The 63,404-nt window shown below is 40.6% G+C and overlaps 1 protein-coding gene across 1 annotated transcript; it reads right to left on the bottom strand.

Annotated features, from left to right (window-relative positions):
- Nucleotides 1–8,343: 8,343 nt before the first annotated feature.
- LOC108675866 (protein slit) lies at nt 8,344–51,045 on the bottom strand. Its single transcript, XM_018163913.2, has 22 exons — nt 50,980–51,045; nt 28,073–28,144; nt 24,086–24,243; nt 23,317–23,467; nt 22,022–22,168; nt 21,174–21,245; nt 20,553–20,624; nt 19,905–20,077; nt 19,376–19,514; nt 17,509–17,580; nt 16,766–16,837; nt 15,978–16,049; nt 15,545–15,616; nt 14,970–15,150; nt 13,989–14,188; nt 13,686–13,825; nt 12,965–13,134; nt 12,225–12,658; nt 10,747–10,970; nt 10,279–10,517; nt 9,783–9,966; nt 8,344–9,441 (listed from the first exon to the last, which is right to left on the bottom strand). The coding sequence occupies exons 1-22, from the start codon at nt 51,033–51,035 to the stop codon at nt 9,203–9,205; spliced, it is 3,339 nt and encodes a 1,112-aa protein (XP_018019402.1). The 5' UTR covers nt 51,036–51,045; the 3' UTR covers nt 8,344–9,202.
- Nucleotides 51,046–63,404: the final 12,359 nt, after the last annotated feature.

Raw genomic sequence — 63,404 nt, forward strand, 5'->3', positions numbered from 1 at the left:
AATCACATACTATACGACATACATACGACATTCACCAGAAGCAAAAGATCAGTCACATGCAGGCTATATCAATCATACAGGTCATTTTTCGTCACAAGAAAACGATCACTTATTGCGATCGATCAGTTGTTTGCCACATGCAACCGATCACTTATTCGTCACATGCACACGATTAATTATTCGCCACATGCATACGATTAATTATTCGCCACGTGTGAGCGATCACCTATTCGCCACATGTACACGATTAATTTTTCGCCATACACACACGATCAATTATTCGCCACGCGTGAATGATCATTTATTTGCCACGTGGACATGATTAGTTATTCGCCTTTATATATACGATCGACTATTCGCCTCCTGCAAACGATCAATTATTCGCCGAAATCGATCAATTATTCGTCAATTGTTCGTCAATCAATCAACTATTCGCCACATACAAACGTACACGTATAACGATCATTTATCCGCCACTCAAGAACGACCGCAAAAATGCACCGGGAAAAATTGGTAACCCAGTCTGCTTTTCTTACAAGTTTAACTTTGTTTACACGGGTCTGAAACAAATCTGAAAATTGTTTTTATTTCTGAAAGGGTGACTGTTTTTTTGCACTGATTTCATTTTGGTCTCGATAACTTCAATTAATGCCTTGAAAGGACATTAATTGACATATGCATTGACAATAGCAGACATCTCATTTTACATTTAATTATAGCACCTCACTTTCCACCACAATATCGATGAATTGTGGGAAATTTCCCACCGTTAATCATATTTCTATTCTTTTAAACTGAATTTAGTAGTAATTTATGTTTGGGTAATATTAAGATTAGTCTAGGGTAAGTTTAATGTTAGGGTAATTTTGGTCAGACCCGGGTTTCCGGCACTTTCCGCAAATACTAGAAGAGTTCGCACTGATACACCACCGTAGCCACATGCAATTTCATTATCTCCAGCCTGCCTGTCGTCTGCCGCCGCTACTTCACCAGCATTCAACCATAAGTCTAAATTTCTTCCTTGTTCTGCGATTTATACATTCTTTGGTTTGACTGCCCGATATTCTTTCGTTTTGTTTATTTTGCTGAAATCTATGCTTGATTAACGTGTGCGATGCTTCAGACTTCAATTGTATAATTTATCAAATTTAACTTCAATAATTCAACTTTAAGTAGATGAGGTATCAACTAGAGCCCTATTTTTAGAGTTCACGCCGAATCGATTAACCTTTACTCTTACTTCAACGCACCAATCTTCACCTATTCTTACTTTAATTCCGTCTGAAGCATCCACCTTCAACTGATTTCTTCTTTTCTCACCCAATGCAATTCTTCCAAAAAGTGCGTTAACACACTGAGTGGCATTTAATGATTAATCTCAGGTGATTATTTAGTTTACCTTAACCTCGTATAAATTTATTGCTTTAAGTTACTGTATGCTTTTTACTTTGTTTTCTATGATCTTTATATTCAAAATAACTCAATTTTCACAGTATGAACCGCAAACCTGGTGCGTAGCTGGTGGCGAAGCAGCAGCCGCGACTTGCCTATTGCCGCTTCACTTGACGCGGTCCAGCAATTCATTATCTCTTGGTATATTAAGATTAGTCTAGAACTGAGTTAGTCGCAACTGAACTGAGATTAGTCGCAAGTGAAACCGTCCCGGCTCCAGGAATTCAGCAAGATTCCAAGCTTGAAGTTAATATCCAGACTACTAAATTCAATAAATTTTCTCGGAAGTATTATTTGCTTCACTACCTTGAAGAAAGATACGATTGTATGAAATTATTCATAGAATTTTTCATAATTTTTAACTACGTCAATATTTTAAGCTTTCCGTTTCCATGTTATACGATTTATAAAGTGTGGAAGTGCACATCCAGCACTAGTATTAGTGGGTACCAAAATTTGTTAGAAACAAGAAAATAGCTAGATATTTTTAATCATAAAGTGTTAGACAATAATTTACTATCGACGTGTCAAGTGTTCATGGAATAAAATCACGCAGGAAAACGGCGAATAACATCACCATTGCCTGCCTATTATTTGTTAGCGTGAAGTTTTTACGGGAGAATTATAGCAGAAGTATTTCCGTTCTTTTGATTTTTCCGCTGTTAAAATGCATTTTTCCGAACGACATTGCCAATCATTATTCATTAAAATTGAGTCCCAGCAATCATTAGACGTCGACTCAACGTCATTAAAGACATTGCGACGTAATCAACCAGCAATCAACGATGTTACAGCGTTAGTGGCGCGGTGGAGCGAATCTACCTAACTGGAGCTGACTAAATCTTGTACAGACAGAGGAAAAATTTTGTAAAGAAGAATATAAGAAGAAGAATACATCGGGGTTTCAAATTAATGAATTTAGCAAGGCAACTTTGATACTGGTGACATTTTGCCTGCTATTTTTGGTTTAGAATAATAAACTGATAAAATATGAGCCATTACAGGCAGGGTGGCCTAGTGGTAGGCAGGGTGGCCTAGTGGTATTGACGGATTTATGAGTGCCTGAGTTGAAAATGAAGTTAGGTTTTCCGTATTAACAAAAAAGTTATTAATGTAAAAATTTGAAAAAATTCCATCCACAAATTACTGATATTATCTACTTATATTTGAAATTTGAATAAAATCCGTTCATTATTGACGGATTTATGAGTGCCTGAGTTGAAAATGAAGTTAGGTTTTGCATTCGAGTTCGCAAGCGAGTTCGCAGGCGAGTTCGCTGAAGTGTCGATTCGGTCCTAGTGGTTACAGTTCAGAGTACCAGGATTGGCGCAGAGAGGCGCGGGTTCGAACCCAGCTCTGTGCGCCAGTTTCTGGTCAGAATCGGCAAGGAGGCCGGGCGGCTAAGCACAGCAGAATTGTAGCAGTGCGTTGTGAGTTCGAGACCGCAAAATGCTGTGAATGTTCTGTGATGTTAAGAATCGGCGCCTACTAAACGCTGAAACCGCTATTATTATTATGATTATTATTATTATTAAATTACACGTTTAAAAATTAATATTTAAATACCACTTCTAAAAAATCCAGTGTATCTAATGTAAAACATGTACAATTAATTTCTAGTTTTAATTTCTAATATATTAAAAATTAATTTTTTAATTATTTTAATACATAAAAGAAATTAAATCTTCAACATTATTTATTCTGTCAATTGATTCATGCATTGTATCCGACTTTACGCAAGTGTGCAAATTTTCAGATAGATTGGACAGCTAAAAGTGTGTCAAATATTGATTATAAGATTTGTAGCAGACAAAATTATTTTTTCAGTTTTTTAATATTAAAAAAAAATATTTTAAAATTATTTATTTTGTCATTTGATTCATGCATTATCTCCAACTTCACGCAAGTGTGCAAAATTTCAGATCGATAGGATGTGTGTTAAATTTGTGTGTTAAATTTCGATTATAAGATTTGTAGCAGACAGACAGACAAACAATAAGTGAAGTTAAAGAGAGGTGTTGCAAAAAGATGGCTTTCGTTTTTTTTCCTTTTTAGCAATAATTTTTTCGAGGGTCTTCACTGCGGTGCGACAGCTTTCTTTAGCTTGAATTCGAACGCTTGCGTATAGGTTATATTCAGCATCGCTACGAGTCTGTAAATAACGCTGGTAATAACTAAATAAATTTTCTGTCTACTGTTGTTGAAAGTTCCGTGGTCAATGTTGTTAGCTTTAAAGGCCCGGAGTTGCTGTACTAAAGCATATGAAGATATGCATATACAGTACGCGTAAATAAAAAGCAAGTGAAAAAAGCAGAAGCGCCGCACACTTTCGGGTAACACCGCAAATAATGAGACTAATGCAGTTTTTCAAGTTCATGGCAATACACACAAAATTTTACACTAATACTCTGATATAATCTCTGTATTATTAAGAAAGAATTTTTTAGAACACCGTCGAGTAAAGTGATTCATGGTTACCTGTCATGCCACAAAGAGTGTTGGATTCGAAAGCAGGTTGAAATTTATCAAGTCGCATGCATGCCTTTATGAAATGCTGTTGATGGAAGAAGCCTCAAAAATTTCTTCGTTACCTACTTTTGTTCGGAATCAAGCAATAGAACTTCATAACTGCATGCGACTTGATCAAACTAACAAGCAGCTGTGACTGAGCAATTTGTAGCGTCCAGCAACAGCAGCACTTCATAACTGCATGCGACTGGATTCAACCTCTGTAGACGGAAGAATGTATCGAGTACAAGGAACCATCATAACTGCATACGACTTGATCAACTAGCAGTGACGCAGAAATTTGTAGCGTTTAAACAAACACTTCATAACTGCATGTGACTTGATCAACTTCTTTAGCCGTAAAAATTTCTGGAGTTCAAGCAACAGCGCTTCATAATGGTATGCGACTTGATCAATCAGCTGTTGGGCGATTCGCTGAGGTTCACGGAATAGCACTTCATAATTGCAGGCGCAGCATTCAGGCGTCAGCTAGAACTGCTACAATAAACTATATTAGAACAACTAAAAACTCTGCTAATAAATTTTTGACATTGAATAACATCATCGAATTGTGTTACAGACTGTAAAATACGTTCCTTACGGATAGTTGTTGAACAATTATCGTTTAAAACAGACAGAATGCATTAAATAAATTCATCATCATTAGCTTTATGGTCGTTAAATCGATTGATTTCAACTAAGCCAAAAATACAGGTTATTTGTGCGTTTAGGTTATCACCTGTGTTAATATAATTCAACATTTTTGAACTGTAAGTGGCAGACAAACGCTTATGAAATATATTTCAGATAATTGAAAGTAACACACGAATGAAACTAAACGCAGACACAACTTCCGTGAATGGCCGAGATTCATTTAGCCTGAACCTTCCATGATTGACATCGATTGGGAAGGTATCATAATGAAGGGCCAGAGCACTTTTCCAGGATATTTTTCTTAAAAATTTAACGCTACTCATTATAATTCATCTCAGAATTACTCAATTGGTTTTCAATCCTACAAAGAATTTCTCATCATCGCAAGGATTCTTCCCTAAAATTCCCACTATCCTGCCAATCTTTCGCAGACTAGCCAATCATGGTTGAATTAATACATTGTTATTAGTATTAGTTCAACCATGAGCCCAATGTTCCAGTTAAATAAGTTAATGAAGCAGCAAAGGAACAGGTGTGCAACATAAAATTAAATATTCAGATGCAATTCAGCATATTCTCTATATGCGCGGTCATCCCATCGATCTTGCACAACTGTATGAGGTAAGCTAGAACTGCAGAGCTGACTGGCTAGCTGCAGCAGAATGAGTGATGAACTGCAGACTGTTCTGATGGCCTGTCGCATTGATCAATCAGAACCTTATTCAAACTTGACTTAACCGCAAAAGCCAGTGAATAACGCGTGATTTTACCAACGACTAATAGAATAGAATTGTCGGCACTGAAGAAATAGGCCCATGGCCTGTTGCAGATTCTTGTACTTTTCGTGACTTGATTCACAAGGGATCCAGCCTTTGGAACCCGATCTTTCCATAACTGACGATAGCTTGACATAGCTGCTGGACTTATTGCTTGGTCCGTAAGGTGCAAAGCATTTCATCATCAAGTTGAATAAAAACAAGGCCATGGGCCTATTTCTTCAGCGCCGACACTTCTATTCTATTCTATTCTAACTGTGACCAAGGGTCAAGGTAAATAAAAAATCATCAGGTAATCACGTTTACGCGAAGAAACATCAGTTTGTACAACAATTCTCAAGTTACAATAACATTGAACTTCTTTAAAATGTTTGATCGAGTATTTTTGCTTTTACTGCGTACTCCCGTGTGACATAGCAAGGATTTCACTTAAGCTTGTCTACTGAATGTCGTTGCCGAGGCATCAAACATTTAGATTTTTAGCGAAGATCACCACAATATTTCATTGTCTTTGCCACCTAAGCGGCTTCTGTGTATGTGAACTCGTCTGAAATGACCACCACACGAGGACATACGTTACAATTTATAACAAAAAATCTGTGATAGCATAAAAAGGAGTAGCGGTGAACATAAGTAAAAAAAACTCGTACAAGATGAACATTTTTACAGCCGCGAGCATCTGGATAAGATCTGACTTCAGGGCAAACAAGCCTAAAGTGATGCTGTACTAGAATGTTCTAGCACAACATATTTACGACTCTACATGGCACGAAATGATACATTTAGGATCAAATTTTGATATCATTGTAAACTCTCGTGAGTTTAGGGATTGAATTAAATAGAGTGAAGCATGTTAGATAAATAAGAGTAATTTTACTTGAACGTTAGTCTGGACAAAAAACGATTAGTTTCAGATTGGTGCTGGCAGGCAAGAACATCTTTTACTCTAATAACAATGACTTAACAAATGCCAGCTACGTTAAATACTAACAATATCTAATAATATAAAGAGCGTCGACTTAAATTAAAACTTACTTGCTACAATGTTTCCTATTTACAATAACTCGAGACGGTCACTAACAGCTACTTTAACTTACTTTACACCGAGAATTAATTCTAATCTATTTTATTTAAAGCATATTATTAACGAACCTAGACCTACTTGGTGAAATAAACTGCAGGGTACATAAGAACTGATCGTCCCCGTCGCCCGTAGGATGTGAACAAAGAATTACCGACGCAGATACAGACTCGTTCGACCGGCCATACGATGAGCCTTGTTAACTCTACGAAAATGATTTAAATTTGTTGACATTGGCAACCGATTCTCTTAATAAAGAAACGGTAAAGAAAATGTAGACTACAGCCCAATCAAATCTGGAACAAATGAAATATCAACTTGGTGCAATATTGACTTCATTAGAAATTGTTGAGAGATGACGATCATTGCAGTCATGATAATGTTAACTGAATTTTCTAAATCGAACTTGCAATGTCACACATTACTCCCCGCGAACAGATCAAATAATGAACATATACTGTTTTCAGGAACTCCATAAGATTTTCAAACATGCACCTTGACACAATGTCCACCGACGGTAACTCTAGTTACCGTAACTCTAGACGGTAACTCTAGTTACCGTCGGTAGGGTCATCATTGTCGACGCACAAAACATCCGTTGACAAAGGGTTTAAGTGCATTTGCGATGTATAATGGAAACGAATCATGTATACAATTTCCACTGCTCTCTTATTCACAAAACGTACTACGAGAAAATCTGATAATTTGTTACATTAGGAAAAAAAGTGCTAACGTACTTCAGGTATACAAAGAAAATGAACAAGGCATTAATTTTCACCTCTGCGAAGGTTCGTGGAGTTCACGGTGCCATGAATAATATGCCAGTAAAGCCTCTGTTTGATTAGCGATTCCTTACGATGAATTTAAAACTAATTATCTATGTACAAAATAAAGCTATTAGTTAAAACATATTGTTGTTTTCAGTTCATTATCCACAGTGAAGCGCTGCCTTCAGACGAATCCACCCAAGTGACATTTCAGGGTTAATCGACAGTCAACGGTCGATAAGAGAAGAAATTAAGTCGAAAGCAATAGTGAAATTAAATGAGATATGATTTATTCGAGTGAATAGTCCGCTTAACACGATTTCCACTACACAATTCTAACCAGTTTCTCGGTTCAGATACAAGATCTGACGGGTAAAGATCGACGGTGTCTACTGCTCTTTCTGTCGCCGTATGACAAAATTTTGGCAAAACCTCGTCAAAAATGAGCATTTTGCATATCAAATTCGTCTCCTTTTATTCATGTTCAGCATTTGAATCATCTCTCGTAAAGGCTTGTCAGAAAACCCAATAAAGGAACAGGGCTCTTGTTCAACAATTTTTTTAGCGAGATTCTGTTTGAACTTTATTGCAAGATGATACTGCAAATCATCCCTAAAGCATTCGATCGACGACTAACTAAGAAAGTAATGCAGGTAACAAGGAACACAGTTTCCTAACTAATGTTAACTCATTGCACCTTTAAACGAGCGTGGGAACCTTGCGCAATTTCATGAAGAAAATTGGTCAAAATTTCCAAGATGGCAACACGAATAAAATTGACACGGAATTAAGCTAAGAAATTATCCCCCTGAATCTGGCAACAGAGCCGATGCAAAACAATTTAATTTTCCCCTAAGATTATCTAACAACAACTCCCACCAGTTAAAATTTGAATTATTAATAACATCGTAGCAATTTCATTCCTTTAAATTATTACGAGTATAAGTGACAAGTTAAAAGATTTGAAAGTCAGAGTAGGGTTACTCAAGGAGCCCACAAAATGATCAACTTGCTCAAGCAATGTTTCCTCCATAGAAGAACACTCAATGCAGTTCTATAATTAAAAATTTAGTTTAAGCAAAAAAATTGTTGTAGTGAATTATTGTGAACACCTCAAGTAAAATAATGATTTTAGTTCGGCAAATTAGTTCAAAATTTGACGAGCAGAATATGCATTGACTAGGATGAGAAAATATGAAGATCGGCATCAGAGGTTAGTTAATGTAGATGCGGGTGTCGAAGATTGAGCGGGTAGGAATTAAAACATATATTGAGTAATTCTCGCAGTATATCGTATCGATCGATAAAAGTAGAATATTTCGTCAGTGTTTAGTCTAGTGATAAAAATGGCCACTGTTCTGTATGTGGCGACAGAGAACAAGGCGGTCACACGCCAGACAACAGTGAACATCGCGGCTACAAGAACTAGAGTACAAGGTTATAAGATTAACGCGTAAAACCATCAGAGACAATTAGACTCCAGCACCTAGCATGTTATACGGTACTAGGCAACACAAGACAGTTTAATACGAGTCGAATTCTTTATAGTGCAATGAAGCGGGATTTGGTCAGCTGGTTAGTGCCAACCTCCTCGTCTCATGCCACGACGCGCTGGAGCAAAGCAGACTTTGTGCCTCTCAAGCCTTGTGACCAAAGCCTGAACAATGCACATAGCTTGCTTATGTTTCACAAATATATTCGATTACGACGTTTCAAACCATTTACTCCCGCAATGAAAAAAGTTCGGCTGCCGAATGCTTCCTGTCACACCATACGTTACATACAAACAACGAAAGTAAATACTTTCCTCTTAATGAGGAGGGTTTTCGGGTTTGTTGACAACATGACGGGTTAATAACACAACTTTCACAAGGACAAAAATGAAGGAACACACTGCAGACGATGATAGGTACATTACACGCCTTTCACACATGGAGGGAGTAGACGGGCTGGGACATGAACGGTCAGTAGCAACGTCGCGTGCACTGGCATTTTCTGACGACCTCGATCTCCTTGGTGTACGATGTGCCGTCATTGCAGATAAGCCGAACTTTGCGTAGTTTGGTGCGTCGGGGCTTGCAGCAATCCTGGTTGCAGGTGCCACTGCAAATAGCGTTCTTGATGGGCTTGCGAGACCTGCAGCTGTGCTCCACGTAATACTCCGTGAACTGCTCCTTCCGACATGACGGACCTGTCGACGCAACTGAAAAAAGCCCAAGCAAATGATCAGGAGTTTATAATCAACTTAATTGACTTAATGATTAGTCCATGTAACTTATGTGCTTTACATTGGTGATAGTGAGTCAATCATCCATAAACCAACTAAACCAGTTGAATAATTATAATGCTAAATTATATAATAATTATTGTAATAAATACAAATTATGCAATAGCAAGAAACATCCCATCTCGCAACAGCTCACCAACCACACCTAATTAATCATCCTAAAATAAATTTCGTGAGAAGACACGATGTTTGTACTTAGTAATAGAATTTAGAGACAAAATAACCGTCAAGACAGGGTATCCCAAACTCACACGAACCTTTATCGCAGTATTTGCCCGACCAGCCCTTGCGGCAGCGGCACTTGTATTGGTCCGGATGCTTCTTCTTGGGCTTGCAGCGGCCGCGCTTGCACTTGTGGCCCTCGCAGGGATCAGACGCCGACGTCGCGTCGTCCTCGACACGCGGGAAGCTTACGTCTCGAGCTGGAGGATGAACTTGCATCTACAAGAATAGATGATATTATTCAAGAATTCAAGGCCTATTGATATGTTTTTACATGCCAAATATGAAGAACACGCTTGTAGCAAAAAAATATGACATCAGGATACTTTTTTATATGAATGTAATCTTCCTATCTATACGATTCTTGCTTGTTTTGTGTTAGAGCTCCAAATAACATATTCCAGTTACTAAAGCAGAATCATCTTTAAGGTTTATTATTTCTCATTTATATCAAGGTTTATTTTATTATTCGAATTGAGAAGCCAGCATTACCAGAGCTCAGTAATATGCAAAGAACTGAGTCTACCTCACCTGCGAGTCTTTGTTGAACAGCGTGACACTGCTGGAGTTGAAGCCAGTGGCGATGAGGGGGCCGGAATGGAGGGCCCCGCCCTTGGAAGCCTCGGAGGCAAGGCTGGCGGCCTGGGCGAGGTGGTAGGCGCCCTGGTCGCGCACCTCCTCCTCTCCACCGCAGCCTGGGTTCACCTGGTGCTGCTTGCCGGCACTCAGGTCTGCCAGTCGCCCTCCGATGTACACGCGCTCCATGCAACCTTCATGTGGTACATGGAGCTCAGTAACACGTTAAGGTACGATGTGCACGCACTAAATGTACCTTCATGTGGTACACTGGGCTCAGTAAAACGTTAAGAAATACAACATCAGACTTAAATATAATTAAGATTAAAGATGTGTCGAAATAAAAAAAAATGTCAAGAAGAAAAATAAATAGAGAAATAATAATTTCAAAATCAAGAAGGAAACAACTAGCAAACAACTGACCCATGAAGCTGTCGGTGTCGCGGAGATGCCACATTTTGACGGCACTGCGGGCGATCTCGCGAGGTAGACCGCCGAGGTAGAGGAGGGAGTCCGTCTCCAGGTATTCCTTGGAGCCGTCGTTGATGATGGAGCGCGGCTTGCCAGCGTCCACCTTGAGCGTGAAGTTCTGCTTGTGCGTCAGCAGCTCCACGCGGTGCCAGCGGCCGTCGCTTACGATCTCGTAGCTAAAAATATGAAAAATGTAACTCAGTACTCACTGCAGTGAGTGACAGAGAGCGCATTTTCTCGCCAACGAAAACTTGAGGTCACGGACGGACAGACAGACCGACATGGTGAGCACAATAGTGCATTTTTTTCATAAATGAGAAAATGCGCTTAAAAGAAATGAAAATAGTTCATTGATAACTGATGATTGAAAACAAATTATCAGCTTTGATGATCTCGAAATCTACTTTTGATTAGCAGAATACTACAAACGATGAAAACAGCTTTATGAAATTGCGTTTAAAACAGTTTACTGATATTATGCGATTATAACACGACAATAAGTTCAGTTCATGTAGAAATGCATCATATTAGGTTCCTTGATTAAATTTAAGCTTCAATTTTAAAAGTATATATTTATTCACTAAAAATTCGTTGAAGTACCTGCACGAGCTTTGATTAATTTGACGTATTTTCTTAACGTCGCTAGAGAAACATAAGCAAAGTAAAATAAAATAGGGCTTAATAAGAAAACAAATAGGAATTTGTTTACACCTTCGTGACACCAGATGCAAACCTATCAAGTTTCTCTTACAATATATTAATAATATAAGCGTGCACTAAGGAAATCTGAGAAGTTTGTACACTACACTGCTATTCAAATCATGCGTTTTAGACCTATCATTGGACATACTAGGTCTTTCACTTCATTTAAATTACCCTGCATCCATTTGTCATATTCTTGCGCACTTTGATCAGATAAATTACATGCTGACATGAAGGTAAACAGCAGACAACTAGCTGGGCTGATAAAATGCGGCTCAGTCATGTGTGTGCCAGTAAACTTTAGAGGTTGAAGCTAAGATGACAACAGGTGCGCGAGGTCAGTGGTTAGTATAACCATAAATCACGAAATTAGTAGCGTCCCTCAGCAACGGAGCGAAGTTCCTACCCATGTTTCAAGTATTGGTATTCATCTTGTTCGTACTGATTTCGGAAACGAGCAGTGCACATATATTATGGACACGGGCAAATTTTAGTGGTCTTAACAAAAAATAAAAACGTAAAGAGTTTGCTCTAGCACATTCTTTGTGAATTCAATGAATGTATTTATTTCAATTTGCCTCAGTTCCGAATGCAGGTTCTTATGCGTTCAGCCAATTGATGTGGAAAAATTAAAGGGGCAAGAGCCATGTTAAGGCTGTAGTGAGTTGGCCGCACTGAGAATTAACTCGTTAATTAACGAAGGGTTTTATGTTCCTGTCACTAAATACCTGAACATGTTCGAGATGGGATGATTGCCAACGTCGTAGGAAACTCTGACCCGGCCCCTGAAGAGCTCGACGGCGAGATGCGCCGAGTCTCCAACGTAAAGAATTATCCCGTCCTCTTCGGTAGTGCGGAAATGCAGAGTCACGTTGGACGATGGCTTAGTCTTCAGGGAATCCAGAGCAATGAAGGAATTCTCGAGCGTGAACCTGACACGCGTTAGGTACTCGCAGTGCTTCCCAGAGAACCCAGGCGAACATTTGCACACGTAGTCCTGCGAGTTTGGCGGCACGAAGCAGATGCCGTTTTGGCAGTCATTCTGCTGACACGGCGACGTCTGTTGGTACACGGCGGGTCCCGCCTCACAGAACTTGCCAGAAAAATCCCCGACACATTTGCATGTGTATTCATTGGCGCCGTCGATGCAGGTTGCTCCGTTCTGCAATCCAAAGATATGTATGTTAAGTATACAGAGTCGCTCGTTTACGCCAGAATTGGGAGAGATTGCATCTCTTCCATTAAAAGGACGAAAGATTCAAGTGAAGGATCGTACAAATAGACGTCGATGGACCAAACAGGCGGCTTTCACAGTTAGGTGAATGTCCTTATTATCAGGTTAAGTTATAACAGGAAGGTATTAGAACTCAGAAACTGAGTGCATGAGCAGAACGAGGTAGAAGAGCTTGGATAAGTGGAGTAACAAAGGAAAGTGGACCGCGAACTAGGCTATACGTTCTAAGCGCACCTGGCATAAGTTATTTTCACAGTCATTGATGTCGATGGTGCAGTTGTCACCGGTGAATCCCAGCGGACATTGACACTCGTAGTACGTTACGTGGTCAACACACGAGCCCCCGTTCTTGCACGGGTTGAACTCACGACTGCAGAAGTCGATTTTCCTCTCGCAATATTCACCTGTGAGCACAGTTCTCTTCAGACGGCAACTTCATAACAAACATCTTATTTTTTAGGACTTTCACGGCTGTAAATTTGTTCTGATATTAGTTACAGCTTGAAGAGCGTTGACATTAATAAAGCGACAATATTTTCTCCTGCATGTGAATTCTATGCAATACAGTGACCTAGATTATGTGGCATGAGTAAGTAAGTTCAATGTAGAGCATTACGTGAATTGCGAATGTGTATGAGAATCGCTCAGTGATGTATATCAGGTCCTGAACACTCATTATATATAAACTTAGATGGCATGCGAGGTCTAGTCTTGCGTTACGCAACGGAATGCTCAGTTGGCTATTAGAAAACACAACGTAGATATGTAAATTCTTTATAATATTTTGCCAAGTTTGCATAATCAATACAAGCCTAATTATTATTTCAGCAATCCAACACGTAACTAATGCTAATGTACAATTAGCATAAATGTCCAGGGGTGACCAATCGAAGAACAGTCAACAACAGAAGGCAGCAACGGACAGAGAAGAATTATACAACAGAAAAAAGCAGACCTGTGTATCCCGGAGGACACTGGCAGCGGTAGCGCAGCACCATGTCCACGCACTGGCCGTTGTTCTCGCACTTGTGCTCCGTGCAGTCGTCGATGTTCTCTTCACATCTGATGCCTCGGAACCCGGGCGGACAGTGACAGCTGCGAACAGGTGCCGAACGGGTGTAGTAATGTATAAGTTATTAAATAAAATAGAGCAATGTGTCTAAAATATTCGAGCGTTAGCAGTTGCAAACGGAGGCCTCAACCCAATTCCCATGATAACTACACAATATATATAACATGTTTTAAATGATATAATTACCTGAATCTGCCTGTTTCGACGACCTTACAGGTGCCCTGGTTCTCACAGGGGTTCCCATAGCAGGCGTCGATCTTGTACTCGCAATTAGTGCCGTGATACGCAGGCGGACACACGCATTCGTAGCTGCGGTTCGCGAGGCTGTGACACGTGGCGCCGTTCTCGCACGGCTGCGTGTAGCACAGATCACACTTCGCCAGCACCTGCGCGAATAACCAGAGCGTGATGCTGCGTGCTTTAATAAGGTAGAAATAAGCTTAGCCCTGTGGTTACAGGACAGAGTATCAGGATTGGAGCAGGGAGGTGCGGGTTCAATCCCAGCTCTGTGCGCCAGTTTCTGGTTAGATTCGGCGAGGAGACCGGGCGATTAAGCAAAGCAAAATTAGATCATTGAGCTGTGTGCTTGAGAATGCAACAAGCTGTGAATGTTCGGCGATAGATCGACGACAGGCATACGGCCTAATTAACGCTAATACCACTTGATTACTTGATTTAACTTCCTGAGCCTCTGTAAGACTTCATATCAGATTAGAAATAGGATAATGAACTGAAACACATCGTTGATATACTCGTAGAATGCCCACCTATCAATATATAAGAAGGTGATGACGAATCTAGGTCCCAGACGGTCTATGTAGAATGGAAAACTCAGTGCCTTGAAAATCAAATAAAATCAAAGCAGGAATTTACGCACCAGCTACATGGTCATAGCGAACCTTATGCCATTTACAATTACAATTAAAAAACTCATATGATAACATTGTTTCCGGTCCCCATAGCGGTGGTAAGCACCAGCTTGTCCCTCATGGACACCACTCACCTCATTGGGGACTCTACGCGTGCAGACGAAGGCCTCAGTGGCAGTGGTGAGCACTAGCTTGTCCCTCATGGACACCACTCACTTCATTGGGGACTCTGGGCGTGCAGACGAAGGCCTCAGTGGCAGTGGTGAGCACCAGCTTGTCCCTCATGGACACCACTCACCTCATTGGGGACTCTGGGCGTGCAGACGAAGGCCTCAGTGGCGGTGGTGAGCACCAGCTTGTCCCTCATGGGCGCAGGTTCAGCACATCTCGCGATGCCGGGCTCGACGAAGTCAACTTTAACCCAGTCTGACAACCACGACAGCTCGCAGTCGCAGTACAGAGGGTTCGCCCCTAACGCGCTGACAACGATAACATTCCCCAAGTCAGATAAAGCGGAGAAATATGAGATACTATGAATCTTACGGTAACATGTTTATTATCCGGAACAGGATTTTACAAATTAAAATCTTGAATAAATAATTTAAACGAAACGTATTCCATATCAATGGAGAGAGATAGTTTTCACACAGAGATAACGGTACTGAAGGAAACGACTTACGACTCTTCGCGGAGAAAATAATAGCCAAAAATAGATAGGTACTGTAATGAACTGAATATCATGCAACGCATTACATTGACGCGTGACGGATGGAGGTGAGAAAGGAAATTTATTTTGTTAGCTAAGAGAGAAGGCCGTACACGTGTACTTTTCCTGCTAAGATATTGAAGTAAATACATAATCACAAAACTCACATGTGTGTTATGAACTCCAAGTTGCGGAAGGTGCCCTCCGGAATACGCGAGATGTCGTTACCGTGAAGGGATCTGAAGAATATAAAAAATTGTTTGCAAAGGGGATGGGAAACAAATAAGTTCTTCATACAATAGAGTTTTAGGTATACCCCTAAGATTGTCAACCGAAGGTACTGGAGAGCAAGACTCTAGGACGAGCATAAGAGAAATATCATGCTTATACGAGCAGTTTTAACCTGTTCTCAATTAACAATAAAAAAATATCAACTGGAAGGGTTAATTTTGAACCAAATCTCTTCAATGGGAAAATTTACAAGTGTGAAAATGATACCACGTCAAATCAACCAGTAAGAATTGTTATTATGTTCAAGAATTTTATGTATACAAATTTTGAGGACCAATGCATGGTCACTCATTTTAATTAACCACTCACAAAATCCTGAGCTTGGTGAGGCCGGCGAGGGAGTCGCGCTGCATGCATTGCAGCTTGTTGAAGCTTACGATGCTGCCACAACGAAGAACTTCATCAATACAACTCATTTACAGTATAAATAAATAATATGCTTAAAATAAAAAATTAAATACAAAAATTAAATAATGACACGATTAGACTTATAGTCGCAGGTGAACGTTGTGCGATATTTACATATGGATATCCTTGTAAAATTCTAGTAGTGCCGCCAGTTTAGATAAATAGAAAACGCATTCACTTTCATAGCAATTTAGTGCAATGGATGGTGCAAGTTACCGAAATAAATGTTAAATTAAATGATCCATGTTGTGAACCCCTTGACATACTATCGGCAGTATTAGCTTTTGCAGAAATTATACCAGTTGTGAAAGTGGTACTGGTTTTGCAAAACTAGTACGTGATTTTTTAATGTGTTACCATACTTGTCTTATTGGTACGTGCAATTCGTGTTACTGATATTGTGCTATCGTGATATTTCTATGGGCCACCGTTATTGTCGCATTGCACATTATATTTCAACGAGCCACCGATATTATTGGCATGATCTTCCCTGGGGTATCATAAATAGTTAAGAGTCCGTAATTCCGTAAGCCAATCACTGCTGTCTTTTCAAGCTAAATCCCCCATCAAAGACAAAAAAGCGGCCGCTACGTGTATTTAGGTCACTACTAGTACAGATGCAACATTAGATAGTGCAGCGTCTGGAATGTTATTTACTTCCTAAGCGCACTAAAAATGTTATGACTCACAGTGTCGAGAGTTGGGAGAGCCTGGAGAAGGTGTTGTTCTGCAGCACTGCGATCTGGTTGTTGCTCAGGTCCCTGTTAGAATAGAATAGAATAGAAGTGTCGGCGCTGAAGAAATAGGCCCATGGCCTGTTGCCGATTCTTGAACTTTTCGTGACTTGATTCACAAGGGATCCGGCCTTTGGAACTCTATCTTTCTATAGCTGACGATTGATTGAGATAGCTGCTGGACTTATTGTGTTGTTTGGGGGCAGGTTATTTCAAAGTCAACATCGCGAAGAATTACATCATTTAGGAGTGGTTATTTAGCATTGATGGACTCATTAACATGCCGTAGTGAAGGAACAGAAGATGTATATATTTAATTTAGTGGCAAGTTTAGCATGCTTAAATGATCATGGATAAGAAGTAGTGGGCAGTTGGAAAATTACTCTACAGTTTGGTCTGAAGGAATGGAATGAGTGCTTATGTCACAGAATTAAGCCAAATTTTATTATTTGATTCAAGCACATAAATATGGATTTTTCAAAGCTCATAATAGAACCGAATAGAACCGTTACTTCATATAGCGCGTTACATGAAGTAACGAATAAGGCGTTATATTACTAAGTAACCAGTAACGCATTATATGAAGTAACGTGCAACGCGTTTCATTAAGTAACCAGTAACGCGTTATATAAAGTAACCAGTAACGCGTTATATCAAGTAATATAGTAAATAAAATATTATATAATAGCAAGTCTCACAGTCGTGTCAGGGCCTTGAGGTGGGACAGGCGGTCAGCGTTGATCTCCGTGATCTCGTTGACGTCCAGGTAGCTGCGGAGGGAGGGGATTGGCTGAGACTAATCAATTATGACAGTAATTGGTTTTATCAGCTAGTCAATTATGATAGTAATTAGTTTTATTGGTTTGCCAATTATGACAGTAATTGGTTTTATCAGCTAGTCAATTATGATAGTAATTGGTTTTATTGGTTTGCCAATTATGACAGTAATTGGTTTTATTGGCAAGTCAATTATGACAATAATTAATTTTATTGGCTAGTCAATAATGACAGTTACTAGTTTCATTGGCTAGTTAATTATGACAATAATAAGTTTTATTGGCTAGTCAATTATGAGTTATTGGTTTTATTGGCTAGTAAATTATGACAATAATTAATTTTATTGGCTAGTCAATAATGACAGTTACTAGTTTCATTGGCTAGTTAATTATGACAATAATAAGTTTTATTGGCAAGTCAATTATGACAGTTATTAGTTTTATTGGCTAGTCAATTATGACAATAATTAGTTTTATTAGCTAGTCAATTATGACATTAATTAGTTGTTTGGCTAGACAATTCTGACAGTAATTGGTTTTATTGGCTTATAAACATGGGAAACCTTCTCACTGTTCAGCGATAAGTGAGTAGACTACATTTCGCAATACGATGCAACATTACTGTTACAGTAACATTTAATATCAACACAACCAGGCAAGGGATTGTTTATGCGTATGCAAATGCCTTCAGTTGCATATATACGCACTGAAGGCAGTGAGGCGTTATTGTTACACTAATAGAATTACTGAAACTAGTGACGCGTAAGTGTCGAGACACAACATCAATGAGGTGAGTGAGGACCAAGCATCACGACACTAACATCACTATGATTCAGCATTTCTAGGAATCACAACACCAGCATCACACAACATCATTATATATCACACAGAAACATTCACATCACACAACAACATCACACACCAATCTTGCAAATCACACACAGACATTATACATCATACGCAAACGCCAACATCACACATCACACCCCAACATCCCACATCACACCCCAACATCACACATCACACATCACACCCCAACATCACACATCACACCCCAACATCAAACATCACACCCCAACATCACACCCCAACATCACACATCACACCCCAACATCACACATCACACCCCAACATCACACATCACACCCCAACATCACACATCACACCCCAACATCACACATCACACCCCAACATCACACATCACACCCCAACATCACACATCACACCCCAACATCACACATCACACCCCAACATCACACATCACACCCCAACATCACACATCACACCCCAACATCACACATCACACCCCAACATCACACATCACACCCCAACATCACACATCACACCCCAACATCACACATCACACCCCAACATCACACATCACACCCCAACATCACACATCACACCCCAACATCACACATCACACCCCAACATCACACATCACACCCCAACATCACACATCACACCCCAACATCACACATCACACCCCAACATCACACATCACACCCCAACATCACACATCACACCCCAACATCACACATCACACCCCAACATCACACATCACACCCCAACATCACACATCACACCCCAACATCACACATCACACCTCACAATCACACATCACACCCCAACATCACACATCACACCCCAACATCACACATCACACCCCAACATCACACCCCAACATCACACATCACACCACAACATCACAACATCACACCCCAACACCACAACATCACACCCCAACATCCCACATCCCCATCCCACATCACCATCACACGAGGCTCACAGCTCGGTGGTGTGTGCGGGAAGGCCCAAGGGGATGGCGGTGAGACGCGCCCTGGAGCAGCGCACGACGGTGCCTTCACAGGAGCACTTCTCGGGGCACAGCTGCCCCCCGCTGCCCAGACACTCCGACGACTCGCCCGCTGTAAGGGGCAATGCAAGGGCTTACAACGCAGGTTTAGAGGAGATACAGTTATTAAAAAGCGACATAATAAGGCAGAAAAGCCCTGCTATTGCCGCCGCTGCAATAGACGCAATGCAAGGGCTTACAACGCAGGCTTACAAGAGTTACAGTTATTAAAAAGTGACATAAGAAGACAGAAAAGGCCTGCTATTGCCGCAACAAGGTTAAAAATCGTGCGGGACGGGATACATCGCATGTGAAAAAGAATAACCGTGACAAGCGAAGGCAGAGCGCGGTGAGAATCTGACTTCCCTTGGCAAAATCATTGGAAATATTGCATGGAAAGTTATCATTCTCATAAGAATAGTGCATAAGGAATGTCAGAATAACGTCTATGCGACAGAATTACCGCGGCAGGAGAATGCAGAGCGCGGTATTTCGGTGATTGGTTTGTTGCGCAGATGTTGCGGAGCGTTGCACGCTGGTACGGAGGTGGTCGGCTGTTGCTGGCTGTGTAGCCGCAGCCACTCAGCCAACCAACCCAAATGGCAGTTGCAGACCAGCGGGTTGCCCTCTAGCCCTCTGAAGGGTGGAATTTCATCATTTAGAAATATTCAGGTTTGCATGCTTATATGCAAATGTACAGTAACAAAATTAATAGGTTATATTGTTCAAAAAAGTTGTAAAGGATTTAGCATTGACACGCCATTCTACCGGACCAAACTGGGTCAGGATGACCCACACAATGGCAAAAAGTGCACCGCTATTTGCACCAAGTCTGACTCATTTATTTGAGTGTATATTGAGGTCATATAATTAATTTATTACTACATAGTAGTTCAGAATACGTTGGACTGAGAACTTGATTTCTCACTTAACGCAAGTGCGGCAGTCAGGGCGAGTACGCAACGCAGGCGATGATTATTCAGTTCATTACAATAAACCTGATGAATTAATAATACGTAAAGAAATGAATATATAAATGGTTTCCCTCTATGAACAGACGTGTTGAAAACAGGAATTCCTAAAAATAATGTAAATTTGTAACATTTCTTACACGTGCTGAAGGGAAGGCAGAGACGAAAAGGCGCCAGGGGAGATGCACGTGAGACGGTTGTTGGTCAGCATTCTGCGCAAGATATAATCTTTAATAATTTATGATATTAGGAAACTTAAAATAATATTTGAAAAAAAGACATTATGATATTTTGAATGAAGAATGAAAAAAATATGTATTTAAAAATTACTTTTTAAAGACAAGACTTCTAAAGAGGCCAGTGTCTTTGATGTTACACATGTGCAATGAATTTATTATTTTATTTATAAATATTTGAAAATAAATATTTTAATATTTTTTCAATATATTTAATAAATTTTCTTCAAAATTTCACAATCATTTATTCTGTCAATTGATTCACGGATTGTCTCCAACTTTATGCAAGTGTGCAAAATTTCATATCGGTTAGACAGGTAGAAGTGTGTTAAATATCGATTACCTATAAGATTTGTAGCTGACAAACAAACAACAAGAAGTGAAGAGAAGTGTTGTAATATAAGTTCTTAGTACATATCCTGCCTCTAGAAGCATGGAACTCATGAGCTGGATCTTAAGAGTCCCATCCCTAGCCCCAAGTAACACACAAGTATAGGCTGAAAAAAACGTAAAAGGGAGACTCACAGCGTGGTCAGTTGGGGCAGGTCTTTGAATTCGTCCCCAGTGAGGATGGTCAGCTGGTTGTCCGACAAATCTCTGTGAAATATTAACTAAATTAAAATACTATCACATAATATAACATAAAATTTCATTTCATAACATAACGTAATATAACAGAAAATAACTATGTAACATAACATAGTATTTTCGGCGCTGAATATTAGGCCTGTTGTGGCCTGTCGCCGATTCTTGAAGCGAAATCCCAATGCGCAATTCCAAAGTTCGAGTGAATAGCCGCGTTCAGGCTTCGCAACACCAAAATTTTCTTCAATGACAACCTTCTCACGACCTAAGGAAGGTTCGTTTCACTAATGTGATACAATTATTCCTGGAACGTCTGATTTGATATTCAACAGGAATTATGTTCTTTTGGAAAATTCTGTACGTAAGCGAACACGGCCATGCTTATGCACCACCTCCGTCGCCTTCCAGCCGCCTACAGGGATGTCGCTCTCGCCAGCGGAGTAGTGCAAGACGATGTTGTTGCTTCTTGTTTATAGAGGTGAGGCAGATGCGGACGAATGCTTACAAGAACGTATCAAGGTACTGAGGATGAACTTCAATCCATCAGCTTTATCGACGAGTCATCGGAGCGACATAAAACATTTCTTTTATAACTACACATTTACCAAAAAGTGTAGTAGTCTGAGAGTGTACGAGTATGATCGCAGCGCGAGACGCATATTACTTGACATTACAAAACACGTTGAACAAACACAACATTAAAGTTTTGAATGAACTAAAGTCATAAAAGAAATACCACTTGATACCCAAATTTCATTCAAAACCAAAGCAATATATTGATGTCTTACAGTTCCTCGAGGGTAGTGAGGCCTGAGAAGAGGTCTTGAGTGAGGGAGCGCAGTTGGTTGTTGGTCATCACCAGCCGCCGTAGCCGCGCCAGTTGTCGTACCGCGTCTGTGGCGGCCGCCTCGCCTAACTCGTTGTCCGATAACAGGCTGGGTAACGTGCAATATTATAACAACTTACGTCATGTTAAGGGAAACCCGTCAAGTGATAGCATATTTCGCCTGCGTGCATCAGATAAAATACAAAATCTGATACCTTCAGAATTGATGAGAAGTTGATATATCAAGAAATATAACACAAGTTACATGTATCTGTAAATAGAATTCATCAAACATTTAACTCATTCCAAGCTAAATAGAAAGAATAAAAGTAATTAAAATAATTCGAGAATATTTTTTATTACAGGCGACTTGACTTGTCACATAATTGGCCCGCCTTAGCGCACGCAAACAATGAGTGAAAGAAAGTATAGACGGCAACAGTTAAGGAGATTGTCCACGGAGAAAATATCAGACGATTGCAATAGTGTATTTGTATCCGCCAGTTGCGCCGGTGGGTGGTTAGAAGCCGGCGAGTTGAGTCGGCTTTTGATAAAGCAGTTGGTAAAATTGTTGGCACTCTAGCTGAGGTGAAAAACGTTGCAGAAAACATAGGCGAAAACTTTGTAAGACAGGGATATATCTTGGGAGCATCATCGACTTTGTTACTTACGGCTGATTCCATCCTATTTCTACCAGTCGCGAGCAGACGCTTTAAACTCAAACTCTTTCGACTACAAGCGCCCGCTCCTTGCTAATTTCTAAAGAAGGATAAATTAGCCTAAAAATTACAATGGAGCAATATTAGCAGCTAAAACTTTCCCTGTGTACAAGCACCTTCAGGATGAAGCAGCTAAATGATAGTAGAAAACAAGTTTCAGTGAAGTTTTGAGTGTATCCTTAATTCGAGGATAGGTCATGGTTTAATAACCATGACCTATTAGCAGAGAATATTCAAAGAATATTTATCCAGATTTTCAGCAAAACATTGACATGAAGCTGTTATTATCAATGTCCTACCAAAGAAGCTCTCTTAATTAAGCTACAAATAGGCCAGTAGTCAAATCAATAACTGAGATTCAACAAGATTTTTTGTGATTTCTACAAATATGTTAAAGATCTTTTGAGATTAAAGATTGAAGTTTTAAAAAGATTTCAAAGTTCTTTCGAGCTTAAAGATTTAAAGCATTAAGTAATATTTTAAAAGTATTTTTTTAGGTTTTCTTAAAGTTTCAGGTATGTTTAACGAAAGTACTGACAGATCAGTGGTGTAGGGCGGCAGTGCGTCAGGCAGCGCCGTGAGGCCACCAGCGGTACAGTCAACTGTCGTACCGCGGCAGGAACAACCACGAGGACACTCCTCGGCAGCGACGCATGCGCCTGCATACTGCGCTACGGTCTCGTCAGTGCCTGCATACAGGAAAATTACATTTATCTCCATCAAGTAATGCAATAAAAAGAAATGTGAGAATATAAAAAATGGGAACTAAATGCTTTCGCAAGATCGTAATTGAACTTTTACACAGAGAAAATAATTTCCGGAGACATTACAAATTTATTAAAATAAATGAAAGAAAATATTACAGAGGATTGAATATAAAATATATATTACAAATTGAATATAATATATAATATAAATTGCTCGCAATTTTCAAGAGACATATTTAAAATAAAAAGCACTCTCAGCAGGGAATAAGAAATGCCGGCGAGAAAATACAACGGAGGAGGAAGTTCAAGCCAAGAATAAAAAAATGCGAGAAGGGTTATCGGAGTGTAACTGCTTCTCTAGACTAAGTAATTGCAGACACAATGTGAATAATTCAGGATTGAAGTAATTAGCTCTGATTTTTAGCGTTTCCAATCGTCGAAAAATATTCTGTAATAATGAAACTGCTCTTGCTAATAATAGTGGTAAAGAAAAACTATAAAGCACCTATATTTAAAGGTTGTTTTAAACCCCCGAACATTCCACAAAGTAAATGAAAACAATAATTTTAAAAGGCAAGGGAAGGAAGCAGCGGCACCGACATTTGAGCGTCTGTCCGGCGAGGGCGGTGAGCTTCCTGCGCTTGAGGGCGCGCGGTAGGTTACAGCGCGCGCCCGACGTCTCGATGGGGTTGCGCTCCAAGTATTCCGACAACCACTGCAGGGAGCAGTCGCATACGAACGGGTTGCGCCCCAGGTGTCTGGGGGGAGAAATGGTATATAACAACAACACAACACAATGATAGAATTGCATTTTAAATCACCCTTGGAGATACTCCTGGGTGATAACTATAAGAATGAATCCATTTTAGTTTACCTCGCGCACTACAATTTTGAGCGCAATGTACTGGTTTACTCGTTGGCAACCGCAATCATAGCCTGACAGTAGCCAAGCATCCGAACTTGTATGTAACAATAAACAATATGAGATGTGGCTACGATGCTAGAGGTGGCAGAGTGGGTTGTTATGAAATAATCGGCGACAGGCCTATAACTCGCCGATTATAATTATATACTAGCCTATAATAATCGGCGACAGCCTATAATCAACTCTGATATCACTATTTCAATATCAAACCCACTGACGATAAAAGGCGTTTGCCATTGAAATGCATAGTCAATATTTTTAACAATAAAAAGCAAAAGATTCAATTGCGAGGTCTGACATGGTTGCAAATGATAAAATAAAATCATAGAGCCGTATCTGCGTCGAGCCGTATAAATCCATGCATAACATATGCATTTTCCATTCGCAGTGGCGATGACTGTCAACATTGTTATCGGGACGGCGCCAACATGGCTATCAACGGAACAAGCTTCATGGACTGCAGCTCTATTAAAATAGTAGCTTCTTACGTACTCCTGACACTCCAATTCACAAATCCTATTGCAATCGCAGTTTGAGGTATGTTATCATTGGCTAGAATTTAAACAACAATCGTTAATTTCTATGCTCTTCCAAGTTCCGTGATGATAATTTATTCTCAACGATTTGAATGACGATATCAAACAACTAAAATGTAAAATAATAAGAAACTAAAGCGATGAAGTATAGATAACAGCACTAAAAAAATGCCCGTTATAACCTATTTTAAGCGTGCATGTATAGCTTGCAGTCTGCTTGCTTATCAGGGATCGTGAGCGCATCCAATACGGCAGTATATAGGCTTCCTAAAGCTCGGATTCAATCGCCCGGAGTCGATATCAGTACAAAAGATCCAAGTCAACATAACACGCTTCAAAAAGGATCAGTTTGACCAACACCTGCGCAGCACGGTGAAAATTGTAGCGATGAAATAATATTTTAACAAACCTCTATGATTCCATTTGTTGTACAGGCCCAATTTTCCAGGCAATAAACCAGAAATCCATTGTTCCAAAAACAATAACAATGCCTATACCCTCACCACGCGTAGGATGGAGCTTTTGGACTTTTTTTTTATTGTGTTTTTTTTTTGTGTGTTTTTTTTTGATTGTGTTGTGTTTTTGCGTTTTATTTCCTTTCAGAATATTCCTAGATGCATGAAAACATATTTCACAGAATGTGTCATGGATAAAAAATTATTTAAGCGAAATTTCACTTAGAAATATTTGGCTAAGTTATGTTCAGCTCGCATTTTGGGAGTGGGAGTAGGAGGTTTGTTGTCTATACGATGTAGTTTGAGTGAACTGCATGAAAGTCATATTTTCACGAATTGTTAGGCTTATACTTCACTGAACTGATAGACTTCATGCGTACTGCCAATTTCTGAAATTTCACGAAATTGATAGGGAAAAAATCAAAATGAACGCCGTCTCAGAAAGTTGTAAACTTATAATTTGGATAGAAATCAAAGAAATACTACATAAAAAAAAAGATTATAGAAAGAAATACTAAATAAACTACATAAAAAACGTACTTTTTGGCCGTTTCTTCTCGAGAAAAAAATGTTTCAAGACAATTAACAATAAGAAATTTGTTACGATCATGCCGTTGAAAAAACCGCTATCCGTGCCGGCACCGCCCGAGTCGGAGAAGCTTGAGCTGAGCCCAAACGCTTGCATCGAATAAATCTTCGGCGAGGCGCGAGATAAGCGCCGTGACCCGCAGCGTGATAACACAATATCCGAGATAACACAATTTATTCCCAAGCTCCATTCACTCGCAGCAGTTAAAGCGTGTCTCGCTCGCTGCACCGGAGGACTCGACGCTGCAATATTTCAGCGATACGAAGGTCGTCTAGGAAACGTACTGTGCGGACTAGGATCTTATATGAAGAAATAAGGGAAAAATAAATTAGAAGGAAGCGGATAACTAAACGATGAGATATTAACAACTGCAAAAACTTATACTAGCATCCTCAACAGGTGCTGTTTTATTAGGGATAACTTGCAGCGGCATTCGATAAACTAATTAGAATGTGGCACCAGGAATTTTTCTGCGATTTGTAAAAGGTTCTTTTTATGTCTTTGCCAACACTTCGTGGTAACACTCTTGGTTAGAACCATTAGTACTCACGTCGTCCGTCATTCGTGCGGTGGGCTCACACTATTTTCGTATTATGCAATACCAGTCCCACATTTACGATATTTTAAATTAATTTTTGGAAAATGTACAGGTTTTGGATGCTAGTTTATTTGCATTTGACACTACTTATATATTGCTGTAGTTGTTTTCGAACGCAAATTTTAGTTCAACGGGAAACATTTTGCGCCCAGAATAGAGTTAGTCATAGTTTTGTTAGCTGTTCAGTCATTCATTATTTTCTGATGTGCATTTTCTGATTCACTCTACATACAAAAATTATTTTCACTCTATATATTGCGTCGGTCACTCTATATTCACTATAGTGACAATATCTATTCACTCCGCTGCCTAAGCCAACTAAAGTGGATACCAGAGCCTAAGGATGCTAAGATTCAAAAATACAAATCATTTATAAATAATTTAACTCTTTTAAAATAAATATGAAAACAGCGGAACTGAACATAAAATCTTGCAGCATGGAATCGGTCTTGCAGTGCCTTGAGGCTCCAAGCAGCGACTACAAGCCGACCAAACTCGAGGGAAAATTTCCATTTTTAATTAACAAATAAAAAGAGGGAAGAGGGGTGGCAGGGAGGGAGGGCGCTAGGAAGTCCCAGCTGAGTTTTTATTAGATATCAAAGGAACCGAGGAAATGATGTTCAAAGGTTGGGTCCAAAAGATGAGTGATCGCGGCCTCGACCGCGAGGCGGTTCAATTGAGAGCCGTATAAACTCCAGATTTTTTTTTGAACCAAATTTAAAAATCAGCGATAACGAACCAGAATTTGTGAAGAAATATAGTGAATTGGTGGGCTATCATAACAAATAAGGTTTGAATTTATATGGAAGAAAGAACTTCTGTGCACTCGCCAGAGGAAAATGACACTCGTGCAAATGAGTACATGAAAGGAAATTAAAATGGGGACATAAATCAGGCGGTGCTGGGTCATAAAAAAATCTAACTTCAACCAAACAAAATGTAATCGAGAACTCATATTTACATTCAGTATAATTAGTTCGGACAATATATTTTTTCGATGTCTTGATTGTGATTGCATTAATTGCTTCATAACTTCAAACAGCTTCATCCATCAGTCAAAGTGCATAAAGGAAATAGAATTATTTAATTTCCTATATATGTACGAAAAAAATCGATCTCTCAAAATTCACCAGCTGTATGCTGTACAAACTCTTGATAGCTCAAGTAAAAACTGCAGTGCGTATTGAGGGTCAAAAAAATTACATGAAATGTGAGCTGCAGTGCATATTGATGATGAAACAGAACACAACAAATGTGAGCTGCAGTGCGTATGAATGATGAAACAGAACACAACAAATGTGAGCTGCAGTGCGTATGAATGATGAAACAGAACACAACAAATGTGAGCTGTATAGTGCGTGCGAATGATGAAACAGAACAGATGATGAACATGGGTAACTCACGCAGGCACTGCGTAGTGTTACAGCAACGGTCTTATCCTGCGATATAACCGACGTAAGAGTTGTTAAAAGTTATGCACTTACAAGGTTTGTATTGCAGGAAGAGCCGAGAAAGTTCCTTCCTGGATCGTCTTGATGTTGTTGTCATACAGCGACCTGGAACAAAAGAAAAATTATCATAACCGGATAATCATGATTTGGAAAAATAAGCCCCGTACAAAAGAATTAAGGTTACTATTTAAATTGCACACGTATAATCACTTGAATGCCTCAGAGATGCGGAAGCTATGCGCTTTTTGGTGTGCAGCTTGAGTAATAAATCATCCTATTCAATGAATTAATAAACACCCGGTACATCACAGGATAGTAAATTGCTAAATTGATGCGGCAGTGGATCCTCATAAAGATAATGCATTCATCCTTACTTTCTTAGACAGCCATGCTTCGGTAATGCGCTCATCGTATTTTGCTAAAGCAGCCGCGCTTTAGTGCGGTTTCCTTGAATGCAGATTAAAAGTTAATAAAAAAATTAATGCCAACGCTAAAATTCATTTGAAAGATAAAATCAAGAAAATCCAACTTTATGAGTGCCAGCTGAGGGGTTGCAGCAATAAGTTAAAGAGCACTCCGTTGAGTGGTGCAGGGCCTGAGAGTTCGTGAAACGAATCTGATCTAACGAATAATTAAGACCATTTCCATCATTGAAGTTTTCAGACAAACAGTCCAGCGACTTGCTGTTAGTACGGCCAGCGATAAGCAAACGTTCCCGGCAGCGACAGACGCAGTGAATGGTTACCAAAACTCACATTATTTTAGTTCAAAAATTTTAACAATTTTTTTTTTCTTAGAAAGCTGTTTCGTTACTTCACGAGGCCCATCTTTACATGGACGTCATTGTTCTGCTACCTACACGGGGCTGCACACTTCATATATGAATGATATATAAAAGGCGGATTAAATAAAATAATTTTAACATGGGTGCTCTTAATTTTGCAGGGTCGGGTGCTGCTGAAATGAAAATGAGACAATGATGGAGTTACTGAAAATATTTGCAGGGATACATATAAAGGAACTGAACAAAAGGAATATTAGTTTGAGAAGGCCGAATTTGATTCTTCATGTAAATCTAGTGACAGGGAAGGAGAATATAGTTATTTATTATTTTGTTAGTCTCCTTATCAGCTAACAAAATCGTTTCGCTGGCATAGACATGTCATCAAGCTACAAATGACTTTCAACTTATTTAACCATTTTCTCAGTATTCAGAAGCATTCTCTAGTAACACAACAGCGATTCAATAGTTAATTTTACTTTTAAATTTTTAATATTAAAAAAACTCTTAAAATCCATTAAGATCCATTAGTTTGTAAGTTATTAGGTGGAGTATCGTCCTTGAAGCTGAGAGCACTAGCTATACGGCCAGTCTATGGCACGGCGAGGCTGGTGCCAGCTTCCAGCGCTATAGCGAGTGATGGTCTCTTTGACCAGTGAGCTGTCTCAGACAGCTCACTGACCCTCTAGATTGACGATGTCATGTAAACAGAAAGTTATTAACAGATTTATAAAGCTCTAATAAGTACAATAACTAACATTGCATATAACCAGCACCTTCACAGACCACATTGCGAGGTAAAAGTCTAGGTTCACCTAGCCGCTAGGTGAACCTTCCTCCTACGTACCGCACTGCAAATCTTAAAATTAGCGGAATTTATGCGCAAGAAAAGAGTTCCGTTGCGCTTAGCATCGCATGCACGTCCATTGCGCTTATCACGTGGTTTTAATGAAGTCAATGTAATGACGGGAACAACACTCCATGTCCCAATTAAACTCCAGCCATGAGCTCGGCAGCGTCAATCAACCTTATCGTCTCTTATCGCCGCACTCTGCAGCGCCTCTGCAGATTCTCCTTAATTTACAAGCTGCCAATAAAGAAAAATACTCCCACAAATTGAAGCTCTCACCACGCAAGTAATATCGGGTTCGGCATACGAGAGGAACACAAATTTCTTAGAAATAAGTTTTATCTCACAAATAAACACAGGAAAAATTAGTTCTCAGAGTTAGCAAGTAGGGATGACGATAAATTGAACATAATAAATCGCTTAGTGGAATGCAGGTATCGTGGATAGCCTGGTTTTAGGCCTGCTAAGTGGATTTCCGAGTGCAGCAGAATAGATACAGGCTCCTTTGCATTAGGTGCTGCAATAAGGACCAAAAAATCATGCAATTAAATTCCTTGTACTGTTATTGGAATATACATGCACAAATAGTGGTTGAAAATAAAATTAAGAACATGTGAAAATTATCATATTATATTGGGCAGAATTTGCTGTTGGAATTTCTCAGCATTCGAGCAAACCTTAACGGAAATGAGTGATACTTAAAGCCCTAATAGCGATGCTTTTTTTGCCCATATGTGGGTCATCGTGACCCAGTTTGACCCGGCAATTGAAGGGCGCATCAGAGCTGTGGGAGAGATAATGTCTAACAATTTACTATGGTCATTTAATTTTGAGTGTAGACAAGAGCACTTCGTACACGCTTGTATTATGCGCATAAAATGAAGTGTATTTGAGCCGTAGACCATAATTAAGAAGCCAACGCGCTCTAATAAAATAAGGAAACACCAGCACTTCGGCGTTAACTTTAAGGCCTAAAAAAATAAATATTCCCGCAATATTCGCGGACATGTTCAACAGTTTTTTACTAGGATAAATTAATCAATACGACAGGATATCAGCCGCCAAATTCCACTACAAAAGTTACGAAACTGAATGTATAGCTTGAACTGAAAACTTCATAATTAAAAGCCGAGAAAATAACACGTTTTGTGGATAGCTGAATGCCCCCGTCAAGTAAAACATGATAACTGGCAATAGTGAATGAAACAGTCACAGTTTTTTTAGATTTGGCTGCATCATCTGATTTATCGCCGCCTCAAGAATTACTATGTTTCACACGAGTATTTCAGACTGAAGCCAAAGTGCTGGGAATAGCTCCTCGTACTCGCACAATTTTCGCATCATGTGGGGTCAAATTACCCAGCAAACAATTCCGAAATAATAACTATGCCACATAGTTATTTTTTCATAGTTCATAGTTTATCCTGAGGGTCAGTAAATTTCGAGCAAATTCACAAGGATTGGGTACTCTTAGGATTAGCACGAGTTTTGGGCCTGTAACATGATTTTCAAAATGATTAACGATAAGAAAATTTATTTAATGGAATGTGGCGTTCAAAATTGGAAAATTGGTCTTAATGGAAAAGCGTTTCTACATGTAAGTGGGAGTTATCATGGAAGCGCGCCGCCCACAGTGGGAGTCTAGATGGGAAGCAAAGTCTAGAATTGGGAATCATTTTTTTGTAAGGACGTGTACCAAAGCGAGATAGCTTTGAGGGAAGTTCGGAACTCAAGTGGAGAAGATTTGTCACTTGGCAAAAAATTCTCTCGTCTTCGAAGCATCGGGAGGAGAAGAAACGAAGTTCCAGAAACGCGCGCCTAAAGTAGCAACTCGAAACCTCCTGGAGCGATCATGAACGGCTGCGTTTTTTTTTTTTTCAAATCGTTCGAAAATCCTTGGCAATGCACACGCCTTCCACCACTGAGTAAAGAAACGTTCAAACTAATTTGCTTTATTGTCTAAACTTCATATAGTTGATGGAAACGATTGAACGGATCACAGAGGAACGACTGGCGATCAACAGACCATGCGCATCTGAGAAAACATTTCAAATGGGAACTAAAAGAGCATAATTCTAGATTTTTAGTAATAAAATTTAAATTACACTAATCTATATATATCTCAATTAAATGAAATTGCAATACAACGATGTATATGATGCAATGAGATCAATAGATAAATTGTAAAAGTAGATTATAAAAAACGATAAAATGTAAATTGAAACCAGTCGCTTTTACGTACGTTCTTGTAAGAAGAATAACAATTGAATTAATTACAATGTTAATAGAAAGTTTCGCTGTTCACTGAATTAGTCTGATGGCAAAATAGTAATAAGAAGCACCATTATGTAACAATGCGGTGAGAACCACTAAAAAGTCCATCTCTCCGAAGAACGACATATACGAGTACATTAATTAGAATACGACAAAAACTTAATGTTTCCACATTATCAGTAGAGGAACATTTCTTAGAAAACACAGCAGCAGTTAAACAATTTACGCAGGTCAAAACGGTAGCAATATAAGATCCGTCCTCAGACAGAGCATCAATAGCAGCATGATAACGCTCCTCAGTTGCAATGGGATTAGAAGTAAAATATTTCGCAGCGATAGCAACGACAGCTGCAAGAAAGAAGCTTTCAGACATGGCAGTAGTCGCCGCAGTTTATTCCTTTTCAGGTACAGCAACTGTTCTAATTATAAGATTTTTATCAGCGATATCAGCAAAAAAAATCTTGCAGTGAATACAGGACCGGGAGGACACAAGCGACGAAGTGCAATCTGCGAGATGGGGGCGGGCAGCATGCAGCGATGCTCAAGCATTAAACAAGGTTTTGGGGGAATGGACATCATTCTAAACTATTAACCCCTAAAATAAAGACACCTAACAAGTTTTAACCCCTAAAATACAGATACCTAAACAAAGTAAGATGTTCAGACATCAAAAAATGTTTAGCGACAGAATCGTCCAATGCAAGTGCAAAATTATAAGCGGTTCAGAAAGAAATTTGTCTTAGGCAACATGTTATTGTCTGTATGCTTGGTTTTCAATCATATACACGTTTAATATCAGCGGTAAAATGAAGTGATGGCATAATCGACATATTTCGCAAATTTTGTAGATGAATGTGTAAATCTCAAAATTTATAAAGTATTTTTAATCATGCCATTCACAAGTAGCATTATATATCCTCACAATGCTGGTCATTGGGTTCTTTTTAAGTCACGAATGTTTTCTCGTTGCAAGTCAACTAGAAAAATTCCAGCTGGTATTATTCACTGATGGGAATCTCTCGTTGAGTCCAGCCACCGCACAAGTTTCCAGCCTCGTCGGACCCAACGATGAAAGGATTTCTTCATCCCATCTGAGGTCATGTATAGTTCCTTTAGATTGCGATTAATCATTGAAATGACTTAAAAATCTTAATCTAATGGTACATGAATGTCAATGGGACATTTGTGATAAATCAATTCATTCTGCACTCATATTTTTATGCAGGGGCAGCCACATAAAATGAGCGCAATGACAGTCAGTCAGTCAGTCAGTCGGAGTATAATGTATGTATAGTAAATGAAACCACCCCACCCTAATTTTCTGTGCGTGTCAAATACGATAGTACGAAATGACCCGTGTTCTATACATACAAATACGGGTAGATCAAGCGACATTGCAAAGATCTACATTTATCAAGAGTAAAAAACGTTTTAGCATAATTTCAATGTCCGCAAAGGCTCAAGGATCTGGCTGATTTTTACCTGTATCGCAATGGACATTCATAAATAAAAGCCATCACATAGTCTGGGCAAACAAGGCGACTTCGATGGGCTTTGTCTGTCCCAAGCCAAGGCAGCATAATTACAGACTCGGCGTGTCTCCCGATGGGCGGCGTCGTAAGCGGGACATCTAAGAAATTTATGGCCATCGTAATTGAAAGTTAATTGATAGATCTGCGTGTTGGGAGCCTCGGGCCGACGCGTCATGCTGGGTCAGGGCTCGGGTCAAAGTCACGATCTAGTTGTGATCCATCAATAAAATTAATATATAGGCTGCATCTATATGAAGAGCGTGTCAGGAGAGAACGGAAGCGAGTTCTCAGTATAGCGAGGGCGAATTGAAGGCAAAAATAACAGGTTAAAAACTAATATGTATAATTTAGATCAAATGATTTTATGATCTCAGAAGAAGGCATATCACGAAGAAAATCCTCTGTCACCAGGTCAGTTCAAATAGTTCTTGCGGTTATCCCTCTTATCAGTATAAATATTGATAGCTCTACTGTGCGATTTTTCAGATCTTTCAACTGCGGATACACAAGTCGCTTCAACAGCATTTTGGTGACAATTCAATACGTATAGAAAACTATTATCTTATATGAGAATTCCGTTTGGAAGACCATTATAATTTGAGTTTGAGTCATTGCTTATTAAATGTTGGCTGGCTACAATTACCTGCATCTCCTGTAATTCTGCGTGGGCAACCTTCCTCATTTCTTTCAGTCTGAATTTGAATATTGAAGTTAACTTCAGGTTCAAGCAAGGCCCTACAACAGCCCACCAGCTATCAGATACTTTACGACTGCCAAAGACACCACATCTTTGCTTTCTCGTCCGCTTCATCTGCACTATGGAGTGAGACTTCCAGCATGCGTCACATCGGGGATGAGACTTCCAGCGTTCGTTTCGTTTGGGGATGAGACTTCCAGCGTGCGTCTCGTTTAGGGATGAGACTTCCAGCGTGCGTCTCGTTTAGGGATGAGACTTCCAGCGTGCGTCTCGTTTGGGGATGAGACTTCCAGCGCGCGTCTCATCGGGGATGAGACTTCCAGCGTGCGTCTCGTTTAGGGATGAGACTTCCAGCGTGCGTCTCGTCTGGGGATGAGACTTCCAGCGTGCGTCTCGTCTGGGGATGAGACTTCCAGCGTGCGTCTCGTCTGGGGATGAGACTTCCAGCGTGCGTCTCGTCCGGGGTGGCAGCCTTGAGGTTTGAGACGATCTGGGGGCAACGGCAACAGCTCTACGAAGGACGGGTCTTGGCAAGAGCTCAGGAGAGGACAGGATGCTGCAGATTGGTTGTCCCTTCACTGAAGCTCGGGGCGTTGTGGAAATTTGTAGCTCCGGCCAGTTTAAATTAAAGATAACTGTCTCCGTATCGCTACAATTTTCACCCAAATAATAAAACCCTCCTAGTCTTCCAATTAAATATGCATTCATTAGTTAACCAATTATTATAGCCCCAATTATAAGATGATTATACATTTTTAAGAACACAGCTGCTAGGTCCTTCAAAATTTAAGCGTTTGATGATATTCTGGACCCTAATATTCAGCGCTTTCTAACTTTCCATTAAATATGTTGGTAATTTTTTCATTCAAATCAGTTGGCATTTATTTGACAGGATGGACGGCACGAAGCCTAGCGCGTCGTTTCCTCTGCGCAACCTGGCTGGCTGGCGCCGGCCACTGGAAGCTCTTGCTCTCAATTCAGAGGACTTGCACCGGGCAGCACTTCAAGCCAGTTCAGTTTTCGCAAGATCTTTTGTGTTCTCCTCAACGCAGTTCAGATTCAATATATTATAAATATTTTACCCGTTTTCCTTACATTACTGTATAGGTAAAACTTAATCATTCATTGCGCTGAAAAGCGAGGTTGCGCGAAAGTTTTGTCTAATTCAAACTTTCAACCATAAACAAATCAGTTGGATTAGTTCTATTTATTATTCATTCGAAGTGGAAAAAAGGGGAGGAATGAGGGGAAGAATTAGGCAGAAAACAGATTTTAAGAGCTGTCTTCGAGTAAAAAGCGCAAAATAATAATAATTTCAAGAATTAACAAGCAAATAATTTTCAGAAATCGGCGGAATGTTTCGCTAGAAAAATCCCCAAAAGTAGAAGAGAAATACAAATAAAGAATTAGAGAAATAATAAAGACGAGAAATACAAATAAAGTGATTATTGCACGGAAATGGAATGACACGGAATAGAAACCTGGAGATATTTTAACAGAGACATAAATCGTACGTAACTAAATTCGAGCACAGCAGGACCGCAGCGCAAACGATGGCCATTGTTTGACATGAGATCAAGAGTGAGATACTCCCATCGTCGGCCCAGGCCCGTACGTAGGAAGATGGCGTTTTTACGACAAGTAATTTGCATGACACGTACAGTGATCAGATGGAGGAGAAATACACGCACGGGAGTACACGATGCTGAGTGTATTGCTTGACTGTCTTGGACTACACGCATGCAAAATGAAGACGAAAATGAAGATGAACCTACCTGAGTCTACAGATATCAGTTCAGCTCGAACCGTAACGTGGCCAATAGGCAAATTATTACAAATTGATATACAATATACTAATAAATGCTGACGAAAAGGCAAGAATTGTTATCAATATCCGATAGGGTATAAAATGAAACTAATAAGATAGGTGAAAAAGTTTGATCGCCGAAATTTACATGCATCTTATCACTTCCTTAATTCATTGCGTAATCATCGTTGAAGATTAGTTACACCAGCACGGTGGGTAAACATCTATGTCGATGCTCGTCCTCACATCGCTAAAAACGAAACGTCTTCCTGACAAATTTCTTTGGGATATTTTTTGTAGTCCCGCCGTGGCACGTACCGATTAGCTTCCACCCGCATCCTGAACTGAAGACGTGGCTGAAAGGAAAGGACTTCTGTACATCGACAAAGAGCTTCAAGACGCCGTCGCAGCCCATCTCGAGGAACTGGCAGCAACACTTAAACGATGAGGGTATTGACAAGCTTGTCTGCCGGTATTACATATGCTTCAATGTAACTGGCGGTTACGTTGAAAAGTAACCAAAGATGTATGCAATTGTAGTAATAAAACTCTTTCTTCATTCATGATACTTTGATTTTCATACCCTAACGAAGGTTGAAAAAATGCTACACTTATCCATAAAAAATCGACCGGCCTATAAATTTACACTGAATAGTTGTAAAAAGTGTTGCACAGAGAGTACAGCGAACGATTTTGAGTTTTGGGTCGCATTTGTGACTGAGTTCATTGTATTGCTTGATTTCATCGAACTGGGGATCACGTAGGCTAAAGATGCGCCTTCGGACGTGTGCACGGCGGATGGTTCAAAGTTGCAGTCCACGCTAGTCAACAAGGCACGAGAAAATGAGCTTTGTGAAATTAATGGACGAATAGAATATTCAAATCAACGGCAAAATTATAGATGAATAGAATATACGAAGTTACGACAGTCGAAAGTATTCAAAACTTTCGTGGCAATACAATTCACAGAGGTATTTTTTCACGTGCTAGCTAACCGCAAGGCAAAAAAGCTAGTTCGTTGCGCCCAAGTTCAGAGTTACAGAGTTAGAGAGTGGGCTAGTTCACGCATCGCCTGAAAAACTGTTTCGTAGCGCCTAATTTTACGGTGTGGTCTATATCAGGAGTCGGCAAGGCGGTTGATATTGACCTCCTGAGGGTTGAGAACAGAACTCAAGAGGTCAATAAATTTATAGGGGTCGATCAGCGAGAATAAAAAGATTCGATAAGGTTTTTCAAAACCTTGCATAGACATACCTTTATTTTTTGTGGAAACCTAAATATTTTTTCATGTTTCAATAAAAGGAAAAATATTATAAATTGTTTTTCGGAAATTTTATAGTAAAAATATACGACTAAACAAGTTCTCAAATACTCATCGGTAGGTGCAAGATCTGTACAACGGCTCATTTATAAATCGGCCCTTGATGTTGAGCAACCTTAGAAATCAGCATTGCTAATTTGCTATTCAACTTAACGAATCAACAATTGGAAATTGAAATATCTTTATGGATTATGTGAGGTTTTATTGCCAGTATCTTAGTAATATTGTTGACGAGTTTATTTTGGCTGATTTTCTGGAAACTGTTCAAAAGGCAAACCAATTTTTCCATGCTTGGAAGAATTTTTCAACAAACAAAATATTTGATTCGGTAAAATTAGTGCGGCATCAAGCGACGGCGCCACAGCAATAGGGTAAATCATTTCAGAGAATTTTCCGTCTCTCTTACGGAAAAGGTTCCTACCGTAAATGTTTTTATTGTGTTTTACACAGACAGCATCTTTTGGCAATAATACAGGGTGGTGAAATGCATGAAACTTCAAGAGATCACTTCTGTCGATAAATGTAACGCCCCTCTGCCGAATCGCGGATTATTTGCTATCTTTATAAAAAAAAATGAAATTAATTGCTTATGCTCACTTCTGTGATGGTTGTCAAGAAGCGATAATTTTTTTCATAGGTTTGTTGAATTGTATGATTCAGCCGAACATTTATTTTTACTTCACGAGAACAATATAAATATTATTACGTGGCGAATTAAAACGGTGCAAGAACCATTTGATTTGAACCAAATATTTACACAGATGCTAGTTTGGTACGTGCTAGTTCACGGCGCGGAAGAAAAATTAAGCGCCTCAGCGGAATCGACGCCAAAGGCTTCGACTGACCCCCGGCTCATGTGTGCGTCGATGACGGCAGAGGTTGTCGCCGTCTCGCACACACCACGACTGTATAAGTCTTCGTAGTGCTTCCTTTCAAGCAATTTTTATCTTAAAATTTATAAATAAAATAATGATATTAATACACAATACTATTCGTCAGGTTGGAAACCAAATAAGTATCAATTATAAGCAAAATTAACAAACGTGCGATTATTACGAGTAATCAATTCTATTGAAATTTTAGTGAAAAAACTAAAGACCTCATTGCATACAAGGTGAACCAGAAGCGCACGATCGAACAGGCAACGCAGTTGCCGACGTCCGATGCCCGAGGAGAGCGCGAGTATCAGATCGCAGGTTGATCGATTATTTCGGTAATTACGATCAAGACAGATGGCATCCTCTACGGCTGCTCTACGACGCAAGGAACAACCATGCAGTGAATGTTGCAGCGCTAACATGCCCTTCAAGTGCGGCGAAACATGATGTAATTTCGTGTCTCAACGCAGTAGCCGAGTCCAATTGAAAACGAATGTCTGCCCAGTGGTTAAAGTTCAGGGTACCAGGAATGGAGCACAGAGGTGCGGGTTCGATCCCAGCTCTGTGCGCCAGTTTCTGGTCAGAATCGGCAAGGAGGCCGGGCGGTTAAGCACAGCAGAATTGAAGCATTGAATTGTGAGTTCGAGACCGCAAGAAGCTGTGAATGTTCTGCGATGTTAAGAATCAGCGACAGGCCCACGGCCTAATAAACGCTGAAACCGCTATATTATTATTACCTGCAGCATTAGGCTGCTTTCCCCTAAAAGTGCCACATGATAAAACTAATGTATTGCCTGGAGATGAATTAGCAGTCTCCAATGTTATTTTTAAGTAGAAGCCGGTTATTAAAAAGCGTTATCCTCAGTAGGTAATGAATAATACCTCAAGCTACCAACAAGCCAGACGTTGACTTGAGTTTGCTGCAGCTGCAATAAGCTGCAACAGAGCACGATGACAAAAACATGATTATTAGGGAATATTCCACACTTGCGACCTTAGGAAACACTGCTTAGGAGCAGAGCTCCTTTCAGCCAACTTAGCAGCGTCACACGTGTATTGTTCGTCCACATATTAATTTCAATGGCCTACTTGTTGCAGTTTTTTCACAGCAATATGACATAAACATTTCCAAGCTTCCTTTTTTATACAACACATGACTCCGCATTCTATCAAGAAAATACACGATTAAAGCACAACAGAACTTTCTGCTCGATTGAACCCAATATGAAAATTGCCGCTTAATACGGCACCCATCATTAGAGACGACAAAGATGTTACCGTGCGTTCGCTGCCGTTCATGCAGCAGCTTAGTGCTGCAGTACCGCCTCCAGGCCACATTCGAGCCTATATATGGCACACGGCAACTAGTATTTCATTACCTGGCTACAGGTACTATCTGTCGTGAACTTATCTGCAAACGGCGCTGGCGCTAGCACCAACGTGACACAATCTGCGGTAAAGCACTGCGAGTTTGCAGGCACGCTGCATGCGGGCAGCGCCACTACGCTGCACGTACAACGGGAAAGCAAAGGCGGCACGCGTTTGAAGGTGAACCGTACATCGTAACTGCTTGAACGGCGCCAATAACAACGAACGCACAACAACACGGCGCCATAAAACACGGCGCACAGCGACTGCGCCAATAACAACGAACGTAATAACAACTAAACCATGATTTTTGAACTTATCACGGTGAGAAACAAATCTACAAACTTAGACACTAACACGCTGACAAGGAATTGATAAGTTATGCGCCAGTCCATACATTATTCATATTCGTCCAGGAAATACCAATTAACCGTGAACAGTGATCATACAAGCTGCGTATAGTATATAGTGCTCTAATTATTTTTGCCAATGTCAATCGAGTAAAAACATTTCAATTCGTTTAACATACAGTGTAAAGCTGACATACAACAGAAACAAGCTTCAGCCAACCGTATGTAAGATATAAAAGATGAACATTAATATACTCTTACAGTCGGACATTTTTAGCAATAAATGACAGCACCCCTCCAAATAAAGTATGCAAAACGCACTACCATTGAAGCCGAAGGAGCACGAGAGCGTCGCAAGTTCGGAGCGCAATAAAGATCGTTTCAATAATTAAAGGGCTGAATACAAACGAGCATCAGCGTCCCCTACCGATCGCATAAACTACGGCGCTAAGGAGGCGCAGTTTTCCCCAAGCCTGCATCGCGGGTGTTTTACTTCACCGCATTTGCATAGAGCCTTCATTAATTCAATAAAGCGAACACTACGCAAGGTCTAAACCCAGCCCTCATTTGCATAAGGAATAGGTTAGGTGTTGCAGCAGGTGTGAATGGAGAGCAAGCTGCCGTGTTCTGCGGCTCTAATAACGCTCTTCGTCACGGCGCATCGCTGTAGGAAATAACCGACGGTTCGTAGGGTGGATGCTTGGTCTCCTCGCCCCTTCGACTGTGTCGTAGTCTTCAAAAATTGCAAGCGTCGAGGAACCTGGTCAACTTTACTGGTGTAAGTTGAGCGTTGAACAGGGAGAGTGAATATTAAGCGTTTAACAGCTAGGGATAGTGAATGCTGAATGTTTAACAAGGGGGTTTGAAAGTTAAGCATTTAAATAGGAGAGTTTAGGTTATAAGCATTATGGCGGGCTTTTTATTTATTTTACTGTAATAAGCGAATATTAATCCACACAATTCACAATATGAATGCGTTGGAGAAAATCTACGAATGAAGCACCTCAGTTAAAAGCCAAATTCACCAGAAATAAGAAATTTCGAGATTGGAATATCAGCGCCATCTAACAAGAGCCGATAGAGCGGATAGACATTTTTAAAAAGAGTCGAAACATTCGCATCTCATCTCGTGCGAGTCAAATATCAGCCAGTCCAATCAACTTGGAGTCAAGCATCAGCCAGTCCAATCAACTTGGAGTCAAACATCAGCCAGTTCAATCTACTTGGAGTCAAGCATCAGCCAGTCCAATCAACTTGGAGTCAAACATCAGCCAGTTCAATCTATACTTGGAGTCAGACATCAGCCAGTCCAATCAACTTGGTGTAAAACATCAGCCAGTTCAATCTATACTTAGAGTCAGACATCAGCCAGTTCAATCTACTTGGAGTCAAGCATCAGTCAGTTCAATCTATTTGGAGTCAAACATCAGCCAGTTCTATTTACTTGGTGTCAAACATCAGCCAGTTCTATCTACTTGGAGTCAAACATGAGCTAGTTCTATCTACTTGGTGTCAAACATCAGCCAGTTCCATCTACTTGGAGTCAAACATGAGCCAGTTCCATCTACTTGGAGTCAAACATCAGCCAGTTCTATCTACTTGGAGTCAAACATGAGCCAGTTCTATCTACTTGGAGTCAGAAAGCCCTCATTGGCGTCAAATATTAGCCTGTTATATCTACCGGCAGTCAAGTAGCATGTCCTATCTACTGGAGCTCAAATATCAGCGCGTTGAATCTAATAGGGGGGCGAAGTTCCAGAGGGTGTCTCGGCAACGCGACAGGAAATTAAGCTATATCCGCCTCGTGACAGGCTAATTCTGGCATGTAAATTCCTAAGCGATTGAATCCTTTGTGCTGCTCGACAAACGCATTCCGGCCGCGCGACGCCGGCCGCGTCATGGGCCGTCCCAACAACAATAACTATTTTTTATATCAAGGCAGAATTAACAAGGGCTAAAGTGGAGCCGGAGGCTGGATGCCCAAGGTTTATTTCGGTGGACAAGATAATGGACAGTTGTCGAATTATTGATTTATGTCAAATTATTTACCATAATTTAATATTTGTGAGAAACAATTTGAAATAAGAGATCGATCAAAAAATAACAACAAACGTGTGAACGGAAACTTGATACTTTGCTCCATCGGAGAACGGATCAGGTTCGCAATTTCAACGCAAGCCAAACTCCACCGGCATTGAATTCCGCATTTTTACTCTGGAACGAGATAGCAAATTTACTGCAAACTTAACACGCTTTTATAAACAACCAGGAATCGTGCCACTATTGAGCAAACATTAAAAAACTCTAGCCGATATCAAAGATCACAAATTAAGTAATTTTCAGTTGTTGTCGCACGTTCACCGCCTAAATAAACTGGGACTGAGTTAGGCCTACAAGACTCAAAACACGGCTTGACCAGCCATAAGAATGCACGCTGATTAACATACCTTCCGACATGAACTCTTGACTAGTAAAGTCACTGCAATGCCCACCTGAGGCCGTGCCTTTAATGTCACTGCAATTCCCACCTGATCGAGGCCGTTATTGTTACGCTATCTTAGTATCTTTTTTCGCGTAGCGTCGTCCGGTGGCTATAACTATGATGCAGTAACCTTCTCGTTATCAACCTGTTAGGATGCGACATAGTACAAATCATGTTGCAGCAACATTCTCATTCTCTAAGACAATCATTTTCACTGATCAATGAAATTATTTCCATTTTTATCTTGCAGAAAACAATCAGTGTCAGATTCCGATGCAATCATTTACATCGCTCGATACAATCCGTGTTATGATACAATCTTTGCAGCTATCAAATGCAAGCGGTACGATCATTGACATTGTTCAAAACAATGATTGTCACAGTCTGATACAATGACTGGCATTGTCCTAACCGATGATTGTCAGGCACCAAAATCTATTGAACAGCGAAGCCACAAACGGCGACGCCGGAGACCATATGCAAAGCCGCTGATGAGAGACGATGAAACTCGTTGCAGTAAATGATCGCTCATTAGTAGCAATGAAACTGTAACTGATGGAGGTTATGAAACTGAAGATTAGAGACGATAAATGTACAGAAAAGGTCTCTCTATATGAGGTTGAAATCTATATTCATGTACACAGACATTTTTTCAGTTATTTTTCACTGTTTCTGCTGGATTTATCACAAGGTTCTTCACCAGGACTCATCAGCATCATCAAATAACAATCATCATGCAAGGCTGACCCTTATTTCGGCGACAGGTCACATCAGGTCAACTCTTTAGCACCGACATCACATGTTAAGACTCATCATCAAGTCTCATCATCGAAACTATTCACCAACATTAGCCACCATGACATATTATGAGACTCATCAAGATCCACAGTATTTCCAAGCGTTACTATCGTCAAGACTGCGTCAAAACGTCAGTGTGAAGTTTACCATGACATGGGATAAATTGGGGAAAGTTGAGTCACGATCTAGGAAGGATGGTGAGAAGACCGCAGTCGGGGCGAGGCCGGGACCGATATTCGGTCTGGCTGAACCAAAAAGATTGGTGTTTGAGCGGCGTTTTTCAGCGATCACTTATCGAAGAACGCGGCCGATCAAATGGAATGTAAACGGCGACGTTGGGGCACACAATACACGATGCCTCAACATCGGCAGGCTTTTGGCACGTCTGGCAGACCGGTGTTGCGTGCGTGCAATACACGTCGATACTCTGGTCCATTGATGGTAATCCGTCCTCTCGGTAGATACACGTCGAGCCACACACCTACACTCTCGCCAAATACGCGTCAAACTACGCATCACCCCTCTCGTCAGACACACGTCGAGCTACACACCTATGCCTATACCCTCTCGGTTGGAATACATTCACCCGTTTCATGGCATGCGAGTTATTTAATGTGAGTAATGGTTTTCATCATGTCATATCATTAATAGCCAGTAGGCACAGTTTTATGTTCCACATTTTCACGTTACATAACCATATTGCAATTCTCTTCGCATGCTGTAATTTTTTATTTTACTTTTCGCAAGCCTAGGAATCTCCCATAAACTGATCCCTTTTAACAATACCTGTTCATGCTGCCGTACATTTGAAATGAACAAAAATATATTCTTTGGCTGATATAGTAATGAACTAAAAATGCTTCTCATTTTTTTATCTCTTTAATACATCTCTATAAATATATCTTCAAATTTGACATTACACAAAAAAAGCGGACGGCTTATCTGATCGTGCCCATGCACGATGAATCCGATTGCCGCTCTGCAAGAACATAAAACGCGAAAACATTCTATATGGTGCGCTTAAAACGCGATAACATTTTGGTTTAATAACAACGCACATGCGCTATGACATGACTTACTAAACTTCTACATGTACATTGCCATTAAAGCATTAATATATCTTGATTCGGTGTGAAATGCGAAATAAAAAATATCTATGTGTATTAAGAATGATTCCCCGTAAAATGTAAAAATTAAGCAACGATCGCTGTATGGGCGATGGGTTAGACCAAGATACACTCTTCACACATCTGATTTGCTGCAATGTAGGCTGAACATTTTGCGGCTTCACAAAGCCTGCACAAGCGATTCAGAATCCATCACGAAATCCTTCAAGCAAGACAGCCATGTCCAAAGAATTTCTCGCCTCTTAAATCCACAAAGCGGTGAGCACTTGCAAAGAGATTCGATTCTTCAAAATACGTTGAGGGGTAAGAGGTTGACAGACGAGAGCCATAGTGTGAAAAGCTCTCTGCATATTACAGGCGTCGAGAGGCGAGCATTTAGAAGCACTTAGTGAGGCGGGGAGCTATCATCGGCCCATCTTTATGGCAATGACGTCCTCTATGCATTAATGTTCAAGTTACGACGCTGCTCTGCCTTAACTCGGCCTGAGGGACTCTTGAGTAAACTGTTGAGGTGTGTCACGGCAAGCGGCAACTTGTCGGGCAACCTTGACATATGTTGAGCAACTGCTGCTTATAAATCGCAAGCCAGCGCACACCAACGAGTGACAAGGCACTGCCAACAAGCACAAGTGACAAGGCACTTCAAACAAGCACAAGTGACAAGCCACTGCCAACAAGCACAAGTGACAAGTCGCTGCCAACAAGCACAAGTGACAAGGCACTGCCAACAAGCACAAGTGACAAGGCGCTGTCAACAAGCACAAGTGACAAGGCGCTGCCAACAAGCACAAGTGACAAGGCGCTGTCAACATGCACAAGTGACAAGGCGCTGTCAACAAGCACAAGTGACAAGGCACTAGCTGCTAAAAAGCAAAAGTGACAAGGCACTGTCAACAAACACAAGTGACAAGGCACTGTCAACAGACACAAGTGACAAGGCGCTGTCAACAAGCACAATTAACAAGGCGCTGCCAACAAGCACAAGTGACAAAGCGCTGTCAACAAGCACAAGTGACAAGGCGCTGCCAACAAGCACAAGTGACAAGGCGCTGTCAACAAACACAAGTGACGAGGCACTGTCAACAGACACAAGTGACAAGGCGCTGTCAACAAGCACAAGTGACAAGGCACTGCCAACAAGCACAAGTGACAAGGTGCTGTCAACAAGCACAAGTGACAAGGTGCTGTCAACAAGCACAAGTGACAAGGCGCTGCCAACAAGCACAAGTGACAAGGCGCTGTCAACAAGCACAAGTGACAAGGCACTGCCAACAAGCACAAGTGACAAGGCGCTGTCAACAAGCACAAGTGACAAAGCGCTGTCAACAAACACTTAGTGTTTGTAAGTGACAAGGCGCTGCCAACAAGCACAAGTGACAAGGCGCTGCCAACAAGCACAAGTGACAAGGCGCTGTCAACAAGCACAAGCGTGGATCACAATACTGCTGAAGCGTGCATCATAATGCTACCGCAAAACGTACAGGGTGGCGCGCGGTAATTTGCTGATTTGGGAATGAAATAAAAAAATTATGATCACTAGAAAAATTTATTTGTTATTTGAATTATATTGAACGGTAATGGAATTTATAAATTACATGGTTTTAAATAGTGTATCTGGCAAATGTCGACCTTCGCATTCCACACACTGCTGCATACGTTTTCTGAAGTTTTCATGAACTCTAACAAGCATGCCCGCTGGTATTCTGCCAATTTCAGCTTCAATATTGTTCCTTAGGTCTTCCAAGGTGTTGGGGCGGTTGATATACACCTTAGACTTCAGGCAACCCCAAAGAAAAAAATTGCATGGGGGCTAAATCTAGTGAGCGTGCTGGCCAGGTCACATCACCCCTCACAGAGATAAGCCATCCAGGAAACACTTGCCTCAAACAATTCATGGTAACCCTTGCAATGTGTGCAGTGGCACCATCCTGTTGGAACCATGTATCCTCTAATTCCATTGCCTCATGAGCTGGCTGAAAATAATCCTGCATCATAGACAAATGGACATAGACAAATGCCAAGAGCAAATGATTGCTTCCGAGCAGAGCGTTTCGGAGATTGCAGTACTGCTGCTCTAACTCTCTCGATGTTTTGTGGTGTTGTAATCCTTCTCTCAGGTCCCCTTCGTAGACATGACACATTCCCTGCTGTTCTGAATGCATTCACCCAATTTACAATTGATTGCCGTCCAGGAACACGTCCGCGTGAAGGAACAGCGAATCGTTAACGAAAAGCACGCTGCACTGCAATGATCGAGTGGGCATTTGAAAAATACGCTTCTACACAAAATGACCTCTCCTAACGTGTCCACTGCATGATGGCAACTGAGAGCCGGACGAATACAAATTTCCCGCCATCCACTGTAAGCCACGACCACTCTCCTCTGTCTTCGACCGTCAGTGCCGCCACAGCATGCAGTGCAAATAAGCAAATTACCGCGCTCCACCCTGTATAAGCGTAACGGTTTAAAATTGACGTGAACAAGCGCAGCCAACGCAAGCTCTAATGCGTGTAAAGGCCTTAACGGTTATCAAGCTGAATCAGCCATGGTGGCCTTGCCCGGAATTTCTTGGATAAAAGATAGAATAAATTTACCTTTAATAGTATATATAGACACGTTAATTCGTCTCGGATAACCATGAAGCAATACTACAACCGTAACCAGTTCCTGGGTTCATTTTGTGTTAAATTTATCAAGAGATATTCCTTGCAGATCAACGGCATGTCTTGCAAAGCAACGACGACCCATGAACACGGTTTGTTTTTTCATTTGATTTGTGGATAACATGTTAACACAATTTAATTCAATTATTCTAGGTCAATCAAATAGTTGTGATTTCAATAACGTGTAATTGATTAAGTCATAAGACATACTACCTCACTACGTGTTCATGCCATTTTAGGTTGCTTGTCCATCAATGTGTTAAGTTTAGACATGATGAATTAAAGGCAAACAAGTCACTAATGCGCCTCTCGTTCGCAGGCATTAGGTTGCTGAGCTAAGCAGTATATTAATTACAGCCATCACCTTCGCCTTGAACCATTCACGACATTCATCGTCATTCGTGATATTCGTCCTGCGTTATCCTATACCAACACTCATATGGCATTCGATTCTATTATCCTCATTTTAATTAAGCTTGAGGCGGCCGAGTGTTTAAAACCAAAAGATTGGAACAACGAGTTACGGGTTCGAAACCAGCAACTTGTGAAAATTGAAATACGCTGGTCGAAATCGGCAAGGTGGCCCGCTGGCTATGAATCGGCGCTAAATAAATAAATAAAGGAGCCGAATTAATCAATGCTGACAACACTGTAGGCTGCGATAACAATTATTATTGTACATGCATGAACAATTTTCTGGGGATCTTAGGTCATTGTAGAATTTATTATCCCCGGGTACATCCAATCAATTTATAATGCCAGTTCTTCGTGTCGAACCCATTTGAGGGGAGACCATGCCAGTCTTGACCTTAAATGGATGCAGCGCGTGACATTTACGTGGCGGCTCCGACAATTGATGAATCATCAGAAATCAATAGCAAGCCGACATATCACAGTTAACGTCTTAAATAGTGAATCATTGAATGATGTCATGAATTCAAGCTATGAAATATTGAAAGATATTCATTGTCGTAAGAAGACAAAATATACTCTGATGGTATAGTGAATAGACTTTAAACTTCACTCAAGTTTATCGCCCTTCACGACGTTTTCATTGTTTCGTATTTTCCGTGTGACGAAATTTCCCCATGATTATCCCTACAGAATTTGAACTATACAACCAATAGCAAAAATTCCAGCTCCTAGAAGTAGCATCAGTAAAAACAAGAATCATTGAGCAAACGGAGCCCCGATACCATATACGTTCATTGTACATTGGAGTACCGTAACAATAAAGCCAAACAAGAGATGCCATCGATGTACAATTAAGTCTCACCGCAGCCCCGCGGCCGGCATCAGCAGCTATTTATCTCCAACCAGCAGGCGACGTTCTCCAATTATACTCGTAACTCAGCGAAGGCAGAGGTCTGAAATTTTGCCTGACCGAGACGTTGTTTTGCTGTGCAATGAAAAAGTCGAGTGTCACCACTGGGCCTAGAGAGCGACATGCAGCCTCGTTTTATCGCAGGTCTTCAGTCGGTTTAACGAGCCTGCGACCGTCATTAGAGGCCACTTGTCGGCGATCTTGCCGCAGTAATGTCATCTTCTCGCGACCAAACTCGACAAGTCGATGTCTCCAAAGTACACATTTGTCAACGCAGGCAGGCGAGAATTTTTAAAGCCATGTTGAATTTAACGACTAGCGAGTGAAGTTTATTTTTGTTTTTACTAAAAACAAAAGGGATTCATCCAGTATTTTTGCGCCGCTATGAAAACTTAACATTTCTCCAAAAGTGTCAAAATATTCAGGACGAAAATGTTGAGATGGTCAAGAAAAAACAATTTTTTTCCTACCTGAATCATTTTAAGTGACGTCCATGTAGTTGTCTGCAGTATTTTATTTCGAATCGAAATCAATGCATGCTTCAAAATTCACTTGCACTCATTGTGGCTTTCATGGAATGTGAGCGGTAAGCATTCATATTTCAATACATCGTTCAGAATTATAATCACAATTATTAGTAATTTTTTGGCAGCTACACATCGGAGGTTCCATGAATATAGCGAATATAGGGTACGCACACAGTGAAAGCAGGTTGCCAGCGTGCTGGTTACCTGCTCAGGCTGACGCCTGAAACCATAGAATACAGAAGCCTATTCGTACAGGTTTTCACTGTGAACACTTACATTATTATCCTATGTTCATTCTTGTGGTTGTGGCAGGTTGGAGCAGGTTGCCCGCGCGGGCAAACCTGCTTTCACTGTGTGCGTACCCTTACAGTTACGGGCCGATGGCTCAACGCTGGTGAAGCAAAACGGTCGAGTTCTTAAGCTAAGCAGTGCCGCTTCTGGATAATTGATGCGGCAGTAGCTGTTGAATTAAAGAAGCACGCGTACATTTATTGATACACACTGCCGTGGCGCTAAGGTCCAGAGAGATTATATCAACAGATCGGTAGCCGTTATGTTAATTCCCAGTTCGGTTCCTCATAGCACCTCCATTTTTGATGAGTCTAGACAAACGCGACGACTCAGAAACTGCATGGTCGATATTTGAAATAACTTGAAAATATGATCTGATTTTTGGTCAGTCATTGTGTTATTAAAATTTCCAGAACTCGTGTAGATTCACGGTGGATGAAATTGTGCGCACTGTATTAGGATTTTTAAGATTTTTTTTAACGCGTACTAGTGTGAATGATAACCGCCTTTGCAACATACTTTGCAACCATTGTTGCCTCCACGTAGCTCACAGGTGTGATGACCACGAATCGTGTACTAAACCTTAGGGGATTTTGTCATCATAAACCAAAAAGAAAAATTGTCATGGCTGAACCTAGCGTGCTAACTGCTAAGCCCACAACCATCTGGGCTTGATTGTCATTAGCACATAAGGCTCACATGGCGTCCCCTCAAAAAACCCAGCGCTCCATAAGGAGCAGCATTAAGGCTAAATTGCAGGAACTCGTGTATAAACAAGTGGAAATTGAAAGGATTTGTCTGTCGTTCAAGATAGAAAAACACGTCGATTGTCAACTTCGAATGTGGAAGATTCGTGAAGCGTATACTTTAGAATGAAGAGATGCTTGAATAAATAAATCGAAAATTTAATGACGCATGAATTAATAAACCCATCAATCAACGATGCAAGAGTTGACTATAGTCTAAACTGAACAGGAGCCTGAGTCTATAATATAAACTCATATATAGAAAAATAATGTAGAATAATAAAACGCATCAATGGACTATTCTAAATATTAAATATGCACAAACGATTTTAGATTTACCGTAGGCGTGGATGTGTTGTTGTATACTTGCTAGAATGTATAAATCAACGAGGATTATAAATTAACTGACATATGAAAAAAAATTATGTTAATGTACTCATGATTCAAAACTCAAACTTCAATGTGGATCCGTGAACGGTCAAATTCGAATTCAGCGGACGCATAGATAGACAACTCGAATTCTAATGGACGCATGAATTGTCAAAAGTAAATTCAACGGATGCATGAATAAACACTCAAATTACCCATCAAAATTTTGAATAATAGTTTGACTTTTCACCTATTTGTGCCTGTGTGCATTGTGCATGAAGGGAGTCGATTTAAATCAACACAATGACATAGAGCCGTATATAGTGACATGTACGTAGTGACATAGACGTAGTGACACGGGCGTAGAAAATAGACATAGTGACGTAGCCGTAGTAACATACGCGTAATGAAATAGACGTGTGGTGACATATAGGTACGTATTGTGACATAGACGTAATTAAATAGACGTCTAGTGACACGGGCGTAAAAAATAGACATAGTGACATAGCCGTAGTAACATACGCGTAATGAAATAGACGTGTATAGTGACATACGTATGGTGACATAGACGTACCTCCCTATAACCCCCCTCCTTTACCTAGTCGCCACTACCAGGATGGACAAGTACAACAACAACATAGACGTAATTAAATAGACGTAGTGACATAGACGTGTAATAACAAACACGTAATGCAATAGACGTATAATGACAGGCGTAGACGTATAATGACAGGCGTAGACGTGGGGTACTCACAGGAGGTTGAGGCTGCGCAGGTCGGCGAAGACGTCGCGTCGGAGGCAGGTGATCATGTTCGCGTTCAGCAGCCTGCACAACAAATGTTATGATGATTAGAACACATTCATGAACATGATGAATATCTGCGCAAGAGCCAGTATCAAATAATAAGGACATTAACATATAATAGAAAACATTAGTATATCATAAATATCTTTGCTACGTACTTTGGAGATTGAAAAATGTTTGTTGTTATGGCATGAGTGTTCCTCTCATGGCTGTTATGCCATGAGTGTTCCCTCTCAGCGCTGTTATGGCATGAGTGTTCTTCTCATGGCTGTTATGGCATGAGTATTCCTCTCATGGCTGTTATGGCATGAGTGTTCCTCTCAGCGCTGTTATGGCATGAGTGTTCCTCTCAATGTTCCTCTCAGCGCTGTTATGGCATGAGTGTTCCCTCTCAGCGCTGTTATGGCATGAGTGTTCCTCTCAGCGCTGTTATGGCATGAGTGTTCCCCCTCAGCGCTGTTATGTGTTATGGCGCGTTAACGCACGTGATATGCCATGGATGCACGGCGGGGGTTTTATTATCAATGGTAATGCATGAATTTTTCACATGGATTATGAAAAAGTCTTATACGGAATGGACTTAGGAAGTGTGTACATTCACTGCGCAAATTCCACGAAACGCGCGCCAAGGCGAAAAATACCGTGAATTGGATAATTGTCTACCTGCATGAGAATATATATGCAAACATCATGAAACATGACATAAAACTTGGAATCAAAATAGGAGACGTTCCATGCCTACAATGAGACCTGGTGTTTTTCAAGCATCGGCTCTGTAACTTGCTTCTGTTGCTCTCTCGTAAATCCTGATGGAATCATCGGTGACAGGCCGACTGGCGTTTGCCTGCCACTAATGAACAGCACATTGCAGGCTAATCAGTAGGGCTTTTATTTGGCCCGCCGTCTTTTATTTGACGAGGCGTGTAATATTCTGAGGCGTCTTCTAAAGTCACTGACATCCTTGCATGCCTCCGACACCTGCCAGCCGACAGGAGGTGTCGTTGTTTATGGTAACGCGAGGTCACGTGTACGGCGGAATATATCACCATTTATGTACGGATAAATTTAACGTCGTTAATGTTATCTATGCATAGAGGCCTGAGACCGAGAGGTCCTGTCAGTACACAAACGGTTAATGTGAGTCTGTCGCACCATCCTCGGGAAGTGGAATCAAGGCACGTGTATAATCTCAGCTGGAAATAAATTCCTAATTATGATGATAATGATGAGCTTAGCATTGTTCTTAATGGTATTTTTGGTTTGCAGTTTATCATGGTTGCCAATTGTAAGCAACCATTTGTAGCATGATGATTGTAGCGCGCCGGAGGATCCCGCGTGCCGAAGGACCCCGCGCGCCGAAGGACCCCGCGCGCCGGAGGACCCCGCGTGCCGAAGGACCCCGCGCGCCGAAGGACCACGCGCGCCGAAGGACCCCGCGCGCCGAAGGACCCCGCGCGCCGAAGGACCACGCGCGCCGAAGGACCACGCGCGCCGAAACCCCGCGCGCCGGAGGACCCCGCGCGCCGGAGGACCCCGCGCGACGAAGGACCCCGCGCGACGAAGGACCCCGCGCGACGAAGGACCCCGCGCGACGAAGGACCCCGCGCGACGAAGGACCCCGCGCGCCGAAGGACCCCGCGCGACGAAGAGCCGGTGCAACTTAGGGAAAATGTGAAGGGTATTCTATTTTTAAAATCAAGGAGCACCGAGGAGGTCTTCTTTCAAAATATTTAAAAAAGGTAGGATTTGCCACTAGAGATTCAAGATGTGTAATTATCACTGAAAGGAATTTACGTATCAAAATTATTCTCAGGATAATAACCACAACAAGAAACACTTCTTTGAGAACTCAGGAATATTCGAAATATCTTCTTTCAAGTTCAGAAAAACTCCAGAATCTTGGTAGCCATCAAGTCATCTCAAAATAATTGAGATATTGTAATCTAGTGTTTATCTCACTCGTGTTATGTCTGTTAACTCACATTCGGTTTTTTGGTTCACGGCGAATCATTTAATCCGCCAAATGGATGAATGGATACTGGATATTTTTTTATGTATTCTGAATTTCAGACAGTAAGCGATATATTTTTAATTTATTCTTGATAATCTAAGAAGAAAATTTATAAACTTTTTGAATAAATTAAAAACGATATATTTATTCATAATGGGAACACCAGTAACCACCTAGATCAGAATTTCACCAAGAAAAGCCGTTCTGCTAACAACATATCAGAACAAGGTCACCATCGGCCTACATGGCAGGCACCGCATAATTTGCTCGGTGTAACCATGCCTATTATATATATATGGCCAGCAGAAAGTCACGAAATTTGCGCTGATTAACAGCCAATCTAGGCAAGAATCAGAGGCAATTCTAGCGACCGCCTAGCAGGCAATTGTCGAGGAGCTGACGTTATCTCGACAACTGGCGCACGAGGAAGAAACTTCGACATACTTGTTGGAACATGACTTTGATACTCGTACATTTATACTTTATATCTGTGATTTGGCATTGAAAAAATAAATAATGAAGATGAAATTAAAAAAAAATAAAATAATGGGCTTACGATGAACTTTCATTTTGCAGAATCCGTCACTGCCACGAAGATTTTTGGTGGGCAGAAACGCACGCAAATGCGGCGAGTGAAAGTCAAGCGAGCGATGGTGTTAGTGTTCACCCACGGCCACTATATATACTTAGTTGATCACGAGGCCGTCGAGGCTCACAAGCTTATGGCTTCCTCCACCAGATGGCCAAGTGCGATAGCTTACATTCCTTCAGAGTTATTAAGGCAGAATGTAATTCGATTGGTGACCCCTGGTGCTCCACCACACAATGGCCCGGGTCACTTGGGGCTTGTTGAAGATGTTCAGCACGAGATGTCGCCGCTGGCGTCTCACACATAAATATACGCCTCCAGTTGCAGAAAATATCATGCACAATAGGCAGGCAACTTTCTATGCAAACACGGTAAACGAAAATCTTCTTACCATTGCAGGGTATAGCATTGAGCAAGCCCAAACTGGACTAGAATAGAGAGCAATTGGACAGTTCATGACACAAATGGCGAAATACGGCAGTAGATATGCCATTCCAACACGACGACATTTTCTACTCGAATTAAGTTCTAAGCAATGATGACCAACAACAAAGACAATCCACACTTGTTCTCCATGATCTCTCTCCCGAACAAATAATTGTCCAATAAGAATTTGATATTATTATAAGGGATCACGCGCAACGAGGCAGCGCATTGCCGTTTAAAAGTCAAAATAAATTTACAGTGAGAAAAAAGTTTATGCTAACGCAAAGAACACATTTTCGCAGTCAATCATTGGCTTTTCTTCTTTTCAATATAAGCTCGTGCCTCAAACATCTGCCGACCACTAACATTATATACGACGAAAATATAGTGTCTGAAATCATATCATGTATCAATTTTTAGTGAAGATTCACAGCCACCTTGCTATTTTTTGAAAATTTGCCGCACCGCAAGTGGCTTGTGGTTCGCCGAAGGCGATCGCAGCGGCGGAGGCCGAGACCTGATGCACGCTTAGATTAGCGAGCCACAATTTATTAGGCCTGCTGGCCGACAATCCGTTCACTGAGCTCACACGGACAAGCACATTTCGGGGCGTGAACTTTCCGTTCCGAGGAAGAAATCCGGAGGAAGATTTTGTGGTAAAAAAGGGCGCTGTTTCTCATCAATCCGGTGGGAGGCATACTATTTGACAGGTCCCAACGTATAAGTTTATTTTTTTAAAGATCGGATGTCCATATTCCTTCTGTTTGACACGGAAATTCTGAGACATGATAGCATTAATACTATCCTTACCGGAGTTTCTTCATTTTCAATCCGGTATGGAGGATAATAAGACAATTAAGGTATCAAAAGTAATACACTTATACCACTCTTATTTTGTTTTTATTGCTTTGGACAAACAAAGGCGGGACAGAAGATGCTTTTGTATTCAAGAATGAATAATATCGGTAAATAATTCAACATAAGCATTAATAATAACGTATAATAATTTAACAGCTTGAGTGCCTACATTCCTGATACTTCAAGTTTTCTATTACACCTCATTTCATAAAGTAAATCCTCAGTCTTTTAAAAGGCACAAATGCGCAAAGAAATGTTTGTTTTTCCACTTAGTCTCGAATAGCCAAACTGTGAACAAAACGCTAGAAATACAAGTCCCGAAGCGGCGCCAGCCATTGCTTCACGCAACACAAACATTGCAGAATTTCTCTCTGGAGGCGACCGAGGCAATTGGGCGGATGGCACTGAAATTGAGCAAGAGATTTCGCTCGGTGTTGCCTAGCATGGGTGGGCCTTGAATGTCGCCTCCCTTGGAGCGCCCTCCGAGCTTCAGATTTCCCAACAAGATGCCATTTGTCATAGCAAAGAATGTCTGGGTGCTTGCAAACGTTCCCAAGTGAAGGGTGAAGTGTCTTGCATTCAAACCCTTCTTATTTACATTCATTATTAGATTAATTTAAGCTAAATTCCATGTGCTTTGATATTTTATTTTATTTATTGAAATTATTATAAATTAAAGCAAAGACCTGGACTCGTGCACTAAAATTGAATAATTGGGAAAATCGACGATTCCCGCTAGATCAAAATAATGCAAATAAATAAAAAAACAACTGGGCTAGGAAAAAAATATATAGTGTCGGAGCTTTGCTCTTATTCGCCACTGAACTACAGCAAAATAAATGCGCGGTACATGTTTGATTTTAATCCAGCTTCTTACATTCATTCCAAAACAAATTTAAGGATTTAAGATATTTAAGAGATACTGATGAGCAACCAATATGGGAACATGACATGGCGGCAATAATATGAAGAAACGATTTTTATCAACGAAGCCCTTCCTCATGCATCCGAAAACAGAGAAAAAAGCAACTTTCGCACCTGTAAATTTAAAACTGGGTGACCATAGGACGTTTTATTAAGAATTGGTTTCATATTTTGAGAGGTTGAAGGGTTAATTAGAGAGAACCAGCAATAAAAAACGCAGAGAATAACAAGGCATCAAACTAAGGCTGTCATCTGCAAACGCTGGTCTGAAAATGTCCATAAATAAACAAACGAGATATTACAATAAGATCAAGAATGTCATCTGCAAACGCTGGTCTGAAAATGTCCAAAAATAAACAAGCGAGATATTACAATAAGATCAAGAAATATTCTATAGAATACTAAAAGAATCAAGAAGTGATGAATGCCTATAACAACTAAAATTTGATACAATAAAGTGTCTTCCGATCAGATAATAGAAGCGATAATTGCTTATACTATTAAAACAGCAATTATATAAAAACCGTTTCGGTTGTATTTTGAAGCTAATTTAGACTAATACGGTTACTCCTGATGCAACATCCAAACCATCGCACCGTGTTTTTGTCTCCGCAATTATTTAAACTCAAGACTTGCGCATATTTGTTCATTCTTCAACGCCCTGGAAAAAAAATCCCAGCCTAAAATTTAGATTAAATACAAATAACTGACGCTCAGAGCCTGCTTAAATTCCAAGCAGGACTGAAGAAAGTGGAGACCCACGAACCGAAGTCGCCGCAGCGCCTGCGGTTTACGAGTCAAGTTTGACAGTCGGCAGCGGACGCGCCGCTCGTAACGTTGGTCGCTGCGCAACATAGCGATATGAAATTGCCATCGAAATGCCATGCTTTCTAAATATTCAACTAAACACGCTTGAATTATTCAGATCTGCCCAGACGTGGTAGAATCGTAAAATGCCACACAACAGCACTTGGGAGCGACAAACAACTGTGAAAAGGTATATTTAATAATAAAATATCAACCAAATATCAAAATATGTGATTTAGGCAAACAATAATGAAGCAAAAGCGAAAAATGGGCAAACATAATACAAGCGAAGAAAAAAGTCGGCTGTACAGTAATATATTAAAGTTTTGATACCAGAAAACAGTCTGAAGTTAATTTTGTGAGGTTAACCAAAAACCGACTGGAATTTTTCATTTTAAGAAGAAAGTCCCATGCAAAGTGGATCTAACTGATTAAAAAAACTTAGTAGCAACAAAAAACACACGGAAATTAGGGAACTTTGGGCAAAAGTCGCAAATGCTCACGGTAGCGCCTCCCGACACGAGATGCACGATGACGATACGTCGCAAGTAATTTGGCTTCGAGAGAGAACTGAAGGATGGCGCCTGACATCAAAAACAGCTACACGAAACACGCAGTCATTGAGAGCGACGTTCACGTCAGCGGTGAGGTGGAGTTGGGCACAAACGCGCCCGACTTACGGGTGATAAGACAATCAAAATACGTGCTTAGAGAACTACAGAGAGAGAGATGCGCTGCACCATGGCATGAAGTGACGGCTACACAGAAGTCCACAACTTTACAGTGAAATATTCTATTAACATAACATAATAGTGATATCGGCGCTGAAGTGTAGGCCTGATATGGCCTGCACCGTGTTCAAAGAAGATCTAAAATCGTGTCGTTTGACCGGATCTTTTCATGACTGACGATAGTTTGAAATAGCTACTAGACTTCCACCGGGTTCGATATGGTGCTAGGCATTTCAAGTCTGAACATATACTTTTCCATAGCTTTATCTAGTCTGTTCTTGAACGCGTTCATACTTGGAGCGCCAACGATGTCATTGGGGAGGCTGTTCCACATGTCGGTGATTCGAAGCGAGAAGAAATTTTGTCGCGTGGAGAAGTTGCAGCGCAATTTTTTTAGTTAATAGCCGTGGCCCTTGGTGTTGGTTCTTGTTTGGGCAAACATAATACAAGCGAAGTATTTTGGACTTATATACAAGCGAAGACCAATCCGCCGACTGAAACCTAATAGTTTTATAGCGTCAGCTCGTGCAAGGTTTCTTCATCCTTTTCATAAAGAGGATGTGACGCGGGACCTGAGCGCATTTAATCAGGTTTATATCTGTTCCAAGTCGACATCGTACATAGAGGCGAAACTCTTCAGCATATGAATAATGCCCATATTAAATCATTGCATGAGGCCAATCAGGCACACTGAACAATATTTAAACTTACGTTCTCAATTTGGCCTGAGAAATCCCGTTGATGCCATAACAATTCCCTTGTTCGCTTTTCGTTGGACATTGAACGACTGTGCGATTACGTATGAACATATTCCTATAATTCAAATTCAAGATGGAGTTCCTTCGCTGACATTATCACAATTGTCCACGAACACTTGGGAAGCGCGTTACCATACATAGAAGCGCTCGTGGCCATTCCCGGTTAAATTAAATAGGAAATAATTAAGTTAGCCTCAATGACCTTTGCACGACAGGTCTAGCTACGGCTGAATACGGTGCAACGGCTGCAGACGGTGCAACGGCTGCAGATTGTGCTACGGCCGCAGACGATGCTCCGGCTACGGCTGTAGACGGTACCTTCAGCAGTAGATAAAACAGTTCGCCTGAGCCCCAGTTTAACTTCATTGCTCTGCTTCACCCTCGATACGAAGCCAATTACCGCCCCACTCTACTGTGAGTGCCGCGATGATCGCTGCCATCTTGCCTTCTCACGACTTCATTTTAACTCGAAATCCCCGATTCGTAACAAATTCTATGGCATATATTTCATGTTACCAAAATAAAATTCAAACCTTCGCAAAACATTGGGCTCGACATACAAAATCAAGTTCATTTTAATACATCGTTACGACAGATATTTTTAAAATCACTTCGTAGACAATAAACCTTAAAACAAAAAACTGATAAACAGGCAAATTTATTGATCTTGAAGACAGCATGGCCTAACTTTTGTTATTATTTCATCGTTTTTCTTTATGATTAATTTGTATGTAACGATAATAGTTAGAGAACTAACTTATATCCGGAATTTCCAGGATTTCATACAAAATGAAGGTTTAATAAAGCTTCAACAGACCCTGATCATACATCTCAGTTCGATGCAAACCGGCAAAATGCAGGCAAAGCGAAGGACTCGCCACAACATCGTTCGTATATGAGCCCGGGCATTGCATCTCCCGTAACACGAGAACGGAGTCGACAAAAGACGCATCAGACGAGACAGCGAGCAAAGGCTTGGCAGCGCAGGGGCGGTATATAAGCGGACATGCAAAGGCATTCACTGAACACTGAGAGGCTCAATGGCAGCGCTTATATCGCCATTCAGGATATGGGGGTATGATCATCACGAAGAAGATTACGTCACTTTACCCAGCACAACAAATACCAAATCACATTATAGATGCAAAGAAGCTCTACATGTTGAATATACACGTTATCTGCGCTCTACATATAAGAGGTCTCTCCCAACCTGGCAATGGGCGGTTGTAAGCCCCCGTTCCATTTAAATAAAATTAGATTATGATAATTTATTCGAGAATAATAAATGCACAATGTGTGCTAAAATATTAATTGACGACCGCGTGGGCGTCACGAAAGAAGGCATCAGACAAACGGATGTGTATAGGAATGGTTTTCAAATCAGATGACCTATAACATCAATCGTGGCATCAAATACATGACCACCAGTGATGTTTTGTAGCGTTATATCAGAAATCACAAAAACTAACGAATCTGTAATTATTTCATTTATTTCAGAGTGCTGCTGGTAAAATGTTCGTCGTGGCAGAAAATGAGCGTAAGGTTCAGTGTAGAAAAAGTTTGCGCCAAGGCATACAAAGGTAGGAAAAAATAAGGGAAACACCTGACATTTTGATAACGTAATTTTTAAGCATGTTATAAACAATGAAAACGAGACACACTTTTATGTTTTTGTTTATTGTTGCTGCTAATTGATATTTTATCATCGCACAGATATTTTTGGTAAACTTTTGTGCTACAATCTTACCTATAACCTATAAACGACAAATCTTTCTGACTCTCAAAAGAGGCCAAATTGTTGGTGCCCGTATGGCAGGTGCTAGAGTGACAGAAACTTCCCGAATGCTCGACGTTGCTAAAGGTACTGTCTCAAAAGTAATGACCGCTTTTGAAAGACAAGGAAAAACGTCCTCAGCAAAGCACAAGTCTGGCCGAAAGTCGAAGTTGTCTGAGAAAGACAGCTAGTCGGTGCCTATCTCGAATTGTGAGGAACAATCGAGCAAACACGGCTGTTAAAATTACTGCAGACCTCAGTGGACACCTACAGAACCCAGTTTCCTTAAAGACTGTTCGCCGAGATCTGCACAGATCTGGATTCGATATGGAAGAGCCACAATTAAAAAACCTCTGGTTTCAAATCAAAATGCTTCAAAGCGTTTAGATTGGTGCAAAAACCTCCAGAAGTGGTCTTTTAAGCAGTGGTAAATGCTATTTCTTGACGAATCGTCGTTTACCTTATTTCCAACCTCTGGCCGAGTACACGTTTGAGACAACCAAAAGAGTCATTTAATCCCGACTGCCTCTTCCCAACCGTAAAACATGGCGGGGGATCTGCGATGATCTAGGGTGCTATTTCATGAAAATCTTGCGGGCCAATGATTTCTCTTCATGGAAGAATCAACAGCCGTGAATATTTAGGACTTTTGGAGGACCAAGTTCATCCAATGATTCAAGCACTGTTGCCGAAGGGGAACGCCATCTTTCAAGATGATAATGCCTCGATCCATAAAACTAAAATTGTTAAAAAACGAGGCGAGGAACATTCTAATGAAGTTGAGCATTTCATTTGGCCACCGCAATCACCAGACCTGAATATTTTCGAACATTTATGGTCGATTTTAGAGATGCAAGTCAGAAGTCGATTCCGGCCGCCATCGTCTTTAAAAGAGCTGGCGGGTGTTTTAACTGAAGAATGGATTAAAATTCCTTTGGAAATAATTCGCAATTTGTATGAATTAATACCTCGGAAGCCTGAGGCTATAATTACCGCAAAAGGTGAACCTACAACATACTAAAATATATTTTGTTTAATTCTCATGTGTTTCCTTTATTTTGTCCAGCCCCGGTGTGTCGACGATGTTTTGCTGGCCGATGTGGCGCGCATCGAGATGAAAGTCTGCGGCCACCACAACGATCACCGGAATAGTCGGATGCGATCGCAACAATCAAAAGACAACTCGACAACACAGCTTAATTGAATTTGCAATACAAAATTTAACTTTCACTTAACTTTTGATACACATAGATACACAGTTCACACATACTACGGGGAGTTGTTAAAATCACAACGAACCCAAATTCATTTGTTCGAAGAGGATAATTTTTATTAAATCTTAACTAATCAGTTGACTGAATACATTACACCACCTAAAAAAATCCAGGTAAAACCAGATTTCAATTGTTATTAATTGTTCTAAATTTCACTAAAATTTATGCTAAAAAACAAGGAATTGTCGCAAAGATTAAAAAACGTGAAATGTAATTTGACAACAGCATAGCTGCGACGAATGGTGCAGGTAATACTAATGACTAAGGACTTTCAAGCCCAGGAAAAGTGCAACAGAAAAAAAAAACAAAAATCAACCATCGAAACCAAAGGAGCTAAAAATACATAGAGGAAAGACTGAGTGAGTTTGGCATATAAGTTCTTGATGAGTCGACGCTTGGCGGGCGAAGTTAAGCAGCTTAGACTCCAACTTCAGAGGCTAAGATGAAGAAGAAACAAAACTGGCAGGCAGCGGCGACCTGAGATAAGCAGCAGTGATGGACCGGGGCGAGATATCGGCGTATATGCCGACCTATTATTGAATTGCAATTCCAAACTGTTGAGAAAATGACGCCCCAGAAGTTATAATACACATACTTTTTTAATTTTATGTTATTATTAGCAATGGCTTTCTCTGTTTTAGAGTTCTAAAACTTTGCTCGCCACAAATATGGCGGGTTAAGCCACAGTTGCCCCAATAGATAGATAATCCTTGCAATGAGTGTATTAAGTTATTTCTAATATAGTCATGTCAAATCCAGCAAAAGAAAATCCAGTTGGTAATTTTTATACCAACGTACGTTAAGCAAAGAAAGACCAAGAATTACAATTTTGCAAGATTTATCCTATATATGTACGAGATTTGTCATGAAATTGTCGGCACTTGACAAAAACCATTTTCAACTTTTTCTGAGCTCTGTCAGACCCGAGTTAAAACTTTATCAGAAATTTGTTCAAACCATCATTGCTCGTAATTGATTATCCCTGCAATTCGACAATCCCGTCACTCAGAGTCCTATTTCTAACACTAGCTGCATCCGTAACACTCCAATATCGATATGGTGAATTTACTTGGCGTTCTCTTTGCATTTAAATTTATGGCATCCGTAACATTTAACTTAATATTATTATCGCCTCTCATTAAACTCTTCGTCTACGAAACATTGACTATCGTTCGTTACTGAAGGCCTAAAATCCAGCAAATAGGAGCAGGTCTACAGCTTGCAGGACCCCAGCACCAGCCACCTCCTCGCTTGCACCAAATCCCGGTCCTAAGCCTGCATTGCACTGCAGCCCTGCGCACGAAATTTTCCAGCAGAGAAGTAATTTAGTTTAGAGAGCAAACGAGAGACCGCCGCTCACACGCAAGATCAACACCAGAACTCGATTACCCTGCTGGTCAAACCCTAAACTTTCCACGCGCTTTGCTGACGGCAAAGGACGTGATTTTTTTTTTACCCACAAAGTCAACCGGCTGTGAGGTTGGAACTCAATCAGGCCGAACAGTAGCCGAATTCTTCATCAACTGCGGTGAAGACATAGCCGAACTGTCATGACTATAAGTATAAACCATCAGGAAGCGAGATAAATACAACATTATTCATCTAGTTTTTCATCATTTAAAGCGTGATAATCACCGCATGTGCGATGGTTTATGTTATTGTGCAAGAAAATATCCCTATGACACACCGCTAATCAAATTCAACGTAATCATGATTTAAGTTGGTTCCATCATTCATTGCGTGGAATCGTCGTGCACAATTCCAGAACACATGACATCATTGCGGTAAATAAGTGCAGCATTCAACAGCGAGGGAATGAAATGAACAGCAACAGGTATTGATGCGCCAAAAATGTCATTTAATCAACAGTCAACAGCAAATGTAAAATTACTCGGGTATCTCGAGGGGCCGATGCCTCTCTGAGGGCCGATGCGTCATGTCGCACTTGTGATGAGACACGTGTAAATGTAGTATGTCGTCCACCAAAACGCCGCATCTCAACACAGACTCTTTTATGAAATACAGTGGGGGGAAATAAATATTCGTACACTTGAAAAATCGTATTTTAATGTATGTAAGTACACAAACTTAACAGGAAAAGTGATTTAAATTATGTATAGAGACGCATAGTATTCAAAAATACCTGTCTCTTATACACATCTTCAATGCATTTCATTCAATGCATTTCATTCAATGCATTTCATTCAACGCATTTCATTCAA

Source organism: Hyalella azteca, unplaced genomic scaffold (assembly GCF_000764305.2).
Source record: "Hyalella azteca isolate HAZT.00-mixed unplaced genomic scaffold, Hazt_2.0.2 contig7542, whole genome shotgun sequence".
NCBI lineage: Eukaryota > Metazoa > Arthropoda > Malacostraca > Amphipoda > Hyalellidae > Hyalella > Hyalella azteca.

Bases quoted from the DNA above. Each gene is read 5' to 3' on its own strand.
- LOC108675866 (XM_018163913.2), bottom strand. From the start codon at position 51,035: ATGATCACCTGCCTCCGACGCGACGTCTTCGCCGACCTGCGCAGCCTC. The intron at 28,145-50,979 runs GTGAGTACCCCA...CTTTTGTTCCAG, and splicing joins CTGCGCAGCCTCAACCTCCT to GTCGCTGTATGACAACAACA. The intron at 19,515-19,904 runs GTAATTCTGTCG...TGCCCCTTACAG, and splicing joins CTCTGCATTCTCCTGCCGCG to CGGGCGAGTCGTCGGAGTGT.